This window comes from Hippopotamus amphibius, chromosome 7 (assembly GCF_030028045.1).
Source record: "Hippopotamus amphibius kiboko isolate mHipAmp2 chromosome 7, mHipAmp2.hap2, whole genome shotgun sequence".
In the NCBI taxonomy this organism is placed as follows: Eukaryota; Metazoa; Chordata; class Mammalia; order Artiodactyla; family Hippopotamidae; genus Hippopotamus; species Hippopotamus amphibius.
Genome location: NC_080192.1, coordinates 32,765,108 through 32,837,196, shown reverse-complemented (window position 1 = coordinate 32,837,196; position 72,089 = coordinate 32,765,108).

The window sequence follows — 72,089 nt, the reverse complement described above, 5'->3', positions numbered from 1 at the left end:
ACTATGCCTTCATCTATAGAAAAACCTGGAAATATCAATATCTTTACATAGCATTTTCCAGCCAGACAAAAATTTTAATAATTATATTGAGTCACTGTGTTAGGCACTCCAGGTGATAAAGTAAGAAAAATACTAACTATTCCTATAAGATCTTAGGAACAGTTCAGTAGGAAAGCTTAAAATTGATCAAATGAGAAAAAATTGTACACAAGGCAAAGCATGATATGACATGAGAGTTATAAACAAAGAACAATTAAGAATTCATAGCAAGGATTTGGTAGTCACCAAATATATTAAGGAGCAGCAAATCTGATAAGAAAATAAAGTTACTTTATAATGATAGCTGGCTATATCCTATTTAAAAGAGCACGGGTCAAACCCATTCTTCAGCACCAGTGGAGTGAAGAAGCACTGTGTATTAGGGAAAGTCTCATTCAATCTCTTGAAAATAGCCATACAAAACACACAAGGGCATGGAAACTATTAAAATGCTTCTACTTTTCTAGCATATTTTCAAAATCCAACAGGCTATGAACAATATAAAAAGGGCTTTAGAAAGTAATCCAAAAATTCTCAAATGTGGAAGCTATCTCTAGAAGCTATACAAGTGGATATGCCAGTGACCCAAGACAACACTTTGCAGTTTTCACAACAATATCAACTTTGAATGAAATATGCCTAACCTGGAATCACCATGTCAATTTCAAAAGATAGGAAATAAAAAAGAATGATTATCAAACAAGGAGTTTATGCTCTCGAGTTAGGCTCAAAGCACCACCAATCCTTCATTTTAACTATGAATACACTACCAAGTTATCACTCTAAATGGTTTAATATGCTTATAGGAAGTTTTAATTATTATCCCAATAATTTCAAGTTCAATTTTATTGGCAAAATACACTACGCCTATCATTAGTTGAAATTTTCCGAAACATCCTAATTAACAATATGCCCTCAAAGAATAAATACTTGATATTTTTTAAAAAGTAAATAAATACTGAGGTAGCCATAATAAGAAAATTGGGAAGGTAACCCACACTCAAAAGCCACCTTACAGATATCTAGAACAAATGGATATTGCTTAATTTGTCACTAATGTAAGCAAAACATTCAAAGTATTAAAACTCCAAAATTATTTCCTAATTTTATTAAAAAGATGGGAGATAATATACAAATATAAACTTTATATTTTAGAACAATTTAAAATTTACAGAAAATTTGTAAAGACTTTACAGTCTTCCCACATAGCTTCTCAATGAATTGCACTATTACTAAAATCTTATATTAGTATGGCATACTCATCAAAATTAAGGAACCAACACTGATCCGTTAACTAAATTATACAATTTATTCACATTTCTTTAGTTTTTACCCAATTTTCTTTTCTTGCTTTAGGATACCACATTTCACATGTTATTCATGTTTCTCTAGGCTCCTCTTGATTGTGACAGTTTCTCAGATTTTCTTTGATTTTGATGATTTTGACGATTTTGACAGTTTTGAGGAGTACTGGTCAGGTATTTTTAACAAATCCCTTAATTGAGATTTGTCTAATGTTTTTTCTCATGATTATCCTTGGCTTACGTGTTTCTCATGAAAGACCATAAGGGTAAAGTGCCGTTTTTACACTTTCATATCAAGAGTGTATATGACAGACATATGTCATATGTATATGACTTATCCCTGCTGATGTTAACCTTGATCAACTGGCAGAAGTCAAGTTTCTTCACTGTAAAGTTAATTCTTTTTCATAAAGTTTCTCGTCATATTGTACTCTCTGGAATGAAGTTACTATCCACAGCTCACACTTGGGAAATAGGGAGTTATTCTTCCCCACCTTGAAGGTAGAGCACATAAATTATCTGGAAATTTTCTGCATAGGTTTGTCTCTTCTCTATTTAGCTAACCATTTATATCAGTATGGACTCATAAATATTTATTTTAAACTTTAGGTTATAATCCAATACTACTTTATTTTGTTGTTCAAACTCTCCAGCTTTGTACATTGGGAGCATTTTAATAGGCTCCTGTGTCCTTCTCTCATACTCTCATCATTGTGGATCTTCTGGGAGAACTTATTTTCCGGGACTGTAAAATGCCCTAGACTAATTTATATACTTCCTACCCCATCCTACAATCACCCATTTTCCCAAGGATCTCTTGTTGTTTTTATTGAGAATGGTAGTAAGGAATCAATATCTGGATGCTAGGGGTGCTCACTGTTCCTGGAGTGTTCTTGTTTCTTAGCTCTCCGAACTCGTAAAGCAAGGAAATATATGTGTGTCTACTAACCCATGTATAAACACATATTGACAAATGTTTCTATATATAACAATCTGTGTCTACATTAGCTGCAGATGACTCTATACTGATTCCTTCCTTTCTATTACTCTACCCCTCTTCCACCTGCTCCAACTAAGTGGATCCTTGCTTTCTGTCAACTCAAACTCCAATCATAATATTCTTGGCACCTACCATCAGCTATCCATTAACTTAATTTTTTAAATCCATTATCCATGTGTAGTGATATCAGAATTGTTAACATGCAATCCCTACAGAAATAAATTTATCATCTAAACTACAGTGCTTATATGCAGATTCTAATCACACCCAAAGTTAATTAGGTCAGCATCTTTTCCCTCCACCCCACTTTCTGTGAGATTGTTACATGTATTTGTAATGAGTTAGAGTGTCACTTTCTCATTCCATCCTGGGATACCTGTCCTCCCCCATAAATTTTATGTTTGCATATATTAAGGTTCACTCTTTGCAGCAAATTCCTATGTGTTTTAGCAAATGTACAATAACATGTATTCACCATAAATGATTACAAAAAAATAGCTTAACTGTCCTGAAAATAATCCTGTATTTCATCTATTCAACTCTCTAGTTCCCCCTGAAAACCAAGAAACTACTGATGTTTCCACAGTTTATAATTTTATTGTTTCCAGAATGTCAAATAATTGGAATCATAGAGCATGTATAATTACTAGCATCTTTTAATTAGCAATACGCATTTAAAATTCACCTATGTCTTTTCATGTTTAACACCTCATTCCTTTCTATCACTGAATAATATTTGACTATATTGGGGCACCCATAATTTGTTTATCCAGTCAAACATATTAGAGGATATATTAGTTTTGATTATGAATAAAACTTCTATAAAGATTCACATAATAGTTTTCTTTGGATGTAATTTTTCAAATCAGTTGGGTAAATACCAAGAAGTGTGATTGATGGATTATATAATAAAATTATGCTTAGCTCTGTAAGAAACTGTAGAACAGTCTTCCAGAGTGGCCACCAGCAACGAATGAATGAGTTTCTGTTGTTTTCATCCTCACCAGTATTTGTAAATTTTCGGGATTTTAGCCATCCTAATAGGTGTGTGGTAGTATCTGATTACTGTTTTAATTGTCAATGCCCTAATGACAAACGATATTAAGCATCTTTTGATGTGCTAGTTTACCCTCTGTATATCCTCTCTGCTGAGGTGTGTGTTCAGATCTTTTCCCCATTTTAAAATCTGGCTGTGTGTTTTCTTGTGGATTTTAGGAGTTCTTTACATATTTTGGCTATGAATTATTAGATATGTTTTGAAAGTATTTCCTCCCAGCACTTGCTTTGTTGTTTTATTATTTTAACTGTGTACTACTCAAAGCAGATATGCATTTAATATTAATAAAGAACAACCTGTCAATTTTTCTTCAACAGATTATTGTTTAGTGTTATACGATAAAATCTCATTAACAAACAAAAGTTCATATAGATTTTCTCCTGTATATCTTGTATCTTGTAGACTATGTTATTTTGTGCCTTTTAGCATACCTAATATTTTGGTAAAATACAGATACAATATATAGGGTAATAGGAATTGAGGAATAGGCCTTTAGTATCAAGTTTTACGTTTCTCTACTCCTGCCAAAGTCACAAGAGGATTTTTATGGGCTCTTCACCATGAGAACCTGGTGGCATTCCTGGAAGTAAAAGCCATAAAAACTGCCTCCCAAGACTGTGGTCCCCAGGAGTTTCTCACAACTCAAGCTTGTTTATCTTCAGCCTCCAAAAACGCATCAAAATTGCCCTTTACAGGTTCCTAGCACTTATAGCTCCAATGGCTTCTGGTCCAAGGAAGCCTGTCTTGGCTGTGATTCTCAACCTTTACTCTCTGTTCAGATTTCAAAGCAGTGGTTTCCCCTGCAACCTGATTTATCATGATTCAAGAAAAGTTCTCCATTTTCATTTTGTTCAGTTTTGTTGTTGTTGTAAGGACAAGAGTGACAATTTTAAGCTCTTTGCATGTTGGAGCTGAAACCAGAAGTTCTTTTTGTTTTCTTTAAATCATGTCATTAGATCATGTTTGAGATTTCAGATTTTAGAATAGCTGCTAGAATGCAATGTCAGAATGAAACCTCTTTACTGAGATTTTTTAAATGTATGACAAAATATAAAGCAAGTGGATCATAAGAGATGAAATAATGAGAAAGAATGGTTATGATTCCAATAAAGTGATTTCAATTTACAATAAACATATTTGATAACTTTTTATGCATTGTAACTTATACTGTTTTAATTGTCAATCATTGCTTTCATTTTATTTTCTCACGTTAACATGAATAATAGCCTATAGAGTAAAATAGACATTAGTTTGTTAAGGAAAATGGTTTCAAAAAGAAGTTCAGTCATTTTTTATGTTCTGTTTAAAAAATTGTATTAATATGTAATTCAGATATATTCTATAAATACATGCTAAACAAATTAAGTAAGATACAAAAAAGCATGGTCATTTTAAGGAAGTACACATGGAACCATCAGACATGCACATTTTACATACTTCCCTTCAAGCCATAGTCTGTGCAGAGCTATAGTCATCAGTCAGCAACAGCAGCAACTAGCCCAGTGTACTGTACATAGTTGGTGCATAATATTTGTTAAAATACTCTAAGATATGAGTGTTATTTGCTACCATCATCACTAACAATGAGAATGCTATGCCAAAAAAGGTCTCAAGAAATAAGTTATTGTCACTAAAATAAAGTTCCTATCGAATACCACCTTTTATTATTTATATGTATATTGAGTGACAATTATGTTCCATGTAGTAGGTTATGGACAAAGCTTACAGCATTAAATAAGACAGAAATAACTCCTGCTCATGCAGAACTTATACTCCAGTGTACACAAATTCTCTTCATATCTAATACTGGACTTCTTTAAATTGCAAAAGTTGTTTAGAGCTGATTTCTAGTGTCCAGTTATTCTCAGGAAGGAATGTGAGGGGGGATGTCAACCTTGTCTCCAGTCCACTATTCCATATAATGTGCATAATAAAGGTTTTGGAACTAAGATGTTCAGTGCTTGAATGGCTAAGGCAGAATATAACCACTATTTTTATGGCTGAAAATAAAGCAATTTTGCTTTGTATTTAAAAGATGTTTTCACTAATAAGGATTGTCACACCCCAAATAAAAAAGAAAGTTCACTAAAACCTCTAACAAGTGAAGAGAGATGATTACAGTCAAATGGTATCCCATGTACTTGTTTTTGCACTCTATACATGTAAAGGAATTTTGTGCTGTGGGTTTGTGGTGACCTTCTGGGTCTTAAATGAGATGGGGAACCTAGTGCCTTGAAACAGGCATACTTTTGGAGTTTGAAACTGAGGAGTAATCACCAACCACAACATTTAGTGAAATAACAGATTGGTACTAAGGAAAGCAGATTCAAATAGACCAAAAAAGAAGACTGGATTAAGATGGAAAGAGGAGTTTCCAAGTGCAGAGAAGATAGGCTAGCCTGTAGTACTTTCTTCTTAACTCCTGCTTAATATCTCCAGGTTGCATATATGTAAGTTTTAAAGGAATTAAAAAGGAGTAAACAGTAACTAATCCTCACTCATTTTCCATACTCATTCTGAAGCAGCTGCATAATAATCTTTAAATCCTTGACATTACATGATTATGCAGTTTAATTAGCACACCACTCATCACTGAATATTAGAGGTTTTTCATCTCATATCTCACACCACTTTTCAAATCACATCTCTGAATGCCCTAATTTTTAATAACAATCCATTAAGCATAATGCTCATAACTTATGGAAAAAAATCATTATCTTTAAAAGTATATTACTTTTCAGTTTCATTAGAATCCTCATTCAAAATTTGATATATTTGATATTGTGTGGCTCAAAAATAGATTTTTATTTAAAAAACAATATATTGCATGTGACTTTTTGATAAATTATATGTGAATGTATCTAGGTTGCTTTACATGATTATCATTTTGAACATAGAAGGCAATTTTCACAGGTCATAAGATTATGAAGTTTGTTGAAACATTTTAAGATCACATACAAGAAATAATTATATTTCTAGTAAGTACTAGATTTTACATAGAAAAAAGTTGTATTATACAGAAATGTATGTTACCTGTATGAGTAACTATCAATATCATGTGTACATGTGGGGGTGCATTTGCATATACTTATGCACATATATAAACCAAATTCAATAGATCATATATTAACTATGATTTGGCCTATGACTTCAGTATCCATCTCTAGTTGACGTAATAAAAGGAATTCCCTATAGTCCTGATCTTGCTCCACAGGACTTTCACCTGTTTGGTTCCCTGAAAGCAGCTCGAAGAGGATGAAGATTCACTTCTGATGAAGAAGTGAAGACAGCTGTGCATTTCTGGCTCACAGCTCAGCCTAAAACATTTTTTAATGAGATAATATGAAAGCTTGTTGACAGATGGACAAAGTGTATTGAAAAGCAAGGAGATTATGCCAAAAAATGATGTATCTGTCTTTTCTAAAAGTTAATTAAAATAAATTCTACCGCCAGAGTGCAGATAATTTTTGACTCACCCTCGTACATCAAATTAACACCCAAATTATTTTTATCACTTTTACTCCAAGTTGTTTCTGAAAGGAACTTTCCATCAGATATAATGTTACATTTCTGTGGTAAGTTTAACTTGTATTTTAAATCATTACTCTTTTTTCAAACCAAATGTTACTACTGTGTGTATGTTCGTTGTGCTCTTTGCTAAGTATACTCTGCTGATAAAAAAATATTTCTTTTACAATCTGGTTCATTAATTTTTAAGGATATGTTAAGGTGTACCAAATACCTATATCCATATTATCATACTTTATAAACTAAAAAGCTTTCTCCCTTACAACTACTTTAATTAAAACCATTTAAAAAGTATATGTTGGTGGAAAGGACGCTAATAAAAACTGTTTTTGTGATTGATTCTGAGTTTTGGAGACTTTTTCTACCTCTTACTTACGAGAAGGCTGGACTGCCCTTTCTCGGCTAGGTCTGTGTATACAGATTGCAAATAGTTGCTTTTGCTAGAAAGGCTTCTAACAGCTTAGAGAAACACTGAAGAGTACAAGGTGAGAAGTGTGGTGTTACAAAATGAAATTCACGGGGTAATGGAGATACGCTATGTTCAAAAGCTTTTTTAAACAAGTTACACCGCATGAAAATACTCCCTTATTAAACATAAGTTATAGAAATTTTGTCTAAGTTTTCACAACCAAAAAATATTGGCAATGATACCAAGATGCAAAATTCAGTCGCCCAAATCCTATTACTATACTATGTGCATGCTTCTTGTAAACACAATCCCGCTACTGCTGTGCTAGGGAACAGCTACACAGAGGAGAGCCAGCTTAGAGTAAGAGCCCAATTATTTCCACTGATGAAATGGCATATAGTTTTACCTTTTGAAAGTATTCTCATTTGGCATTGCAGACATATAGTAAATATGTTTTCTAACAATTGTTGTCCATGTATCAGTCTAAGGAACTAACACTCAAGTACCATGTGGGTGTGTGTGTGCATTCCTTCTCACAGTCAATAACATTTTACAGTCAAATCACATTACCATATCCAGAAGGATTCTTTATCACTTGTAGAACAATTTTATTGGTAGAACATGTAATATTTTGAAAATTGTTTCCTCTATCCTCCCCCACAACTGTCACCCACAAAGCCCAGCTTACTTCCTTCATGAAAGTCAGCATGACATATTTTTTGTGGGAGTTCACATAGCAGTTTCCTCAAACAATGTGTTAGTCCATCTGATTTATCCTGCTTCCATTTCTGGTAATGTCTTAACAACCCATGTCAGATTTCTAGCCTCAAATTTATTCATTTTTATAGAGCAATTTTAGCTAAACCATTATCTTTTAGACTTTCACTAAAGAAAAAAATATGAATATGTTAGAGGATTTTATGCTAGATATCCATACATAAAGAAGAATAATCACACATTTCCTAAGCTACAATGAAAACTTGTTTATAATAAAACTCAAATATTTCTTAAATCAAAATAACATCTTTCTATGTCTCAAGAAAATAATAGATATATGGTTCTCTTTATTAAAATGAATAAATCAAAACTAGTGTCAGAAGTGCTTTTGGCTCAGATGAATAATTAGATTAAATATATCTAATTACTTCAATTTTTAAATTTTGAGGCAAGCACTTTGTGTTTGCAACTGTATTTTACACTAAATTCTTATGTGCCTATATACCAATATATACTAATAGTCCCTGCACTTAGTACACACTCAATAGCTATAAATTAACTATAAGAGAATGTTATATAACTTCATGTACTTTTATTTGACATATATTTTATATTTAAGTACTATTTAATACTGTGTATTTATTTTAAACTATATACTTGAAATTTTATTAAAAAATTGATATGTGAATTTATAGCTAAAATGTTAGTAGATATATTAAATAAGTATAATTTATTAAATTTATATAAATGCATCTATTAATGCAATAAACATATAAGCAAGTATATACTATTGTATGAGAAATTATCAAATGTAAATAAATTTTTAAAAAATAATATGTGGGACTTCCTTGGTGGTTCAGTGGTTAAGACTTCGCTTTCCAATGCAGGGGTTGTGAGTTTGATCCCTGGTCAGTGAGCTAAGATCCCATGTCTCGCAGCCAAAAAAACCAAAACATAAAACAGAAGCAATACTGTAGCAAATTCAGTAAACACTTTAAAAATGGTTCACATCAAAAAAAAACTTTAAAAATATAGTAGTATCTACCAAACATATAAAGATTATATTAAAATATTCACGTACACTGTTGAAAGTGGTAAAATAACACCTTATGAAGGTAACATCACGGTGGTATCCAGGCCAAGAAACAGATTACTGCATCTCAAAAAACACTATTATTCTTCCTAAATCTCATCTTCCTCCCTGTCTGGCAGGGGTAAAGATGTATATTAATGTTCTACAAATTATATTTTCCTTTTAAAAGATAAGCACCATTAAACAATATACTACTTTGTTTTGCATATTTTTGTATTTTACATAAATGGAATCTTTACGTATGTTTCTATGACTTCTTTCTTTTATTATTATATGTGTAGCTGCAATTTATTTTTACTGTTAAAAAGTAGCCCATTGTATGAATTAATGACAAAGTATTCATTCTATTCTTAATGGATAGTTAAATAGTTTCAAGTTTAGAGCTATGACAAACACAAATATGCTGACATTTACACTCATTATGTATATATAAATAACTATAACTATATATATAAATAACTATATATATACATACATACATACACACATACATACATATATCTGGTGCAGAGGTATAGGGGATTTTCTGGGTCAAATATCTACCAGTGAAATTCTTAGGTTTTAAGATAAGTGTGTTCAGTTTTCCAAAGTAATTGTACCAAATAATACTACCTACAGTGAATGAGAGTGCTTGCTATTCCACATGCGCTGTTATCAATGTCTGTTTTCTAAAAGATGCTCATTTGGTGAGTAGAAAATAGTACCTTCTTTTAGCACAGGTTTTACTTTACATTACCCTGATCACTCTACATTACCTATGATTACATATATATGTGTGTAGCTATGCAGACATATACACACATCTTTATCTCTCAGTTTATAGGCAATTTGTGCCTCCTCTTTTTTGAAATTTTTTTCATTATTTTTCTAGTGTTTGTTTTCTTTTCATATTGATTCATAAATGTTCTTTTTATATTCTGTAAAGTAACAAATCCTTCAACAGTTAAACGTGTTGCAGTAGAGTTTATGGCATTTATTTTCATTTCCTTTAAAAAGGTTTTTTTTAATAAACAAAAGTTTGCAATGTCAAAGTTAGATGATTTATGAATATTTTTTACTTTTATTTTTTATCCTATATAAAGAAATCCTTATAAACATTATGAATATGATTTATTGTATTTTATTTTGAGTATTTACTACACTTATACATTTACATATTTTCTTTAAATTTTTAAATGTATTTTGTAAGGATCCAATTTCATTTTTTCCCTATGCATTCACCAGACAACTGCAACAATAATAAAAAAAAAGAAATAGTGCTTTTCTCTTTCTCAATTCCATCTTTGTCTTATCAAGCAATCATAAAGGTACTCTTTCAAGTATCACTTGGCTATTTTTAAACAATTTGCACTGAAATTTTAGACGTGTTATGTCAAACGCTACAAAATGAGTTTAATTCAATTGCATTGAACTACAGATCATTTTGAAGAGAATTATAATGTGCTATATATTAAGTTTTTTTTAATTTAACTCAATAGCGTATCTCTATATTCAGGAATATCCTCTTTCATATCTTTTATAAAATCTTAAAATTTTATCCATAAAGATTTTGTACATTTTGCTTATTTATTCCTTACCACTATATATTATTTTAATATTGTATCATACAAGGTAAGTAGAATTTATGCTTAAAAAGTGCATGCGGCTGCTTCTTTTTGGACATTCTTATGGGTGTTAAGTCAATAGCTAAATTGGATGTGGGGTTTTGTGGTTGATATAGGCCCTTGGGTTCACCTCAGGCTCCACATTTCTCTAGCAGCTGGCTGATGTACTTTTGTGTTTTATGTTGGGAGTGGTTTGCTAGAAGGTTTTTCTCAGTGTTTCTGCTCTATTTTCAGCAGTCCCTGCATATAGAGAGGATCTCTCTCATGCTCTTGCCCCATCTCTAGTATTGGACTGCTACTGATGACAGACGGATTCTCAATTCTCCTATTTTAACTTCAGTCTTAGGTAGGCCTTATACACCTGGGCCTCGATGGTTTAATTTAGGTATGACAATATTCCAGCTCATTCTCTTAATCTTTATTTAGTAGGCTGTTCATGGTAGAAACTCAGTAATTTTTCACTAACCAATATGTAACTATTAACACTAGTTATTATAAAGTTGTAAATATTCCCAGGAGAAAAGACTTTTGAGACAATTATCATTTAAAAAAAACATTATCTTCCCCAAAGAAATCTCAAAATTTATTAAAGAATCCAAACTTCAACTTTATATATATACATATATATATATACACACTTATATGTATATATATAAACTTAACATTTTCAATTCCCTGTAATACTGTCTTTGCTAACAGAGGAAAGAGAGTTACAGAACTTTCCACAAAGAAGAATATGACATCCCAAACACATACCTATGGGTATAAAGTTATATATTCTCATTTCAAGAAAGCAGTCTGAAACACAATAAACATCAACTAGGAAAGACAACATTCAGATGAAAAAAAAAAATGCTGTGCCTAATTTATTTATAAATGACTATTCTATACATAATAAAATTTGATTTGAATACTTAGGAATTAGAATCAAATACTCATATTCTGTATTCATATAAGATTTTAAAGGGTAATTATCTGCACTATTGTCTAATTAGAAATTGAAAGATACTCTACTTCATAATATGGTTGAATGTAGTACAGCCAAATGAGCTCTCATTAAATCCAAGAACGATCAAAGTATTTTCAGTTCTGGACATAGTTAAGTGAATATGGAATTAATTATTCCTTCAAATAAAATCCCAAAAGATCTATAAAACACTCTAAATATCTTCTCTTTCTCCATTATCCACTTGAAACTTGGAAAATGTTTCACATTTAGTCATATATTAGCAAGTAATAAGCTACTCTTTAGAATTCAGTTAGATAACCAGTTGTTACTTGAAAGGATTTAATTAATTTTAATGTGATTTATTAATTGATAAGCTGTAGAACTAAGATATATGGCTTCCTAAAGCTCCAAAGAAGGTCATTTTCAAGTCCACGTTTTTTTTGTCCTTTAAAAACTTTAATAATAACACCAACAACAAAACCAACACTGTTACAACTAAAATTGACTCCTCCTCCATGACAGACACTGTTTCCATTTTAAAATATATCACATATTATCAAATGTACCACATCCTGCTTATTACTGATTATGATCAAATTACATGCAGTAATTTGGCCAAAGTTACAAAGTTTGTTAGTGGTAAGGCAGCATTCAAACTTCAGCATTCTGATTCGGGAGCCTTAGACATTAATCGTATTCTATGTGATCTGACCACTGTTCAGCTTTTGAAATAGGAACTCATACATGCTATATCCTTAATGTTCAAAAGTAAATGTTTTTATGGAGGTTAGGACAATTTATAATTAATGAGGGCCATCACTATAGCAATATAAGTGATTCTCACCAATCATAACCATCCACTGCCCTATTTCCAGATAAGAAAATGCTTTCTGAGGGACTTTGGTATGAGTATTTAATATAAAACCACTTTTTCATTTTTATAGCCTTGAACTGTAAAACCCTTTATGCTCCACCATAACCTTATCACTTTGTCTTTAGCACAATACTGTGGGAGTCAATACATACTGTCCAAGGTCATAAGCTAATAAGTAAGAAATCAGAAGCAAAAAATGGGACCTTAACACAAACCCCATGGTCTGTCTCTTCACCACACTGTCTTCCATGTGTACAAATCTGCAACAGTATTTTTACTTCATAATCGCCATCAAAATTAGTCACATTCTTGGTTCATTCAGTTGAGAAATTTTTAGGTCACCAATTGAAAAGAAAAGGTGGGGAAATGTCACAAAGAATAATATGAAATTAATAGCGTAATATAGGCAACTCAAGACATATTTAAAGAAAAAAGACTGAGGTAGAAAGCATAGTGTAAAATGACTTCGAGACATTGGCCTGGAAGATAGTGACACTGTGCTGCTGCTGATTAAACTAATAAGAAAAATCAAATTGGTGCTTCTAACCACAACTTCATGAATAATCCAACATAATGGCCAAAATAATCTCATCTGAGTTAAGGCACATGTGGGGGAGGTGTGCATGTGTATATGTGTGTGTGTGTGTGTGTGTGTGTGTGAGAGAGAGAGAGAGAGATTAGAATGCAAGTATATATTATATTAAAGAAAAATATGCAATTAACAAACAGATATAATGTAGAATTTCTTTTTAAAAGACAAACAAAAATTACAAACTACTGGATGTTCTCAATGCATCTAGCAATTTATCTCACAACAGTTTAATCTGTCAAATTTAGAAAGGCCTTCTGAGGCTATTTTGGTCAAGATTCAACACATGCTATAAAATGAATAATCTTTTTTGGTACATTAAACAAACTCTGACATAAACTCGGATTTTAGCAAAAATGACATATCTGCCATTAGTGTAAAAAGAGAATATTATCATAGTGCAACAACAGTCCCATACAATAAGAGGAGGCCAGGGTTCAAACAATTTAAAACCCAAAGCCATGTTTATTTGGGCACCCCAAATAAACATGGCTTTCAAATGTTTAAAAAAATTCCAATAAAAATGCACAATTAAATATAGCTTTTCCCAATGTATCAGGTGAGGGCAAGTAAAGAAACATTTTCCTTTGTTTCACTTTTTCTGTTCTACTTCACTTTAAACTTCAATGTGTCTGCATAATTCTTTCTTCCCTTTTCACCTTGCTATTCCACTTCCATCTTATATCCTTTATGGGGTAGCTGCTACTAAAATTTTCAATTGCTACATGTAATTATTTGATATGTTTCCCCACATAGAAAAAAAGCAAAGTAGTTCTCATTAATACTTCAATATGCCTAGTATAGATATTCACAACCATATTTTGAATAAATTAATAAATTCATTTTACTATTTCGATTCACTTGTAAAAGATTATGTAGCAGGGTAGTAAAGTGTTCCAGATGATCAAGTCCTGACAGAAGCTTATGGTGCTTCAGAAAAATATGAGTGACAAAAGAGAAGCAAACAACTTTCAGAACCCTCACAGTGCCTTCACTGTGGGCAGGACACAATAGAGCATTTTCTCCACACTAATTTAGGTAATTCTTTCTTCCTATGTTAATGGAGATGTAGTTAAGATACACAGGGCACATATTACTTTGTCAGACTGAAAACTCTAGTCCCCTGGGGTTCTAGCAAGAAGAAATTCAGCTCTTAGAACAAACTCAATTCATTCCATTAGTTTGTTTCAATGGTTAAATTTTAAAAACAGATGACTGGTTAACTATTGAGAATATTATCTTTAAAAAGAAAATTTTAATACAGTTAATTTGCTTTCACTATTAAAACCAAGATGTCATTATTAAAATAAAGTTTCTTCTTTAAAAACTAATTGAATGATTCAATAAAAATCTAATCATAATTAAAATTTAAATAAAATATTATATTGACTTGAAAAATATACAGTATTTAATTAGAATCCAATCAATTCTGTGGTTGTTATCAACCTGAGTCCATTCTATTCTTTCCAACAAGACTAGAAGTGGGAGTATATGTATGGAAGAACAAACATTTTCCTACAAATTCTGTGGGAATTAGGCCACTGCTTTTTGTTAAAATAATAGCAGAAAAAAGCTCGAGATGAAACTGTCAATAATATTGAGTCCTTTGTAAGTAACATCTGTTTTCTGCCTAGATACCCTTAACAAAGTGTCCTGTGTTGTTTAAATAAAGGGAAAAAAAGAACTGTGATTAGATATTCATCCTGTTTTCATTTATTTTGTCTATAAAACAGATGTACAATAATCAAATGAATGTTAGGTATGTAATCAAATGACTTTTAGGAAAATTTAAGTAGCATGAAAAAGTACCACACTGGGATTTATTTTTTGATATTCTAATGATATAAAATAGCATATGCAACCTACAGAATAAATTCCAACTAGAGGGTAATGTGGAATAAATTATTTGATTCTCTCTTATACAGTGATTCTTTCAGAAATGAATATCTTTAATAAGTAGCTAAGTAATTAAGTAGCTTTTAAGAAGTATATTTATGACTTTTTTATTTTACATATTTCCCTCTGCAAGGAAGAACTCAGGAGAGGAAAAATAAGAAATATCCTTTCTGACCTCTCTGTCTTGATCTATGTTATTTTTTACTTCCTCTTTATGAAAGAAGTTGGAGATTTAAAGGTAGCACTTATTAGCTGGCCTAAGTGTGACAAAAAGGTAACTTAAGAGAAGATCTTTTCTTTCTCTACCTGGAGGGATGCTGTGTTATTTCTCTACTTCTCAGACCCATCATAGTTCCCTGCACCATAACAATGAGCTGTTCTATTCTTAGCTCACACACTTTCTGTAAGGATAATCAGAGAGTAAGATCAAATTGATTAAAATCTAGGTACTTTTCTACTAGGTAGATCATCTAGCATTGCTATATTTTCTATTTTAATACTTCACAAAGGAATACTTTTATAGTTTGCTGATGAACTTTTCATTGAAGTCCAAGATCACTTACAAAATCATTAAGACTTAATTTAAAAGAAAAAAAATACCACTTTGGCCATAACACACAAATAAAAATATTGATTTATTTATAGCACTATATATATATATCTCCTCAGCTATAAAAGTTCAGCTGTTGTGATTCATTATTCATCGATAGTAGAATCCTTACTCTTTAGAGATGTAAATTAGAACAAATGAGTTACAGTTCTGGAGCAAGTTTTATGCACCTGAATTACTAAAGTCAGTAAAAATGAACATAGATATTAACCCCAAAGTTGACTTTAAAGAAATGGTTTATTAAACAAATCTTTCTTTTTGGTCTCAGTTTGCCATAACACAAAGTCAGAGAATCATGATTAATTAAGGCAGTGTACTGTGGTAGAATTAGAATTGGACTAAAAATTGAGAAAACTCAGTTTCTTATAATGGCTTTATTTGTGGCTAGTGTTAGTTGTATGAGCACCCTTTTCTTCTATAAACTGTCTGCATTCCAGGATACTGCCCTTGTCATCCTACTAAACATGTTTGCTCCCTCATTATTCATTCATTTAAATACTTGTTCAGCAAATACTGACACATTATTATCAGATGCTGTTCTTGACAGTGGGGAAAAATGGAGCAGTTAAGGAGGCAAGAGCAGTAAGTTCCAAGAAGTGACATAGACAATTTTAAAAACATTTGAACAAATACAAAAATAAAATGCAGGGTAAAATCGAAGCACAAAATACGGAGAGATTATACTCTAAGAGCTCTGGAAAACTTTCAAGAAAAGTATTTCTAACGAACTTTAAATTCAAGAGTGGGTAAGAAGAATCTACAGAACTACAGAGACCCGACATGCTGAGGTCTGGAAGTAAAAAAGAGCGTGATCCATGCATGGAACTACAATAGGATTATAAAGTCTGCGGTTTAGAAAATGTCAACTGTGAGCTTAACTAAAAATTTAAATTCCCCCCTGATAAACCCAAGCTATTAGAGACCTTAAAACACTATTCTGGGTTCATATAATTCAGAAGCATGCTGTCTTGTACTACAATGGAAGAAGTTTATCTTGAACAATTTCATACGTTTCCATTTCCTTAAGATTCAGAATCAAATCCTAAAAAAGACGGAAGAGTAAAAAGTAACTCAAACATAGTAAATGAAGGAATTCTTTAGCTTATTAATACATATTCTTGCCAATAATTGTGAAATAATAGGCATTCATTTATCCTCTGAATATTTTTTTTCTGAATGTCATCTATTCAAAAGCTATAATCTTGTAGCAGGTTATTAAAATATACCATTTTCACAGCACTCCTTCCCAGCAATGGCTTTTTGAAGCCTTTCTCTGTTTCTCATAAGTAAGGGTGGCAAATTTCCAAATTTGTAGCTTAACTTTCATTTTCTATGTCAGGGACATGTAGATTGTAAGAAGGCTTTGAAGGAGTACAGTAGTTAAGAACAGAGTCAACAATTCCAGAAAAAAAGGCAACCTAATTTCAAGGAGAACTGTTTAAGCTCAGTGAACAGTCAGAAATGTACTAGCTCCACTTAGGCATATATCAATCATGCATCTCACTGCATTTCAATGAAGACTGGGCATATGAAGAAGGGGAAGTAGAAAAAGATCTGATCGAATATCTGTGTTCAATTCCCCAACACACTTGAAAATGAGAACTACAGCTAAAACAAAAAGTTGTTAGTAAACATGTGTTAGGATCAATATGATCCCAGAGCTTAAGCTGATTACATCATCTGAATGTCTTGATATCATGTAGAATCTGTCAAGTTAATAACAGTAATAATAATTGTGGGACTTATGGCCACCATTTAGAAACACCTAGCAGGTGCCAGGCATTTGGTAATTGTCATTTGAAGTACTTTTGTTACAAGAGAAAAAACAAAATTGCCTACTCAAATTTAGGCAAAATGGGGACTATCATCATTAGCTCTTAACATGGAATTGCTTAGGCCTAGGAAGCCAGCTTTCTGCTTCCTGTTTCCTACACTAGAGAATTCATACCTGAAGCTGTGCTTGCAACCAAAAAAATCTGCTATATAATTCCAAAGCACTGGCTTTCCATAGATTTTAAAATTTCTAGGGATAAAACTGCATGTATTTGTTCTATATCTTTTTACTATAATCAAGAAACATCCCCAAGTGTTTTATTTCTTTCTTTGCCTCTTCCTCATCGTACAAGAAAGATCAGTTGATTTCATGACTTTAAATATGCTTCTTAAATTAGTCTACTTAAATTGCTTGTTAAATTGGTGATGTTAGCTGTATCTGAATGCTATCTTTCCTTTCTCTTTCCCATTACTTTCTGACCCAGATACTTATTTCTTTCTAACTTTCTCTAAAGTCAATCTAAAAGTGAGAGATATGAAGTCAATCAGTAATAGCTTTGCCAAAGCACTGATTATTAAAGAAAACCCTAATCAATGTCACTTTCCATTTTATCCTGTGATAGGCAGTGCAGACCTAGCACTCTGCTGTGGAGCAGGCAGTAAAGGGATGCAGGACTGTTCATAACTTACAAAAATAATTAAATTAAATTAAAATCCTACATTTTTATTATCACCATGATCCAACAACTTTAAATAATGTCAGTAACAAAATACTTTTCCCTGTAAAAATGCTTTTTTAGATAAATTAAAAAAATTTTTGTGGTTATAGTCAAGTTTAAAAAATGTATATGTGTGCGTCCAATTTATATATTTTATTATTTGTTCTCTATTAAATAATGTGTACTACATGAAGTTAATTCAGAGAACTTCCAGTTATATAGCGTACTCAGACAGTCATTTTCTAAAGTAAGTTTGTATGGGTTTGTAATCATTTGAAATCCCTTGGGTGTACAGCATCTCAACAAATATGGTGTTACATATTACTATTTTTCAAAGGTAGATTCAAAATAAAGTGATAGCACAGTGACTGCATTGATAAACAACTTAAATGATTTTGAGTCTATCATTATATGTGACTCCTGGAAGTTTTGTTTTTATTCTAGAATGTAATAGAGCAAAATCATCTGTAAATTCTGAAGTGTACAATTTTTGTTTGGGAAACTCAAATTAGTTCACATATATTGTATTTTATTGATTTTAATAATATGTTTAAAATTGAAATGTATTCTTCTATTTTGTTATTATTTTGTTTAAAAACAGAAAACAAATCATGAACATAAAATGTCACACCAGTGGAACAATTCAGTAGTTACTCAAATTAAACATTTTATATTTTGGTTATAATAAAATATATTTAGTAACCTATGAAAAATAAATTAGTGATCTATATATCAGTTGTAGCCAAAGTTGTAGCCAAACATCAAAGTTCATGATGTTTACTCAATATAAAACTGATTACATCATTGTGTGTTTTTATTTTCCATTTCCTACAGGAATTTGAAGAAGCCTGAATTAATTTGCAATATTATTGTGAAACCAATAAGTTATATTCTAAGTTTGGTAAAGAATTTTGAAGTCAGGTAACCTTAATATGAAAGGACACCATTCTAGTGGAGTACAGCAAAGGGAAAAGATAGAGGTGATTGAATCATTGTCTGAATCTCTTTTGCAAAGTGTAATACATTAATACGTGACATACTGCATACAGTTCTTGCAAATTTGTAGGAAATTCAGGTTTGCACATCCAAAGTATCCATACAAGAAACACTATTTAAATGCTACGGGTGAAAGATGACAATGAATCTTTTTCTGTAAACCTTGATAACGTTTAAAAGAAAAGAAGTATTATCAAGTCAATACTAATACTGTAGTGATAATAACCAATAATAATAAAGAGATGCTTGCAAAGATCAAGACTTTGATGAAGAGATACAATAAGTGAGATTTTAATGTATCATGATGTCACTAATGGATTAATAATGGTTTGAGGTGATAGAGAGTTAACCTGGTTAAAAGAAGTGAACTACATCATAATAAAGGCTATTATGCAGTTGAGTAAGAATAAAAAAGAATACAAGGAAAGAAGTCAGCTCTTGTCAACTTCATGGTTTCTGTAGTGTTTACATACTCTCCATATGGTGGAAAATGTTAACAGTTTGTATGAATTGCTTGAAACTAAAGAACTGTTTCTTTTATCCATTTGCAGGTAATAAGACAAAAGCTGGAATATCCACTTTAAAAAAATCACTATCACACCTCATTAAAAAGTGTACCCTAAAACTTTCAGCCAAACAAAATTTTTCTTTCCCTGGTCACAAAAACTATATATCATCAGCAAATGAAGGACATTGTGTTGATGTTGAAAGAATTACTCTTAAATTATGACCCAAAGTTGAAAGAACATTTTGTAAAAATTAGTACATTATTTTTTCTGAAGAGAGATTGATCCAAATAATTACATTCATCTTCTGAGAAATTACCTCAAAGAACAGATAGTTACAGATATTAAAAATGCAAAGCAGTTTGAAATTCTTAACAGCATTCCCAAAGCTTTATACTTTGATCATTTACACAAGTTGGTCAGACACATCAATCTTAAAGATGGTCAAGATGAAATAAAGAAACTAATTTTGAGCTTTCACTCTATTTCCCAGAAACTGCCTGAAACAAGCACACAATCATAAAGGATATGACAATGCTATAACTGTGCACAATGTCCATGATGATATTGAAGCAAAATTGTGAAAAAAAATGACCCTAAATTCTCACTGTTCCTTGAACACATTATTCTCTAAAGCTTAACAGAATTCACTCTTTTAAAGGAATTTCCTCGGGTGATGTATTTGGAATTGTGAAAAGTAAATCCGTCCTTTCCAGTCTCATCTCATCCATAGAAAATGCTGTAGAATGAAGATATAATTACTAAAGACTTTCTTAAAAGGTGGAGTCCTCATTATGGAGCTGTGTGTAAAGGAAAGATAAATTTTGAAAGTTAATTCAACCTATGATACACCGAGTGATCCAAAGGAAAATATGGGCACAGAAGGATCAGCTCAGGTGTTGCTTTCTGCTATATGTGTCTTTTCTGAGTTATCTTTCCATTGAAGGTGAAATCTGAGACATAGATATTAAAAAGACATATGTACAACAAACAGCCAGAATAAGACTTGGATCACTTACAGTGAAACACCAAGCTTTGAAATTAATCCTTGAAGACTGGTTCACAGAAAGATATGGAGAAGGCTCTTAACTTTGCAACAAGAAAATGTAAGGAAATGAATATTTTTGTGGGGAAAAAAGATAAAATTTAGAAGAAAAATGCCAAAAGAAATGATAAAGGATAGTAGTCTTATGCTATCAGAAAAATCAAATAGACAGTGTTTGAATGCCTCAATTGTTTTTACTAACAACTGGACAACTGTTTTAAATCAATGGATCAAATAAAGTCAATGTACACTAACACTTAGTGATTTTTCTCTGAAGAAGAAAACTTCAAACATATTTTTACCAAATGCAATAGAACTGCACGATGAGTTAGGTGGTGAAGATATTTTTGGACTACAGAAATACTGGAAATCTGCTGGAATCAATTTTGAAGAAATAAAGTCATGGATATTATGGAAATGTCTGGATTTCATTGTGAAATTTATCTTTTTATGAATCTCTGCTAAACTAATTATTACATTTAAGAATTTTCTTCTTGGATAATTGTCACATCAAGTGAAACTCACTGAAATTAAAAATTTATAAAATTATTTTTATCAGTCATGAATTAAAATTGACCTGGCTATGCTATTCACCAAACATTACTATGTAAAGAATATAGATTTTTAACAAAGTCACTGGCAAGTTTGCAGAACATAAGACTCAAAACTAAAATATAAATATTATTATTCATTACTGTGATAGACCAGTATATAGATATAAAACTGTGAGTTTTGTATTTTTTATGAAAACATAAATTCTTAAAGTGTTTTAATCATCACCTTTTGTTTTCCTTTTTTTGTATTGTGATATTTATTTTATATTATTATTTGTATTATTTTACTGGCATTATTATAATGTGTCATCTTGGCTGCATCCTTCCTTAGAGAATAATTTACATTAATTTATCAGACATATTTCATAAGGAATGTAACTGAGTAGGACCCTTCAGGGACTTCTTTGGACAGACCCCTCTCCCATATCCTTTGCTGTAGCCACTCTGAGGAACCCAGATAACAGTATCTCATGCATATTTCCTGAGTTTTTTAGATGCTAATTTCTTCCACCAGATGCTAATTTCTTCCACGAAGTGGAAGAAATTAACTGCTTCATGATTATGAGCACAATAGCCCATAGACCTTCTGGTGCCTAAGTATTGATAATGTCAACCATCCTGTTACCTCAACATCAACCAAAGAATTGTGCATGAGCTGATCACATACCCTGGGACACCCCTCCCTCACCTTGCCCTTAAAATCGCTTTGCAGAAACTCTTCAGGGAGTTCAGGGTTATTTTTTATTTTTTATTTTTGGAACAAGCCACCTGTTCTTGTATGGCCCTGAAATAAACCATTCCAAACTCTGAAGTTTTGGTTTGTTTGGCCTCGCTGTGTGTGGGGCACATGGACTTGTGTTCAGTATCAGAAACAAGGAAGTACCTGTGTCTCTATCTAGAATAAATGTTCACCTTGAGACTGATATTATAGTTTTTAAAGTTTTACAATGATGCATTCAGTCATCCACCCTAAAGTCTGTCCAAACTTTCTGTGACAATGCAACACAGCTGTCACAATACTTAAATAGTTGCTCCTCAACTGATGTTGTTACGGGCTCTCAATCTGATGCATTAAGAAGTTACATCTCAATTTTCCACTGGTTCTCAGCTTCCTCTGAAGGAATCATTCCAGTCAGCTCTTTCCCCTTTTGTGTCCTCCTTTGTTAGATGTTACATTTCTTACTATGTCCAAATTCAGAAACAAGTTTGATAGACAAGAGAGTCAGAATGATGGAGATGAAACATCTTTTTTAGGGATATTGGTGAGTTTGAAGGATACAGCTTTGGTGTGTTTTAATAATTAGTTTCCTAGTAATACACCAGAGCAAATCATTAATAGAGAAACTGAGATAGGAACCAGAATGTAAGAAGAAGCAGCCCACCAAACTATGTGAACAGATGCCGATTTTCTGTTTGGGAAAAACTAAAGGTATTAAAGTTATACCTATTTTTGCTGCCTTATTTTCTCATTTTAATAATTATCTCTGGAAAATGGAAGCTCACTGGTTATGCAGCTCTAAGTTTGTCATATGCAACAAAAAGTACTTTTCAAATCTGAATGTTTAATTTTTAAGAAAAGGTTTTATTTTCTAGACAGCCTGCCTTGAAAATGATAGGCTTGGGGAATTGTCATTGGAACATAAAATGACTTTTGTTTTCTCAAGCAGTTTCTCTCTTATTGCTTCTCTTGAACTCTGTCCTAATATTGATGACCCTCTTTGCTTATAAATCCCCTTTGTCTACAGGGATTTATGCAACTTTTGACTTTGGAAAAACCAGATCTATACTAAAATAAAAAATAGGAAAAGAAATAAAAGTAAGACTACCTGGAGAAAGAGGAGTTAACACTCAGCTGGCTAAAACTATGAATCAATGTAATCACCTTCTTAAAAATATCATGCAATCAGGTATTTTCTATAATAATATTAACTATGTATATGTACTTAAATCAGGTATTATGATTGGAATTGATTTTTCTCCATTGTCCTGAATATGAGAAAGATTTTTTATGTTAAAGTGCCTCCTTCCTTATATTCATCCTTATAGCAGATCCCAATGTCTTGCTAACATTTTTTTTCCTGTGTTTAATATTTCTTCCCTATTTATTTTCCCTACATTTTAAATTTTAAATCAGTCATTTCTTGACACTATGGTCAAATTTTTTATTTCCCTACATTGTGTATCCTGTGTTTTACCACTTTTTCCACCACTGCCTTCAAGATATAAAACAAATCTACTAAAATGAGTAGACCCCTCTTTGCCACCAGTCCAATTTCATACACCAGCAATGGCAGGCTTTGGCTGCATGTCATTTGGCTTTGGAGAACCAAAATCATCTATACATTCACAGCTTAATTTCCACATTATCATGACTTCACTAATCTTACACTTAATCTTGTATACTGGAACACTTTTGCCCAGAAAGATAAAAGATGCAAATAACATTACTGTTCCTTTCAGGATGAAAGGAACAAAAAACTCATTAAGATGAACATCAGACAGCTAACTTTTAATAAATACACTCATGTTGAGACCTTTTTCTCAAAACCTTAGGTTTGCCCTATCCACCAATCTGTAACTGTTATATCATGAGCTAACCTTAATCAAACCCTCACATTGAAATACGTCTTGAACTATACCCCCCAAACCTCATAAATATCCCAATTTTTTCTGTCCCCACTCTGAAAAACTATTATGACATTTACTTGATCTCATTTATCATGACTTTCAACACGTTGTTTTGGTAGAATTTAGAACTCTGAATGCTTTAAAACAACTGTGTATTAAAATTGTGTGTATGAATCTTTTTCCTGATTTTTATACTAGAAGGGCAAAGTTTCCAATATTCTGCTGTAGGGAGACAAATCTCTTGTCTCTGTCTGTCTTCTGAGCAGAGGCATTAACAGTTTTAGTTTCATGTTACCTTTCAAGATTGTTTATAAAGAAAAGAGCCTTGGAAGTTAGAGAAGAATCTTTCGGAACAGAGGGCATATTAGTTTGCTGTTCACATTAATAATGACAATGTCTCTTTCTAGGGCAAAGTTTGGAAAAGATTGCTAGAAGCCTCCTTGTAAATAATTGGTGTTTCCTAAACTCAGTTTTTTCCTCTAACACAACCCACTGTGTATACAGGCATCACTTGGACCCTGTCATGTCGGTATGTGAGAATTAGGGTTTGGGCAGCTAGTCGTAAATGATATAAGGCTGACTACTGCTGTTGCTGTGAGTGATAAACTGCACTTTGTCTCATGCAGGAGGTGTGCATCTTTGCCAGTATACATGAACTTTTGGCAAGGTAACTTATTATCTTATACATTATCAGTAATGAATCACTCCATCCTACCGTGTAGAAGATTATTTTGATAAATTAATTAAGTGCAACTGCAATTTAATAATCATTATCTGTGGGTCAAGCACTTTAAAATGTACTTTAGATATGTAAGGTGACTTTATTTTCACAACAAATTGGTGTGGTATGTTTAGTTACCCCAGACATAAAGATATGGAAACCAATATTAAAAATTAACATGTTCAAAGTCATACAGGTGGTGATTAATAGAGTCAGATTAGCACTCTGAGCTAACACTAAAAACCAGGTTCTTTTCATTAGTCTACACTGTAACTTCAGGGTCTCAGTTGAAATTGAACACCAATATTGACTGTGTCAAAGACTAGCTGACATGACCCTTTCCTATATGAATAACGTTGAATTTGCTATTATCCAATAAGAAGAGGAATTGAAAACCAACTTGATACAATAGATTGAAAAGAAAAAGTCTGTAATAGAGGGGAAGAGAAACAAATACTATCTTTTTTTCTGCTAATCATAACTTTCCTCCCTTTTTGTTTCTGAAATGTCATTACCCTGACATCAGAATTATAGCTACTGAAGACAAAGCTATGTGAAGAATTGTGAAATCCAATGAATGACATTAAAATGTATTTACGGACTTCCCCGGTGGTATAGTGGTTGAGACTCTGTGCCTCCAATGCAGGGGACCTGGGTTTGATCCCTGGTCAGGGAACTAAATCCTACATGCATGCCACAACTGAGGAGCCTGCCTGCCACAACTAAAGCCCAGTGCAACCAAATAAATAAATTAATTAAAAAAATTTTTTTTTAAAAAATGTATTTAGAATTGTGGCTGTGCTAAAGAATGTCCATAGAATAATAGCCAGATAAGATCATGGGAAGAAAGCTGAATTCAATTAGGCAGTAAATAAAAGTGGGAAATTCCATCTACTAAATCAGAAAGTGGTCCCACCTGTCTAATCAGTGCCCTGGAAGGAACCCAGGCATAGTCCCAGTTCCTATAAAGTGATTTCAATTTTATGAATGATAAACACATATATCAATAATTACAGCAAACCTACTATAGCAAATAGTACAATGGTTTTTAATTTTCCACCAAGTAACCTCAGCATGCCCATTAGTGAGTAAGTTAAGAGATAACTAAGACATAATGAAGAGAGCCAAGTCTAAATCATTAATACTCCATTATATACACATACACATATCCCTGTATTCCCTCCCTTCCTTGACATGTGTATAAAAACAGATGACTGAACTTGGTGTACCCCCAAAAAATAATAAATAAATTTAAAAAAATACTCCATTATAAAGTTTAGAATATTCAGAGGTTTTTTTTTTTTAATGAAAGTACTTGTGATATTTAGGGGAATGTCATATATTTGATACTTTATTTTTAGCTAAAATGTCTAAGATAATTTGGGTTTCTCTTAACAGTATTAGAGTGTTAAGGGAATTGAATTTACCAATTTAAAGTTCGGATTTATGAAAATTCTTTAAGAGATTTTGGGACAGATTTTCATGTTAAGTTGCGAGTTTTCTCTGCCATGCTTGTGAGATGCCTAAAAAGAAAACTAAACATATCTAACTTATAAATCCAAGTAAAAGAGTTTAAAGAAAGTTTGTTACTTAAAATTATAAGTAGAATTTTTTAGAGTATTCTATTATGTTCAATTAGAATTAATTTATATTATTCAAAGACACTGCTGGAAGCATTTGTGATTTGCTACATAAAAAAACTGTAAAACAAATTTTGTAAGTTGAACTTAAAGTCTTACAACACTATATTTATACATTAATAACTTGAGTACAAATTTAATCTACAAAATTATTAGCCTCCCAGAAACTTTCAAATAATACCACTAAGTAAATTTTTAAAAATATATACAGGATTAGTTTTATGCATTTACTTTTGCATGGAAATATTTGAATATGCAAAAATGTCCATGTTATTCAGTGCATGTAATTTTAGCATTAGAATAACTTCCTAGAGACTTTTTCCTTTTATCAGTAAGTAGCACTTCTCTCTATTGCTGACAATCCTATGCCTCAAAATTTTGTAAGCAGTTTGAAAATGTAATACAAACTTTTAGACATTATCTTTTAACTGTCTTTATTATTTTACATGTATTAATTACTGATATATTTATTTCTACTACTTTATTTTTTGTTTTTAATTTATCTGGCTTTTTTTATACTGTTCCCTGCCCCTCCCCCCCTTATATTGGCTTGATTGACATTTCTAGGTATCTTTCTTTCTTACGTTTGTTTTACAATAGTGATTTGAATATATTTTGCTATTTAATCATTATCCTCAACATTTTTTTTATCCTTAATATTTTTAAGTGAATGCTTAACATACTTCTACTCATATGCATTAGAAATACAAGAAATTTAGAATCCTAATGGACCTTTTCAGCCTGCAGGTTTTGTTTCCATAGATTACAAACTAGCACTTTTTGTTTTATACTTTGCTCCTTTACTTATAACTGACCTACATATTTACTTGTTTCTATGCATACATGCATACAAATTTCTTTTTTTATTTCTCTAATTTTAAATTATCTTCTTTATTAAATATATTATTATTATTACAATTATTTTAATTTGAGCAGTTATTGTCTGAGAATGCACTTATTTCAATCCTGAATGACAGTTTAGGTAGAATACATTTTAGACTGATTTTATTTTCTCTCAATCTTTTAAAGTATATTCTCACTGCTACTGTTAGAAGTCTACTATCAAGTTTATTGTGTTTTTCTCTATCTGGAGGCTTTTACAATCTTCAAGGATGACTTTATTCCTTCTGAATATCACTGTCTTGTGTCTAGGTATGGATTTATACACAACCCCGCTAATACTTGACATTTTCAGTCTTTATCATTTTGTACAATTTTATTTTTTTAGGTGAGTAGTGGTATCTTATGGTTTTATTTTCATTTCTCTGATAATTAATGAAGTTCAGCAACTTTTCATTTGTTTATAAAGGTCACTTGGTTATCCTCTCTCGTGAATTGTATGTGCATGTTTCCTTGTCAAATTTATTACTGAGCCTATCATTTTTTCCAAATGAACATCTAGGTAACCCAGTGAAATTTATTGAAATGGTTATTCTTATACTTCACCTTTGTCATAAGTCCAGTAAATATGTTAAGTATGGGCCTATTTCTGGACTCTCTCCCTTCCAGTGCTTTTCAGATTGTGGTGCCCGTAGTGAAAATGGGACCTCCTCCCCCAGTTCTACTGAATCCCCTGAAAGATGTACAATAAAGTATGGAAACTCCTGTTCTATTCTCTTTCATTGGTCTACTTGGCTACAATTGAATTAAACCAACTGCATTAAACACTGTAACTCTGTATTAGTCTTTCATTTTTCATTTCAGAGGCACACATCTATTGGGATATAAACCTGCTTTAATGGTTCTCAGTGTTTCATGGCTTTCTGTTTAGAGGTCTGGACCATAATCTAAGATATATATATCCCAAAAGAGTTAAGAGTTGGTATTTTTCTAAATAGCAGTGTTCAGATTAAATTTGTTAGTGGCTTATAGAAAAAAAAAATTATATTTGCTCTTGTATCCTGTGACCTTTAATTTTCTTATTAATTTAATCATCTAAATATGGAATCTATGATTGCTTATGAGCCTACTCCTGCTTATATTGCTTATGAGTCTTATATTGCTTATAAGACTAATCAGGTAGTCTTATAACAATGACAGTTTTACTTCTGTTTTAATCATTATTCTTTTTTCCTTGCCTTATTCTACTGACTTGGGATTTCAATATAATTTTTCATGGAAATAGTTTTAGCTAGCACACCCATATTTTCTCAATCTCAGGAGCAAAGCTTTCAATATTTTACCATTAACCATACATTGCTGTTTAATTTAAGACCCGGAGGTATTTTCTAATACTTTACTCCCTTTGAAAATTCTGAACTCATTTTATTTTTTTCAGCTCCATGAAACTGCTAAAAAAAAAAAAAAAAAAAGCCTCTGCTCTCTTTGTGCTTTCTGAGCTACTACACTGGTCAATTTAATCAGCACATGTCTAAATGAGTATATTGTTACGGAGGGTCATGATCATTTCTCTGAGCTTTTCTTCCTATATATTGAGCTCGCAAGCCCTACTTCCTTTGAATATCAGAATTCTAAATTCTGTATCCTGAGTCCTGTGAAATTTACAGTATCTATACCAGTTCTTCGGCAACCAAAAAGATGTTCTTTCCATGAGCATGAAGATGACCTCCCCAACCCAGAAAGGTAGAGTTCAACCTCATTAAGTCTTTCTGCAGGGTTTTTTTTTTTTCTTTTTAATAAATTCATTTATTTTATTTACATATTTATTGTCTGTGTTGGGTCTTTGTCACTGCACACGGGCTTTCTCTAGCTGCGGTGAGCGGGGGCTACTCTTCATTGTGGTGTGCGGGCTCGTCATTGCCATGGCTTCTTTTGTTGCGGAGCACAGGCTCCAGGCGCGTGGGCTTCAGTAGATGTGGCACTTGGGCTCAACAGTTCTGGCTCACAGGCTCAATAGTTGTGGCACACTGGCTTAGTTGCTCCGCGACATGTGGGATCCTCCTGGAGCAGGGATCGAACCCATGTCCTCTGCATTGGCAGGCAGATTCTTAACACTGCACCACCTAGGAAGCCCTCTTTGCAGGTTTTGACTTTTAAGTCCTGATTGCCATAGAAGCGCTCCAATATCTTAAAAAAGATTGTTTTAGATTTTTTTTTTAATCTAGATAATCTCATCGGGAACAATGGTCTCCTACAATCAAGTTATTGTAAAATATTTTGTTTTTATAACCAAAAGAAAAATGTTTACTTTCTTATTATGTTTCACTATAACTTAATGTTATTATTTCCTAATGTTTATTATGATTATACTGTAGTTTCTATTTGATAATTTTATTAGTTGAAGTACATGAAGGTCAGATACTCCTTTCTGTATTTTTCCTGCTATATCTCATTAATGGCTGAATCTTCAATTGTGTGGTTTTAAATAACTGAATTATGAGCATAATTCTATTGATACTTCATTTTATGTTTAACTTCTGGTAATGCTGTGTAATGTTGAATTAGCATTCACATATCCAACTACATTTTTTTTCTCCTGCTGGGCACTCAGTAGATCACTGGCTAGGGAATATTCATATTAATATTTCAGCTTGCATTTTCAAATCCTCAATGTATTATGTAATTCAAATAGTTAAACCCACTTGACAGTGGATCACTGTTATGGGGGGTAGAGGGGACTCATTTATTTTTTTTTAGTTAAAGGACAGGCTAACTTATAAAAGTTTTCCTGACATCTACTTGCTTTGGCAATTGAATTTTATTTTGAATCCACACTTTCTTTGAGGTTATAGCCTTTAGAAGAACCTGGCTACGTGTAGGATCCCTTTTCTAATTCTCTCATAATATGCAGGCTCTTTGTCAAGGCCTTTTGCGTTTATATATATGATCAATAAAACACAAACCGTACTTTAATCCATCTCTTAAAATTTACATTCCTGGGACTTCTGGGACTCCTGCAGAATTGTTTCCTTTGATTATGTCCTTTTTTTTTTATTTAATACTGCTCAATAATTTACTAAGACATTGCTGTTTATTTCTGTTACCTGTATTTTTGATACCTTAAAATTTTAATGTACATTTTAACTTAGAATATTTTCTTTATTCTATCCTTCATTTCTAGGTGTTCAAAACAGGACAGTGCCTACAAAATACAAGAAATGGATGTTCCAAGGTGATACCTATGCAAAAATTAAATAAATTGTTGATAGTACAACCAATGCATTCTTCCTCATGCTGAAAGGATTTGCAGTGATATATAGCACTATGCCATCTCATAGACTAAAATAATCACTGTAGATCTTGTAGAATTTTAAATGAATAGACCAACATATCACAAATCAGATTTCCTAGCTTGGAAACTCTATAAATTCCCACATTTAAGTGATATGTGCTGGGTTAAATCAAGTATATAAATTGTGGTTTATTCCTCAAAATTTACTTTCAGCAGCAAAAATTTCCCTGCTGTTCAGCTTAGAATTAAATATCTAGTTCATATTAAACAGGTAAAATAAGTTAAAATATTAAAGAATGAACCATTAGGATTGCAAGTACAGTTTCAGAAGAAATTAAAGCATCAGAAGAGAGTTTTCAAATGGAATACTATAGCAAGAGAGTTCTTTCCGCAGCAGAGTAGAGTCAGCAAGGCTGCCCATAACTGTTTATCACAAAACACAGACTTGCATGGCTGAAAAAGATAGTGCTTCAATGCCAGATAGAAACTGCATGGTGAGCTTGGCAGCACAGGCAAGCACTTTCAGCAAGAAAGCAGACAAGGAGTGTGGCAGTCCATTCACTTCCATAGGGAATGGATAAATAGCTAGGTGACTAAAAATAGACAATGCTGTGTTTTCTATTAATTGAAAATAAAATAATGCCTCTCTTCCCACTTCCTTTTGATGAATATTAATCACTTCATGCTATTTTAAAATTGGGAGCTTCACTAAAATATCTATGGTGCATTGGGAAAAAAAGTAATTTTCTACATCTGTATTATTTAAACATAAGTTGCAAAACATTTTCATATTTTTATAAAATGTATACACTTTGTGTTATTCAAAATTTGTGTAAGTAAATACATACATATGTACCAATGAATAAATATTTTGTATCTAGTTCAACTATAAAAATAATTTTATTAGAATAATTATTCAGACATAAACCGTATGAGAAAATTCTAAATCATAATGTCCTTTCCCAAGGAGAAATGGATTTAAAAAGAAATTCTATTTTGAACATTGTTAACTGCTTGCTTTTCATTGTTAATTTATTCACATCTTCTAATGAAACAGCAAAGGAAAAAATATAATTACTATTAATGAAAATATTAAATAGACACAACTTATTTCAGTGTTATGGTAAAGTTATTATATGCAGATATATACTCAAGAAGTCTAATATGTTTTAATGGAAATGGTTTTAAAAAGATTTGTTTTAGTATCTTTAACACGTTTGTGACTATTTCAATAGTATTTGTATAAAGCAGAGTGAACGAGTGGTGTCAAATAAATTAGAACACATAATGCTAGAAATTTTAAGTACATCATTAAAAGATGTTTTTAAGATGAAATTATTATCTTTTCACAGTGAAACTCTTGCCAATGTATTTTTAAAACACTGTATAAGGACTGTAAAACAAAATCTCAAGACAAGTAATATGAGAGTTTGTCTTATCATTATTGAAAAATGCATTGTAACATTTAGCTCTCTATTTGTCAGTATTAAGCTTTGTATTCAGGGACACATAATTATAGGCTAAAAAATGAAAATATGAGCACAGTTTATGTACTGTATTACTGTATGTAATGTACTGACTGTCCTTGCAGATAAAAGATAGATATTAATCTGACATATTAAAAAAAAGACTGATCATAATTAAGGCATAGGTTCTCTATTGCAAAACTCCTTAGCTATTTCATAAACTGCATTTCTTGAAAATATTTAGTCTCTGACCAGAGACAGCTCATATTACAATGGTTTGCCGTCTCTCTAAATAAAAGCACTTGGTTTGACTGTGGCTTTGTTGAAGGTAAGCCCTGCTTCAATATTCAATAATCCGAGTGCCAAATCTACCTGATTTTCATCCCTGCTCTGTACTTGTATACTTGTAACCCTAACTATTTGCCTGAGCTAGAGCTGCATGGTATCAAATGGCCATGACTTCAGAGGAAAAACACAGAGAAAGCAAAAAAGCAAATATGTCTTTCTAACTGATGATTATCTAACTTGCCTTTCAGGCCTAAGAGACATTTTCTCCCTCTCCACTAAACACATTTATTTAAAGTAGATTTTCATATATCACATCATGGTGTTAGTTTTCAGTTACCATCCTGTGTTTCTGCAAACAGAACGGGACAGGTAGACGATGATGACAATGAAAATGCAGAATTGGCTGAGAAGCTAACTGTAGAAGACCAAAGCCAGGTGTACAAATATTAGCTAATACGAGTTAGAGTACTGGCTAGTTGCATGATCTCACTGGATCTTTAAATATTATTATTATTACTCTCATTTACATTTGAAGGAAGTGAGGAATAGAGCTGCTAAGTATATTGCCCAAAGTCACACATCTGGTAAATGGTAGAGTTACAATTCAAATTCAGACATCCTGAACTAGTCTGCAGTTTCCATCCTTATGCTCTACTAGTAGATGGAATGGATCACTATTTACTGAAGTTTTGGAAAAATATGTGACTTAACAAGGAGTAGGTTATGTGGCTCAGAAGTGATGAAATGCTGGTGATACATCCAGGTACGTAGTGGAGCTGATAATATCTGAAGAATAAAGGTGCCCGCTAGAGAAGCAACAGTATAATATTATAAAGGAATTAAGACAGTAGCCAGTGAGCTTGATGAAGTTTAAGGATTTTGTTTGAAATCTCAGAAAGTGAGGTAAAGAATTATAAAACAAATCAATGAATTGGGGAGCATCCTAGAGCTAAATAAAAACAGATGCAAGGGACTGAAAAAGATGGCGGAGGAGTAAGATGTGGAGATCACCTTCCTCCCCACAAGTACATCAGGAATACATCTACTTGTAGAAAAGCTCCTTGGGGACACCTTCCGAATGCTGGCAGGGGACCTTAGACCTCCAGAAAGGCTAGAGAATTCCCACATAACTGGGTAGTGCAAAAGAAAAAAGGGAACAAAAGAGATAAAGGAATCCCCCGAGGAGATGTGCCCCTCTGGGAGGGAGCTGTGAAGGGGGGAAAGCTTCCACACACTGGGAAGGCCCCTCGCTGGCAGGGACAGATGGGGGAGCTTCAGAGCCCCCAGAGGAGAGAGCAACAACAGGTGTGCGGAGGGCAGAGCATAAAGATTCCCACACCGAGGATTCAGGCAGCACTCCCCAGCCAGAGACGCTGGTCTACTCACTTACAGTGGTGGGTGGGGGCTGGGCGCCAAGGCTTAGGCTTTGGAGAACAGATACCAAGGACAGAACTGGGGCTGACTGCAAGAAAATAGCCTAGGGGGAAAGTGTGCCACAGCTAGCTGGGAGGGAGTTTGGGGGAAAGCCTGGGCCTGACGGAGAGGCAGAAGACCTTTGTTTTGGAGTGCTCGAGAGGAGCCTGCTGCTCTGCGAACTGACAAGTTGTAGAGTAGCGCCTGTGCGAGCACCACCCGCGACCCCCAGCTGCTAAATCAAAACACAGAGCCTGTCACCACTGCCACACCTGCCACTGCGCCCACTGCTGTCACTACTAATGGTCCTGTGTGTAGGGCAGGTCATTGGCCACATCGTCCCGGCAGCAGGTGCGCCCACCAGCACCAAGGGTCCTGCGTTCAGGACCAGCTTCCCTGGGACAGCACATGGCACACCTCAGGCTCATGCTGACCTCTGCTGCAGCAAGCACTCCCGCAAATTTCAATTAGACTGCCATACCCCTCCCTCCCCCCAACCTGAATTTTCAAGTGGGCCCGAATCACCCTCTTTTGCCCCCTCTTGCCTGGTCATGGAACCGACTCCTGAGAGCAGCCCACACCCACATGCAAAGAAGGGACCAAAACCAAAACTGATCCCTGAGGACTGTAGGGCCAAAGAAGAGAAAGGGAAACAGCTGCAGGAGAAGCAGATTTAATACCCACAATAGGCTTTATAGACTCTGCATCTGTGGATCACCTGAATACACAAGTGTTTCTACAATAGAGGCTGTAGACTTAGGGGCAACTGTGGACTGTGGGGGCAAACTCATGCAGGACTAATACCAGATTACAGTCTGAGCTCTCCACAGTCCTCCCCACAGCAGATGCAGAGACCTACCTGAAGTAATGGAGGACTTCCTGGTATATTTGACTTGTTCTTGTTTTTATGTATTTGTTAGTTTACTCTTTACTGTATACATTCGCATGTGGGTTTGTATATGGGTTCGATTACTCCCTTCTTTTTTTCCTCTCTCTCTTTTCTTTGTTTTCTCTTCTCCTTCTCTTTTCTTCTCTTTTTGCAAGTGCAAGTGTGTGTATCTCATGTGATTTTGACTGTTTAGAGCTGCTTTTACCACCTGTCTTGGGGATTTATCTGTCCTTTCCCTTTCTTCCTTTTTTTTTCTTTCTCTTTTTTTCTCTTCTCCCTTTCTACCTGCTTTTTCTCTGTGCTGTGCAGCTTCAAGGGGCTTGGTGCCCTGGGTGGGGGTCAGATCTGGGCCTCTGAGGCAGCAGAGCTAAGTCCAGGGTGTTGGACCACCACAGAACTACTGACTCCATGGAATATTAATCAGCAAGTGCTCTCCCAGAGGTCTCACTCTCAACACTAAGATCCAAATCCAACCAAATGCCAGCAAGCTCCAGTGCTGGATTCCTCAAACCAAACAACTAGCAAGACAGGAAAATAACCCCACCCATTAGCAGACAGACAGCCTAGAGTCATACTAAGCCCAAGACACACGCAAACACACCAACAGAGGTGGCCCTGCACATTAGAAGGATAAGATCCAGCTCCACACACAAGAACACAGGCACCAGTCCCCATCCACCAAAAAGCCTACACAACCGACTGGATCAAACTCCCCACTGGGGACAGACAACAGAATTAAAAGGAACTATGACCCTGCAGCCTAAGGAAAGAACACCCCAAACACAGTAAGTTAAACAAAATGAGAAAACAGAGAAAGATGCAGCTGATGAAGGAACAATGTAAAACCCCACAAGACCAGGCAAACTGAAGGCAAGATAGCCAGTCTACCTGAAAAAGAATTCAGAATAATGATAGTAAAGATGAACCAAGATTTCAGAAATATTATTGAGGCACAGATGGAGCAAATGGAAGAAATGTTTAACAAGGAGCTGGAAGAACTAAAGAGCAAACAAACAGTGATGAACAACACAAAAACTGAACTTAAAAATACTCTTGAAGGAATGCAGAGCAGAACAACTGAGACAGAAAAATGGATAAGTTACCTGGAGACAGAATGGTGAAAATAACTGACATGGAGCAGAATATAGAAAAAAGAATGAAAAGAATTGAGGACAGTCTCAGAGACCTCTGGGACAACATTAAACATACCAACATTCAAATTATATGGGTCCCAGAAGAAGAAGAAAAAAAGAAAGGGTCTGAGAAAATATTTGAAGAGATTATAGTGGAAAACTTCCCCAACATGGGAAAGGAAATAGTAAATAAAGTCCAAGAAGCACAGAGAGTCCCATACAGAATAAACCCAAGGAGAAACACACCAAGGCACATATTAATCAAACTAATGAAAATTAAACACAAAGAAAAGATATTAAAAGCAGCAAGAGAAAAGCAACAAATAACATAAGGGAAAACTCATAAGGATAACAGCTGATCTTTCTGCAGAAACTCTGCAGGCCAGAAGGGAGTGGCAGGATATACTTAAAGTCTTGAAACAAAAAAAACCTACAGTCAAGAATACTCTACCCAGCAAGAATCTCATTCAGATTCAACAGAGAAATCAAAAGCTTTACACACAAGCAAAAGTTAATAGAATTCAGCACCACCAAACCAGCCTTACAACAAGTGCTAAAGGAACTTCTATAGGCAGGAAACACAAGAGAAGGAAAAGACCTATAAAAACAAACTGAAAACAATTAAGAAAATGGTAATAGGAATATACATGTCAACAATTACCTTAAATGTAAATGGATTAATTCTCCAACCAAAAGACACAGACTGGCTGAATGGATACAAAAACAAGACCCTTCTATATGCTGCCTACAAGAAACCCACTTCAGACCAAGGGACACATATAGACTGAAAGTAAGGGGATGGAAAAAGATATTCTATGCAAATGGAAGTCAAAAGAAAGCTGGAGTAGCAATACTCACATCAGAAAAAGTAGACTTTAAAGATTATTACAAGAGACAAGGACACTACATAATGATCAAGGGATCAATCCAAGGAGAACATATAACAATTTTAAATATCTATGCACCCAACATAGGAGCACCTCAATACATAAGGCAAATGCTAACAGCCATCAAAGGGGAAATTGACAGTAACACAGTAATAGCAGAAGACTTTAACACCCCACTTTCACCAATGGACAGATGATCCAAAAAGAAAATAAATAAGGACACACAAGCTTTAAATGACACATTAGACCATCTCGACTTCATTGATATTTATAGGCCATTCTATCCAAAAACTACAGAATACACTTTCTTCTCAAGTGCACACAGAACATTCTCCAGGATAGATCACATCTTGGGTCACAAATCAAGCCTCGGTAAATGCAACAAAACTGAAATCGTATAAGCATCTTCTCCGACTACAATGCCATGAGACTAGATATCAATTACAGGAAAAAAACTGCAAAAAATACAAACACATGGAGCTTAACAATATGCTATTAAACAATGAAGAAATAACTGAAGAAATCAAAGAGGAAATCAAAAAATACCTAGAAACAAATAACAATGAAAATACAATGACCCAAAACCTATGGGACACAGCAAAAGCAGTTTTAAGAGGGAAGCTTATAGCAACACAATCCTATCTCAAGAAAGAAGAAAAATATAGAATAAACAACCTAACCTTACACCTAAAACAATTAGAGAAAGAATAAAAAAAACCCAAAGTGAGCAGAAGGAAAGAAATCATAAAGATCAGAGCAGAAATAAATCAAAAAGAAGTGAAGGAAACAATAGCAAAGATCAATGAAACTAAAAGCTTGTTTTTTGAGAAGATAAACCAAATTGATAAACTATCAGCCAGACTCATCAAGAAAAAAAGGGAGAGACGCAAATCACCAGAATTAGAAATGAAAAAGGAGAAGTAACAACCGACACTGCAGAAATACAAAAGATCATGAGAGACTACTACAAGCAACTATATGCCAATAAATTGGATAACCTGGAAGAAATGGATAAATTCTTAGAAAAGTACAATCTTCCAAGACTGAACCAGGAAGAAACAGAAAATATGAACAGACCACTCACAAGCACTGAAATTGAGACTGTGATTAAAAATCTCCTAACAAATTTGCTGTATAACAAAGGGAGATCAACTCTATGATGTGTGATGCCTTAGAGGGCCAGGACAGGAAGGGTGGGAGGGAGTCGCAGGAGGGAGGGGATATGGGAATAAATGTATAAATACAGCTGAGTCACTTTGGTGTACCTCTAAAGCTGGTACAATAGTGTAAAGCAATTATATTCCAATAAACAGCTTAAAGAAAAAAATCTCCCAACAAACAAAAGCCAAGGGCCAGATGGCTTCACACGTGAATTCTATCAAACATTTAGAAAAGATCTAGCACCTATCCCTCTCAAACTCTTCCAAAATATAGCAGAAGGAGGAACACTCCCAAACTCATTCTACGAAGCCACCATCACCCTGATACCAAAACCAGGCAAAGATGTCACAAAAAAAGAACATTACAGACCAATATCACTGATGATTACAGATGCAAAAATCCTCAACAAAATATTAGCTAACAGAATCCAACAGCACATTAAAAAGATCATACACCATGATCAAGTGGGGTTTATCCCTGGAATGCAAGGATGTTTCAATATACGCAAATCAATCAATGTGATACATCATATTAACAAACTGAAGGATAAAAACCATATGATCATCTCAATAGATGCAGAAAAAGCTTTTGATAAAATTCAACATCCATTTATGATAAAAACTCTCCAGAAACTTGGCATAGAAGGAAGTTACCTCAACATAATAAAAGCCATATATGACAAACCCGCAGCAAACATCATTCTCAATGGTGAAAAACTGAAAGCATTCCCTCTAAGAACAGGAAGAAGACAAGGGTGCTCACTCTCACCACTATTATTCAATATAGTTTTGGAAGTTTTAGCCACAGCAATCAGAGAAGAAAAAGAAATCAAAGGAATCCAAATTGGAAAAGAAGAAGTAAACTTGTCACTCTTTGCAGATAACATGATATTATATATAGAAAACCCTAAAGACTCTACCAGAAAATTGGTAGCACTAATTGATGAATTTAGTAAAGTAGCAGGATACAAAATTAATGCACAGAAATCTCTTGCATTCCTATACACTAACAACAAAAGAGCAGAAAGAGAAATTAAGGAAACACCCCCATTAAGCACTGCAACAAAAAGAATATAATACTTAGGAATAAACCTGCCTAAGGAGGCAAAAGACCTCTGTGGAGAAAACTATAAGATGCTAATGAAAGAAATCAAAGACAATACAAACAGATGGAGGGACATACCATGTTCTTGGACTGGAAGAATCAACATTGTGAAAATAACTATACTACCTAAAGCAATTTACAGATTCAACACAATCCCTATCAAATTACCAATGGCATTTTTCACAGAACTAAAACAATACATTTTATGATTTGTATGGAAATGCAGAAGACTCTGAATAGCCAAAGCAATCTTGAGAAGGAAAGCTGGAGCTGGAGGAATCAGGCTCCCCGACTTCAATCTATACTACAAGCCTACAGTGATCAAGAGAGTATGATACTGGCACAAAAACAGAATATAGATCAATGGAACACAATAGAGAGCCCAGGGATAAACCCATGCACATATGGGCACCTTATCTTTGACAAAGTAGGCAAGAATATAAAATGGAAAAAAGACAGCCTCTTCAATAAGTGGTGCTGGGAAAATTGGACAGCAACATGTAAAAGAATGAAAGTAGAACACTTCCTAACACCATACACACAAATAAACTCAAAATGGATTAAAGACCTAAATTTAAGTCCAGACATTATAAAGCTCTTAGAGGAAAACATAGGCAGAACACTCTATGACATACATCAAAGCAAGATCCTTTCTGACCCACCTCCTAGAATCATGGAAATAAAACCAAGAATAAACAAATGGGACCTCATGAAACTTAAAAGCTTTTGCACAGCAAAAGAAACCATAAACAAGACAAGAAGACAACCCTCAGAATGGGAGAAAATTCTTACCAATGAAGCAATGGACAAAGGATTAATCTCCAAAATAGACAAGCAGCTCATGCAGCTTAATACCAAAAAAGCAAATAGCCCAATTCACAAATGGGCAGAAGACTTTAATAGACATTTCTCCAAAGAAGACATGCAGACGGCCAACAAATACATGAAAAGATGCTCAACATCACTAATCATTAGAGAAATGCAAGTCAAAGCCACAATGAGGTATCACCTCACACCAGTCAGAATGGCCATCATCAAAATATCTAAAAACAATATATGCTGCAGAGGGTGTGGAGAAAAGGGAACCCTCCTGCACTGTTGGTGGGAATGTAAATTGGTACAGCCACTATGGAAAACAGTATGGAGTTTCCTTAAAAAAACTAAAAATAGAACTAGCATATGATCCCGCAATTCTACTACTGAACATATACCCAGAGAAAACCATAATTCAACAAGAAACATGTACCACAATATTCACTGCAGCACTATTTACAATAGCCAGGACATGGAGGCAACCTAAATGCCCATCAGCAGATGAATGGATAAAGAAGATGTGGCACATATATACAATGGAATATTACTCAGCCATAAAAAGGAATGAAATTGAGTTATTTGTAGTGAGGTGGATGGATGTAGAGTCTGTCATACAGAGCAAAGTAAGCCAGAAAGGGAAAAACAAATACAGTATGCTAACTCATGTACATGGAATCTAAAAAAATGGTACTGATGAACCCAGTGACAGGGCAAGAATAAAGATGCAGATGTAGAGAATGGACTTGAGGACATGGGGTGGGGCATGAAGGGGAAGTTGGGAAGAAGTGAGAAAGTAGCATTGACATATATACACTACCAAATGTAAAACAGATAGCTAGTGGGAAGCTGCTGCATAAAACAGGGAGATCAACTCGAGGATGGGTGAGGATTATAGAGGTGGGATAGGGAGGGTGGGAGGGAGTTGTGGGAGGGAGGGTATATGGGGATATATGTATAAATACAGCTGATTCACTTTGTTGTACAGCCAAAACTGGCACAACATTGTAAAGCAATTATATTCCAATAAAGAGCTTAAAAAAAAAAAGATGCAAGTAAAATGTTATCATAAGTGACACTAATAGAACAGCTCCAAAAGAAGGGTCCTTAAACATAAAAGACCACCCTCCTGGGCTTTAAGAATTATACTTTTGAATAAAAGGAAACACCAGCCTAGCAATCACTAGTCTTTATGTTAATCATGCTCTTTAGTTATGTTCAATGCATGATATTAAATAATAAATTCACAAATTTATTTACAGAGAGTGACAACATTATCTATCTGTATCTATATGAAAAACAGTTGATGGAGAAGCAATTTTATTATCTTATAAATTCTGCAATTAACCTTTAAATCATAGTTTTTTTTTAAATAAGGCAAATAAGCAAAAATTGCCAATAGTTCAATTTAATTAACCCTAGTTAAATTGCAGCATGTCAGTAAATGTAATTACACTGAATTTTTCATGGTATTACATTTCAAAATGCATTAAATGTTATTATTGGTCGTGGATATTTTATCCTCAGCAAGCTGATATGTATTCACAGTTTTTTATGAGTTAAATTAAACAACTACTAAATATTTTCTAATGTAATTTATCTGGATGAGTTTGAAAAATAATTTTTACAGTGATATAATATCTCCAATGGCAGAAACATCATATAAAGAAAACTCTATGTTATTAGGTACAATCAAGTTTCTTTCTGGAATAATTGTATCATCTAAACACTTGAGAATTTGTAGCTTTCCCCAATCTAATTTAACCTTACAGATATTAGACTTTTTATAGTTTCTCAGCACTAAACCTCCCCAAGGAGTAGGTATGTGTGTATTGTAGGCCAGCAGAGATTGAACAGTTCTTTAAAAATTTAAAACCCTCTGAATTAAATTACCCTTGTATTTTTAGACTAAGCAATATTTCATTTTTACAATTTTATCTTACAGTCATCAATTCCCTATAAAGTTGACAATAAGCTTAGCTGTCACTTGTTTACTATCAATGTGACAGTAACAGTTGTCTCATACTTAGGACAATCAAGAATATTTAAATTTTAAGATTGGGGAGGGGAGGAGACGTCCTGACCAAAAATATGGTTGTGAGTGACTAATCACAGTGCTTAGTTTGATAATTCATTTGAGCTGAGCCATTGAAAATCCTAGTTAAAAATGAATATATCTTTAGGATAAGAGGACACTTTGAACTTATACAGTAACAACAATACACTTTTTAACCAACCATATACTAGCACCTTGAAAATGAAAATATAACTATCTACATTTACTAAAGAAAAAAGGCCAAAGTTTATACAACACAAGAAAGAAAGCTTCATTCAACATGTTCACAACACACCAGTAGGCTATACGTCCCCTTGGTATCTATAGGGGATTGGTTCCAAGTCCCCAGTGAATACCAAAATCCACAGATGCTCATGTCCCTTATATAAAATGGTGTAGTATTTGCATGTAACTGATGCACATCTTCCCACAGACTTTAAATCATCTCTAGATTGCTTATAATTTCTAATGCATTGTAAAAGCCATACAAACAGTTGCCAGTGTGAAACAAATTCAAGCTTTGCTTTTTGGAAATTCATGGATTTTTTAAAAATATTTTTGATCTGAGGTTGATTGAATCTGCAGATGTGGAACCCATGGATAAGGAAGGCCAACTGCATGTATGTTATGCTGCCTCTGACAATTTAATGACATCATTAGCTCTATGCATTAGCATCAGTTGCAAATACAGTTGCCCCTTGAACAACACAGGTTTGAATTGCATAGGTCCACTTTTATGCAGAGGTTTTTAAATAGCAAATACTACAGTACTACATGATCCTATAAGTTAGGGATTTTCTGTCCTATGGAGGGTTGGCACACCTAACCCTTGCATTGTTCAAGGATCAACTGTAGAGGGACTCAAACAGATTCAATTCCATTTAATTCATTTCATATTTATAAAACTTACCATAGACTTCCTTAAATAAAATAAAAGGAATATGCCAAAAGCACAGTGGAAGCATAGAGAGGAGAGTGATCAACTTGGTTTGAGGGTGGGGTGAAGAAAGTTTTTGAAGGTCACTATTAGAGAGTAAACAAAGCTTGAGGTAGTAAAGGGGAAACCAAGCTCAGGTAGGAAATACATGTGATCAGAAGGAAATAATACTCAGAATTGATTACTGGAAATGACTAAAAAATAGGCAAAAGTCTATTAGGGCATAACATGCCACCAAGAGGGCAGCCTTGAGCAGCGTGAAGCTTTACAGTAGGAATTAACAAATTATGGCCCTGATGACCTGAAACAAATAGACTGACCATTACTTTTCCAGCAAAGATGGGTTTATTAAAGATCAGCAGAGAACTGCATTTTGGGGTCTGCAACCACAGCAAGCCACATGCAAATTTTCCCACACAGCAAGGGAAGGAGAACACTTTTATAGAGAAAAAAGGGAATTGGGGAGAGCTCTAGTAAACAGTGCATGCCTTTCCATCAGCTGAGCTCTTGCCAGGGAAGAATAGGAGTCTTCTTCTGGTGGCTTCTCCTTTTGCAGCAGGGTGTGAGAGCTCCCCCTTCTGGTATCTCAACTCTATTCAACTGAGGTTTCTGTTCATTATGTTTTTTATAGCCCAAAGGTCAAATCCAGTCTGTGAGCTGTTTTTATATTGATCCATGAACCAAGACTGATTTTTACATTTTTAAAGGCTATCAAAAAAAAAAAAAGTCAAAGAACAGAGATGTTCTATGGCACAAGATGTCTGAAATACTTACTCTCTGGTCTTTTACAAAAGAAGCTTGCCAAATCTGTGTTTCTACAAGAGTCAAGGCACTAAGAGAATCAGTGGGCAAATGGGACAGATGGATAAAGGAAAGCAAGAATGAAAAAAGTAAATTCAGGAAAAAGGGTTCAAGTGCTGCTAAGGACAAAATTAACCTATTTTTAAAGTGTGTCCTATAAAGCAGGGATAAAAATAATAAAGAGTTTTAAACATGAGCTCAATTAGGGCAAAAAGAGATTCAAAAGAGAAAAATATGTATTTTTGCCTCCAAGCTTTACTCTTTATTATATCAATAATTCTCAAAATGCTATACCCACTTATTTCTTACCTGAGCTCCAGACATAAGTAGCCAATTGCTCATTTCACATTTTCACTAAGATATCCACTCCATATTTCCAAAATCATAGTTATTCTATCCATCAGTCACTCCTCAAACAGTCATGCTCCAGTGTTTGACTCAGGCTGGTGCTACCATCCAAACTGTTACATTAAATGTATCCTCAACAATTATTTCTCCCCTTTGCCCACATTCCAAGAAATCACTAAATCCTATCGATTTTGCCTGTTAACATCCTTCAAACCAATTCATGTCTCTTCAATTCCTAAACCATTTTCTTAGACAACCAGAAGATATTTTACCTTGATCACTGCATTTACCTCTTAAGTTGTATTTCTGTTTCCACCTGTGTACTCTCCAATCCATTTGAAAAAAAAAATTGAAATACACATCCTGAATAAAAAACTTGTATACAAAATATACAAAGAAATTTCAGAACTCATTAATAAGAAAACAACCTAATTTAAAAAAGGGCAAATGATTTAGATACTTCACAGTAAAAGACACAAGTAGGCAAATAAGTATATGACATAATGGTAAATACCACTATTCAGAGAAATTAAAATTGAAATGATCACATATTACAAAACACCCACTAGAATAAAGATAAAGTGACTGATATACCAAGTGTTTACAAGAATGGGGGACAACAGTAATTCTTATGTCTTACTGAGGGAATACAAAATGACACAGATACCAACTTGTGAAAACAGATTGGCAGTATTTCATAGGATTAAATGTATATTTATTATAGAATCTAGGAATCCCACTTCTAGGTATTTTTCTAAGTGAAATATGTCCACACACAAACATACATGAATGTTCACAGGGGCATTCTTTTATAATAACCACATCCACTGGAGGTTACATGATTGGATACAATGATAAGAATTGAACTCTACGGTTAAAAAGGGTGAATTTTACTCCATGTATAATGTACCTGTGAAAGCTAAAAAAAAACTCAGGAATCAAACTTCAGAGTTTCACCACTTTGAGTTAAGCTTTACTATATACTAAAATGAAGGTACTTCTGAGAAATTTTTAAAAATTAAATTTAAAAAATATATGGTATTTAGACTAACATATCATGCTTATTATATACTGTTTCCCTTCTCTCTCTCCAAAGTTTCCTATAGCATCATTCATTCTAATTTTATTGGCTCATTCAGAAAACTTAACTACTTTCATTGACAGTTAATATAATCTTCCTGGTCCAGCAAGCACTTTCTGACATGCAACTACCTGGCACTGTACATGACAACTCATTGGCTTGGAAGAGTCATAAGTTTGCTAAGAAAATTCTGATATTTCTCTCATTTGCCACCATCCCTCCCACCCCAGTTTTCTGGCATTAAAAAAATCTATAATGTAGAATACTTCCTCACAGAATGAAATAGTTTATAAATTTATTAAAAATAAAATAGCATGAAAGTCAGAGAAGTCAGGGGAGAAGATTCTGAACCTCAGTTCATTTAGTTAAAAGAAGTAAAAATAAAATTAAATGATTTAAAACATTAATGAGTAGCTATCTTTCTTTTTTGGTAGAAACAGTATTTTAAAATTTATTTTCTAACAAGAATAGAATCATATTTAAACAGATATTGTTTTGTTTTAATTCTAAGACCATGCCTATACATATATGTGTGTGTGTGTGTATATATTTTAATATTACCTTTTTTTCACTTTTTGACAAGAAGAAAGGAAAAAGGAAGGGAAGAAGTTTGCTTAATTTTACCAAATATCAATCTTATTTTAGCATAACAAAAAGAAATGCTAGTGTGAATATGAATAAGGCCTTCTCAAGTCTTTCATATTTTTCTAGTGAGTGTCTAGACCTTTTGGGCAAAGTTTCTATATTGAAAGAGAAAAGTCAATTAAAAGCAAATAAAATCTACATTTACCAGAAAACATGAGACTTCCCTTCATTTTGGTTTACCACCAAGTCCTCTTTGTACTTGGCTCCTGTTATGATATGTAAAAGTAAGGCACTTAGAAAATGCTCAATACATACTGGCTGAATGAACACACAGTTTTTGATTGGCAGCAGGTGCTTCTCGGGCTCCTAGTTTGGGGTATAATTTGGTAAAAAAGCAAATCAAAAATTTATTTCTCTAGATTTCTTTAGATTATCATCCATTTTCATAAACTTAGGAATTACAAATCCAACAAAAGCGTCATCTCAGAGAAGAACAGAAAATTGCTTGGATGTTTTACAAACTGTTCTCTCTTCCATGTTCCCCGGCACCTTCTGGCTTTGGGGTTATGGAGGTGGTCCTCTGATCACTGCAGTGCTGGCACTATCTATAGTCAGGAAAATCCTCAGGTCATCGAAGTTCCACTATCTATCTGTCCTTGCTCTCTCTGAGACACTGTTACTAGAACTCCTGCATTATTCAAGTTTGTTGAGGTAGATTTTAAATCAAGATTGTAAAAATGTTCATTTCAAATTTTGGTAGGGCTCTAACTTTCATCCCTGCTGTAGGGCGGACTATGGTAATACTGCTTGCTCAGCTTTATAAGGTAGGCACATCCCTATTCCCTGTTAACAGGCCCCACTTTGCTGGAAGCATGGAGTAGTCTCCCCTCCTCCTTTTTCTTTTAACATCAGAATTGTTTTTCCACTTATTTTTCCAGCTTCCCCTACTCCATGATCTCACAATCTAAACACATTTCCTCACGGGATATGACTTAGGTAACAGTCTACTTACAAGTTTCTTGCAAAAATCCAAGGAGTGGAACTAACAGAATGGGGGCTTAGAGCTCAATTAATTAATAGGTTGGGTCAACTAGAAATTGGATATGTCGCTGAGCATGAGGTAAACACTTATCAACAATTTATCACCAGGTTCCTGGACAAAGTTTATACATAAAGATAGAGCCCAGAATCTAGACACTGTGCTTGCAAGTAATTAAGAGATATCAATGCAGATTTTAGTGTCCAGAAGAAATAAACATTTATAATGGGTAGGCTTCCAATAAGTAGGACAAGAGATGGGGCAGGGGTGTGGCTCTTAAAGGGAAGCTAGGAGCAAGTACCACACAGAGATTCAGACTGATAGCATCAAAGTCCTGTCTTCAGGAAAGAAAGCCAAGTCACTGCGCAAGGTTCAGGAAACAAACTCTAGTCTGTATGGATTACTTAAAAGGAGAGCAAAATCCCTGATCTCATAGGAACTAGAAAGCAAGGAGACTTTAATTTAGTCTCCTCAGTTACCCTCACCCACACATTCTGAGACAAATTACTTAAACTATTGTAATACAATAGAAGCCTACTATAATAGTTTCTTAAAAATAGCTGGATCTTTTCTTATTAAGCTCATTTTAAAAATATTTCAAGAATGTTCTTCCACATATCCTAATAAAATTCCCACTGTTGGAGTCATACATTTATGTTAGGTAAAGAAAGAATCCAGGGGGTTTCTAGTTAAGCAGTATCATGAGATTATAATTAAACCTCCTCTTGCTGCAGCTAAATAACTCAACTTCTTTTAAACTCTTCTCTAAGTTACATAACCTACAAGTGTCCCAGAAAAAGCTTTAAAAAATAAAAAATGATTACTTTCAGATGTCATATACGTAACTCTGTATCCACTTGTGTGTTTGTCTATGATTCATACTGGAATATATTTTTCTATGAATGGATACCTTAAGATGTACCAAATCAGTCTTCTAACATCTCCTTTTATCCCTCATCTAAAAAAATTCCTAAGATAAAAGCTAATAAATGCTTATAAGAGAAGTATACACAGTTAATACAAGCATTCCTTATTTTATTGTGCTTCCCTTTATTACACTTCACAGACGTGTTTTTTACGAATTGAAAGTCTCTCACAATCCCACATCAAGCAAGTCTATCAGCACCATCTTCCCAACAGCATTTACTCACTTCATGTTTCTGTGTCACATTTCAGTAATTCTCACAATACTTTAAATTTTTTCATATTATCATATGTGTTATGGTGATCTGTGATAAGTAATCTTTGATACTGCTATTATAATTGGTATTTTTTGGCAAGAAAGTATTTTTTCATTAAGGTGCATATTTTTCTTTCAGAAATAATGCTATTGCACACAATAGACTACCATATAGTATAAATATAATGTTTATATGCACTTGGAAACCAAAAATGTCATTCAGAACACAAAGACAACTGTTTCCCAAAAAGAAATCAGGTATTCAAAACTTTAAAGAAATATATTGCCACTTATTATATTAGATACAGAGACATTCCAGAGTTTTCAGATATGTTAAATGCTATTACCAACTCTCATCTCTATCTCTCTACTGCGCAGATTCTGCTTGCTAATAACTGTAACTATTTTTTGATTTCTCCATTGTCTTATCTGTGTCTCTCTTAGCACCACACCACTGTGTCTCCTTTTTTGCATCATGTACCTAAATTTCTACAGACACAGTGAATAATGGGGTTGAAAATCACCAGCTAGTCTATTATTTTCAGAAGATATCTCATCATGATATAATGATTAGACAAGGAATGCCTGGTTATTCAGGTTTTGATCTCTGCCTCTAAGAGTTGTGTACAAACAAAAGCCATGGGATGTGATCACAGCAGAACATTTTTATTCTACCACATTCTTTAAAATTATTCTGTAGGTACCTCCTCTGACCCTACATAAAAACTTGGGCAAATCTCATGATTTTCAAGAATCCTCTTAGGTGACAGAATATTCTAAATTACATGTATCAGAAAACACAGCCTTGATTTAGAAATAATCTTATATGCACTGAAATATATTACTTTGTTGTACACCTGAAACTAACACAACATTGTAAATCAATTATACTTCAATAAAAAATAAAAAAATAAAATAAAATTTTAGGCTTGAGAAAATGAGATAATGGAAGTGCCATTTACTGATCTAAGAAAGATAGGGCAGGAACAGGTTAAAGGAAGGTATAGAAATTACTAATTTGCTTGGAATATGTTAAATTTGAGCTGTTTATTCAGCAGCTAAGTAAGCGCCATAGCAACTAGGGAGCTGGATATAGATTCTACCATTTAGGAGAGAGTTCATTGATGGAGATGTTAATTTAAAAGACATCAGTGTATAGATGACATTTCAAGCCAGAAATAGACTAAGAGCAAGTAAAGAAAGAATAAAAGAAAGGGTCTTAGAAACGAGTTCTGAGATACTCCAACACTTAGGAGTGTTGAAGGAAGAAGAGTCAGGGATGGAGGAGCAGGAGGAGCAATGAGAGAGAAAAATGGAGAGAATTTGCTGTCCCTTTGGACAAGAGAATAAAAGCATTTAAAGAAGAATGGAGTGAGCAGCTATTTCAAAATGCAGAGTCTCTATAAATTTGCAATTATATTCTTTAAAAAAAAAGGATACATGTATTTACACATTCCACATTTGTTCTCTTTCACTTATTTACATTTGTTTTTTGTGTTTCTTTCTTGTTGTCAGTGGACAATAATTTTCTTCTGTGCTTTGGTTATCATTTAATTAGATGATTATAATAATGCTTTAGTTGAACATCGTACTAAGGAATAGCCAGAAAATGTTTGTTTTGTTTTCTTTTTTTTTTTGGATTCAGGGATTTGAAAATTTGTTGTTTATATGCATGGCTGGATTCCACAAATGAATTTGAAAGTGGGGACTGCAGAGGAAGAAACATTATATAAAGATAATAACTGAAATAGTGCCATCCATGCAAAGGTATCCATAGGAGTTCAAAAAGGATAAATGTGCAGATTGGGAGGGAGGTTTATAACATTTGAAATGGGCAATACATTCATCTTTACTTAGTCTTTCTGTGCAAGAAAAAGCAACCTATGTTTTGATATATTTCCAGGTATGATAATAAAATGTAAACAAGGAGAAAAACCAGCCTATTCCCAAAATGGTTATAAATTTAATATTTGATACATCTGAAAATCTTGGACCATGGCTTGAACTGCTTGAAGAAGAGCTCATTATCATTATAATTACATGTTTTTCTTTATTAATATGAATTTATTAGGTGCTTAATTAATGCCTCATGTTGAGTGAATCATTAATGAAGCATACTTAATACAGTTTGGCTGCTCCTAGACATAAATGAGAGATACTCTTTTTTTGTTTTTTATTTTTTTGTTTTAGATTTTTACCATAACTTTATTTTTTTAAGCTCTTTATTGGAATATAATTGCTTTACACTGCTGTGCCAGTTTTGGCTGTACAACAAAGTGAATCAGCTGTATTTATACATATATCCCCATATAACCTCCCTCCCACAACTCCCTCCCACCCTCTCTATCCCACACTTCTAAGTCCTCACCCATTCTAGAGTTGATCTCCCTGTTTTATGCAGCAGCTTCCCACTAGCTATCTATTTTACATTTGGTAGTGTATATATGTCAATGCTACTCTCTCACTTTGTTCCAGCTTCCCCTTCACCCCCCACCCCATGTCCTCAAGTCCGTTCTCTACATCTGCATCTTTATTCTTGCCCTGTCACTGGTTTCATCAATATCATTTTTTTTTTAGATTCCATATATATGAGTTAGCATACTGTATTTGTTTTTCTCTTTCTGGCTTACTTCACTCTGTGTGACAAACTCTAGGTCCGTCATCTATGCCCAGAAGTAACTGAATTACTACAGAAGTTACAGATTAAAATTGTCAAATATCTTAAAAATATTTTCTATGATTACCTGGCCCAAACCAGGAAATCTGGGCACACTTTAGCCTGATAATTAAAAGATGAAAGAGACACTGCATAACAACTTTAAACTCCAATAATGACACCAATTGAGACACTCAGATATGGACCTATAGACCAATTCTGCTGTCTAGAATGTAAAAGTGTTTAATATTCTTATCACACTATTGTTTTGAGTTCTCAGGTCCAACACATTGAAGGTTTCATTTCTTCTTAGAAAACAGAATCACAATTTTGATGCCTCACACTTTATATTTTCATATATATTTAATTTTTTTAACCAAACTTTTCATTAATAGCATAGAAAAATAACAGAGTTGAGATTGTTGCCCAGACAATAGAGTCCAGCTTAACATGTCATATGCTGTCTGGTTTATATTATACAATTAGCCCATTTTTTGCCTTATGAAATACTATTTTTAATTTATTTCTATTTTAACCAATTTATAAGTGATATTATTGTATGGCTTAGGGTACAAAACTAATCTGGTATGAGAAAGGGTTCCCAGTATACCACAGTGATTCGGCATTTGACTTTCATGAGAGAGGATGAGGGGTGTGAATTGGCCCTGCACCACAACATCTGCAGTTTTCCAAAGTGTCTACCAATGTTATACTCTTAAGAGTAATTTATGAAGTTATAGTTGCTTTGATCTTTCTTTCTCTTGTTTTCTCACAGCAAATGGGGTGTTAACCTCAATCATCACATTAACATTTTAGTGAATTGGAATAGAAAAAAAATGTGAAATGCAGAACAAATTCTTTATACAAAATAATAGAGAAGTAGTCTACCTCACTCTACTCATATTCCATTGATTCCACTTAGTCACATGGCCATGCTTAGTTGGGAGGAAGACCAGGGAATACCCTTTTTAGATTGGAAGGCATGTGCATTTAAAAATATTTTGGTATGGGAGGAGAGAATGGATTTTGTGGGGAACAAAAAGAAATATGCCACAGAGGGCTAGGCAGAAAGACGATAATTTGATAACGTTTCAACTCCCAACACACTACCCCTTAAACCCAGGAAAGCTTATACCACCATTAAAAGAACATAATGAGGGCTTCCCTGGTGGCACAGTGGTTAAGAATCCGCCTGCCAATGCAGGGGACACAGGTTCAAGCCCTTGTCCGGGAAGATCCCACATGCTTTGAAGCAACTAAGCCCATGTGCCATAACTACTGAGCCTGCACTCTAGAACCTGCAAGCCACAACTATTGAGCCCACGAGGCACAACTATTGAGCCCACGAGCTGCAACTACTGAAGCCTGTGCACCTAGAGAGAGCCCATGCTCTGCAGCAAGAGAAGCCATAGCCATAAGAAGTCCATGCACTGCAATGAAGAGTAGGCCCTGCTCTCCACAACTACAGAAAGCCCATGCGCAGCAATGAAGACCCAATTCAGCCAATAAATTAAAAAATTAAATAAATTTTTTAAAAAAGAACATAATTTAGGTTATCTCTTCAAGATTTGAGGCCCTTAACTTTTTATAGATATAGCATACAGCGTTATAGATTATAGAATTTTTTTCATTAAACTCATTTATTCAGAAAATGCATGATCATTATAAAAATTTGATTTAAAAATCCTTACTCCAAATTGTTCAACATTTCTATTTACATAGCATCTTGTCAGTTTAGCATCTTACACCCCATTTCTCCTCATTCCCTAGTACTTGTAGGGATAACTAAACTGCAGGATAAGAACTCAAACTCTTACCTATATGTAAAAATATATAAAAATACATAAAAATAGTATTTACTAAACATCACATGCGAAGCTGGCAAAATTCCACTTACCCATACCCTGCCAAAATTTTTTTTCATCTTATATATGTCAGATCCACCTTATGCGGACTGAATATATGAGCAACCATTCCATTTGTGATCCCTTGCTGTTATTCTTTGATGCTTATGTTGTGCTCATCTGTGATCTGCATTCAGCATTATAGTAGGCGATTACCTAAATTGTGTGTGGACCTAATATGAGTATTTTAAATTCTAAGTCTTACATAACACCACTCAATTTAGCGGTTTTTTTTAAAAATTTGAGATCGCAATCTCTTCATTTTCCCTTTAATTTCTTTTCTTTCCAGATACTTGTCTTTAAAAAATATCCCTTTGAAATGTCTCCCCCAATAAAATTCTCTCAAAATATATCTCTTTATGGTGTGTACCTGGCTTTTTCCAATTTCTGTAATTGTGTCACGCTATTTAATAGTGGCATGGCACATAATCAAATTATAAAGATTAATTTAAATCTAAAAACATTAATCTGAAGGTAAAATCTGCTGCTTACTTCTTAAATCACTTAAGCCCAATTCATTATAATTGATATTTACCCACAAGTACTGAGCATTTCCATGACAAATAGTCATTAAGGTTACAGTTATATTAATTATCATTTAGTATATTCCCATTCATCTCCCTCCCCACCCCACCCCCAATAATATAGAAATGCCCAACCTAACAACTTTTTAGTTAGCTCTAGACTGTGTCAATGGCCTCTATTTATCTAGATTTCTCTAGAATTAAAGCCTTTCATCTGCTGTAGGAGTTAGAAATCTTTTGATGTGATAGCTTTTCTCAGACTACTAGATGAAATATAATCCTTCCTTATCTAATTACACACATTAATTATTTGTTTCCATAAGCTATACATTAGCTATGTCATTTTTCAATTTTGCTCTTGATGTATATCTCATACATCAAAACAGAAAAGAAAACATCCCAATTAGTTCTTTTCCCAGAGAGAAAATTCATTTTGAAGCCCTTTCCACATAGAATAGAGTAACAGTCTTGCATGTGAGGAGGTCTTCTCAATCCCTTACATTTCTACTCCTAACCTCTAGCCTTTGAATAAAGTTTACATAAAAGTTAATTTGAAAATAAAATACTATATTACAGCTAAGCCTCCTGTAACAAAGTACAGTGGTCCCTTATTATCTGCAGGGGATAAGTTCCAAGACCCCCAGAGGATGCCTGAAACTGTAAATAGTACTGAACATTGTATATATTGTTTTTTTCCTATATGTACATACTTATGATGTTTAATTTATAAATTAGATATAGTAAGAGATTAACAACAGTAACTAATAATGAATTAGAATAATTATAGAAATATACTGAAATAAAAGTTATATGAATGTGGTCTTAGTCTCTCAAAATTTCTCTGTACTATATTCACCCTTTTTCTTGCGATGACGTGAAATGATAAAATGCCTACATAATGAGATGAAGTGAGGTGAATGATTTAGGCATCGTGTAATGTTAGGCTGTTATTGACCTTCTGATGATACATCAGAAGGAAGATCAACCACTTTGGGTGATTCTGGATCACTGAGCCATGATGTTGATGGTTGGTGGTTGATGCTGATGGTTGATGGTTGATGTTGATGGCTGCATGTCAGGAGCAGACAGATGCTGATGGCTGGGGATCCCAGGCAGAAAGGAGTGGGATGGTGTGAGATTTCATCATATTACTCAGAACAGTGCAAAATTTAAAACTTATAAATTGTTTATTTGTGAAATGTTCCATTTAATATTTTTAGATTGCAATTGGCTGTGTGTAACTGAAACATGGAAAGCAAAACTGTTGATGAGGGGAAGACTACTGTACCACAAACTAAGTGATTAAACAAGAGAAATGTATTGTCTTACAGTTCTGGAGGCTTAGAAATCTAAGATCAATGTGTTTGGCAGGATCCTGCTCCCTCTGAATTTGCCAGGGAAGGATCTGTTCCACGTCTCTCTCCCAGCTTCTGGTAGTTCCAATGCTTGTGCCAGGATAACTGGTCTTCACATGGAGTTTTCCCTGTGTGAGTGTCATCTCTATGTCTAAATTTGTCATTTTATAAGGACCTAGTCATACTGGATCAGGACCCATTTAATGACTTCATTTTAAGAACAGTAGACTACAACTGCAACAACCCTATTTCCAAATAAGTTCACATTCTGAGGTACTGGTGGTTAAAAATTAACACAGGAATTTGAGGGGAGGGGGACACAATTCAACCTATAACAAATACTGCTTTGCTTTCTTCTTTTTTTATTTTTATTTATTTATTTTTATTTTTTATTGGTGGCATTGGGTCCTCGTTGCTGCGCCCGGGCTTTCTGTACTTGCAGAGAGCAAGGGCTACTCTTCATTTCAGTGCACAGGCTCCTTATTGCTGTGGCTTCTCTTGTTGTGGAGCACGAGGTCTAGAACATGCAGGCTTCAGTAGTTGTGGCACATGGACTCAGTAGCTGTGGCTCGTGGGCTCTAGAGTGCAGGCTCAGTAGTTGTGGCTCATGGGCTTAGTTGCTTCAAAGCATGTGGGATCTTCCCAGACAAGGGCTTGAACCCGTGTCCTCTGCATTGGCAGGCAGATTCTTAACCACTGCAACACCAGGGAAGCCCCTGCTTTGCTTTTCTATTAAAGTTTTGTAACTAATTTCTAGTGCAAAAGTTCCTACATAAACTTTCTATTAAGGGCCATCCTGGTCTTTAGATCCAGAATGGGTCATTGACTGTATTATCTACTTTTTAGGGTGCAGACACTTTATTATATCACTGACAAAAGTGAATATTTTCACCTGTATAGTATCATGCATTAAAATACAAATAGTCCTGGGAGATTAATCCTCTAAGTAGTTTTTATCTGAATGTGAGATTAAATCTAATTGCATGGATGGCATTGATGAGAGCTTGATAATACTGAGATTGACAGGAGGCGGAGATAGCATAGAGGAAAATGTGCCACCAAGGAGAAATGGTCCCAAATGTGGAGAAACTCAGGACCCAGAAGAAGAGTCTTTGTCTACAATTTTTTGAGGCCACTATCTTTGCGTACTTGTATTCTGTAGGGCTTTTTACAACCTGCAGGTTCTATCCTTAACTGTCTCTATTTTTTTTATACATTGCTAAACCCTAAAGTAAAACTCATCTAACTCTATGCTTTCATTCATTTTATTGCTTTTATGTAGGACTTTTTTTTATGAATCAATATTCCTGATTATTTCATGGGAAGCTTATACGGCTACTTGTCAGTGTTCTGTCCTCTCCAAATCAAATCAGGCCCTTGCTAATATTTAAAACTCTGTTTAAACCATAGAATTTCATTATAGAGTCTTATAAACTCGGAATTTTGGATTGCTCATACCTAAGTATAGTGAAGTTTTTATAACTGAATTAGTGGTATTACGAACAAAGGGAGCAGTGAAATATCTAGCATGTTAAAATATACAGGGAAGTTAAAACATGAACAGAGGGGGCATGGTGAATGCAGTACCAGTAAGAATTCTGAAATGTTGGCTATATATAAGATGAGAATTCAAGCCAATTCTCATTAAATTTTCAAGGGCAAAATGAATTGAGCAAGCTGGAGTATATGGAGAGCATCCAGGGAGCTGACATCAAAGCTCTGTGATGGCTTCCAAGGACATTTAATTGTGTGTATATTAAAATTATCTATGTATCATGTATTTTCAGTTTACATAAATGATTGCAAATCTCTTTAGGTTGGGAACAAAATAAAATAAATTCTACGGGGCAGACACCATATTTTGTATGTTCCAAACATTGGACTAAGGGATTTACATATGTTTTCTCATGTAATCATCACAATTTTAATCAATTTTAATAATGAGAATGAGTTTTATACTGGAGACTTAAATAGAGGATAGTCAATCAGAATTGGGGTGAATTATAATGTGAATTCAGTCTACTGAGAGAAATCTGAATTCAGCAGATATTTGAAAATTACTTTGGCTTCTATTTTCCTTCTATTTCTTTGCCTAGGCCAGGTGACCAACAGGCTGCATTCACCCTGCAGACATTGGCCATTTCTTTAGCTTTTAATGACAATTAACATAGAACAGAGAAGTTAGCATAGGTGTACAACTCAGTGCAAATTCATAAAATGAACAGTGTATTTCACACCTAGAACAAGAAACAAAACATTGCCAGGAATACAGAAGTTCTTCTCATGTTTCTTTTCCAGGCACAACTCCCTCAAAGGTAGCCATTGTCCTGATTAATAATACTCTGGATTACTTAATATATAAATGGATGAATATAGCTTAAACTCTTTTCTGTCTTCCTACATTTGGAATTATATTTGTGGGATTCAGCCATATTGTTGAGTGCTAAATTATAGATTGTTCTTTCCTGTTTTATGCTACTTTGGTGTGTGAATATACTTCACATAATTTATCAATTCTACAGTTGGGTAGACATTTACTATTTGGATAGTTTGCATGTAGCATCCATTATAAATAATGTTGTTCTGAAAATTCACATCTTTGAGTGAACATGTGAATGCCTTTTTGTTATACATACATTGAGAAAGATAATTGTTGTGTCACAGTGTATGTTTATATTTAGTTTTCGACACTGTTACAGAATTTTCCAAGTGGTTTTGCCAATTTATACTCCTACTTTTGAGAATTGAAATTTCTCTGTATCCTCACCAACACTTGGTATTTTCTCCTCCATTTTAACCCTTCTGCTGGGTGTATACTGGTATCTCATGTGTTTATTGACCTAACGGAGGTATCCTGTTACACAATATCCTGTTCTAGTCTTTTGCATATATTCTATTGAGTTTTCTATTTATTTGTTTGTTTACAGAAGATACTTATATGCTATGACTACTAATCACTTTTAGAATCATGTTGTGTGATATATCTTTTTATAAATATTGCTGGATTTAATCTATTTATTTTTTCTTAAGGATTCTTATACCTATATCCATGGGGAATATCGTTCTCTAAGACCACATTCTCTTAAGATCCTTTGATGGTTTTGACATCAAGGTTGTACTTTCCTCATGAAAAGAGAAAATATTTCCTCTATTTCTAAAATTGTAAGAGTGTTTTAAAACTGCAAGATTAGTGTTATTTCTCCCACAGATGTTAGAACTAATTCACTGGTTAAGCTATTTTAGTCTGGAGCTTTCTCTATGGGAAAGATTTTAAGTAACAGTTTTCATTTCTTTAATAGATATACAAAACTAGTAAGATTTTCTATTGATTTTGTCACTTGTATTTTTCTGGGGAATTTTCTGTTTCATCTAAATTTTCAAATGTATTGGTGTAAATTGTTTTTAATATCCTCTTATCTTATTGATATCTGTAGGATCTACAGTGAGATCTCCTTTACATTCCTATTTTTGACAATTTGTATATTTTCTTATTTTACTTTGCTCAATCTTGCTATGGGTATTTGATTTTTTATTTCCTCAATTAAAAGTATTTTTCCTATTTTATTTCTGCTCTTTTATTATTATTATTTTTTAAGAACTTTTATTGAGATACAGTTAACAGACAATAAACTGCATATATTTAGAGTGTACAATTTGGTATCCCAATCTCCCAATTCATTCCCCCCCAACCCTCCCCGCTTTCCACACTTGGTGTCCATATGTTTGTTCTCTACATCTGTGTCTCTATTTAACTAATTAATTATTAAATTTTATATCTACATTTATTAGATTTTAGTTTCTATTCTGGAGTGAAAGCTTTAAATTGCTGACATCTAGCCTTTCTCCTTTTCTAATAGTGAATGTAACTAAGTTTTTTTTCCTAAGTATGTGTTTAGCTATTTCCCACATTGTAATACATGTATTTTCATTTTATTTTACTTAAAATTAACCTAAAACTTAAATTATCAGTTTTAGTTCTCTGATGCATAAATTTAGAATCCCTTTGTTTAATTCCAAATTAAATGAAAATTCTCTAGCTATCTTGTTATTGTGTTCTAGCTTAATTCAGTTTTATCATAAATAATACATTGAATAATTTAAATAATTTGAAAAATTTGGAGGCTATCTTTATTGCTTATAATATAGATTTTGGTAAATTTTCAATATTCAATCTTTTGAAAATCAGTTATTTTTTAATAAGCACATTTACTGAATCTCAATAATGTAAATTAAATTGTTATATATATGTCAATTATTGACAATGCTAATTACAATCTATATTCTTATTGAGGTTTCTGTCTCATATTCTAATGGCTATTGTGATATGCATATTGCTGCTTTATGCAGTCTGAAGTTATATTATTGAGTGTAACCATAATAAGGATTATAATACATTTCTTTTGGATTTCTTCCTTTGCCTTATGATGTATACCTTTCTTTACTAATTTCTTTCCCAAAGTCTTTGAATCTCTTCAATTCTATTAATTTTTTAAAAAGTTACTCCTTTTCACATTTTGCTTTTGAAAGCAGCATCTATTGTGTTTATTAATTTTCTTTCTAGCTTTGTATCCACTCTAAATTTTTTTTTTTACTATTTTATATCTTATTCTTTCCTGAATTTTATCATGGTTATTTGCCATTTAATTATAATGCAATGTTTTTCTTTTAAATATTTTATCAGTTTCTAATTACTTTTAAGTAACTTCAAAATATTAATTTATACTTTTCATCTGTCTTATGCACAAATTTTTCAGTAATTCAAAAAATTTCCTGTAGGGATATTATTTAGCTTCTTACAGTCTTTTGTCTTATAAAGACTTTGATATTGCCTGTGATACTTTGCTACTTATTTTTATAAAAAATTAATTTCTCTGAATTGCTAGAAGGGAGAAATGGTTAAAAATAGCTTTTCTGTCTATAAATGTTAAAAAGACATGCCTTCATATTCTCTGAGATAAACTGGCTTTTTTCCCCCTACCCCTAGCAATTTTTTCTTTCTTTTATTTCTATTTCTTTATTTGTCCCAAATTTGAAATCCGCATCTCTTAGTTTTTTTTTAGTATGGGGCTTTGATCTTGAAGATAGCTTAATTGGCTATTTTGCTTTAACCTGTTGCCAACAGATAGGGCACGTGTGCTGCCATAATCCACATCGTATCATACCTTTGTGTAATCCTTTCCCTGTGAGTGTGGTCAGGAACTGTGACTTTTTTCTAATTGACAATAGAAAAAATGAGATGCCATTCCTTGTGATAATGTTATATTATTTAGAACTCCCTTTTAGTAGAAGACTTGCTCTGGAGACTCTGTCCTGTCTGGCTTTGAAGAAGTAAGAGGCCATTCCTAGAGGTGCACTTGCAAGGAAGTTAGGGTATCTTCCAGGAGACAGCCAGTTAGAAGCTAGAGTACTCAGTGTTAAATCAAATAAATGGAATCTGCCAACAACTTTAGTAAACTTAGAAATGATTCTTCCCCAGTAAAGGCTTCAGATGAGGAAGTAAACTGACCAGCCAGTATCTTGATAGCAGCCTTCTGAGACCTTTAAGTGAAGGACCCATCTTAGTTATATCCCCAGTTATTATCTGATACCCAGCAACTGTGAGATAATAAATGTATGTTATTTTAACCCACTAAGATCGTGGTAATTTGTTATGCAGCAGTAGATAACAAATACAAGCTCCTTCCTATCTTGCTTCAGAACTCTTTAAATTACTTGTGGATGTGCAAAGTTCTTTCAGCTTCAGCTACTATTCTCCAATAATTGGCCTTCTGCACTCTTTAGTGAGTACCTTTGACTTTATGTTCTCAGTTCTGGCAGATGCACTTTTCTTCTCCCTGCTGTTATAATGTATGCCTTAAAGCTGTAGGTGATTTTTCTCCATCCATTGGTTTTGGGGTTCATGAGGATACATTTTCAGCTAGTTTTTATTTTTGATTTTGTCCATAAATGTTGGAGGGAGAGGTTATGTTTTCCTTTTTACACTGTTCTACAAAGGGAATCAAAGAGATTAAAAAATTTTCACATTGCAGTCTTCCAAGAATTTCTTTATGCACATTGTTAAAATTCACTGAATCTTGCCAAATTGCTCTCCAGACTGGTATGCTCTCTAGACTTGTGGAAAACAGGTTCCATTACTCAACATTCTTGACAGCAGCAGGAACTGTCAGCTTTTAAATCCTTTTTTCAATTTGCTAGATGTAAGATAGTATCTAATAGTGGTTAGATTTTCAATTCCTTTCCTAATATATTTATAATCTTTTTTTAAAAAAAATATGAACTTCATTGCTTGCTCTCTTTCTTTTGGGCCATTTGCCTTTACTGAGCTTAGTGATTATTCTATGTATTTTGGAAATTAACGTTCAGTTATTGTAATCATTGTAAATATCTTTGCTAAGTCGTCAGCTTTTATTTTGATGTTTAACAATACATTTTATACAGAAAAGTTATTATTAAAATGTTTTTAAATTTATTCATATTACCTTTTTAGATCTCTCCTATTTGCACCTGTTTAAGATTCCTTCCCTTGTCTGTACTTACATTCTTCCAAATATTTTAAAGTTTCGCTTTTCAAATTCAGATTATTTAATTGAAGTGAAATTGTGATACATGTCCACAGTATGGGGCAGGGACTTATTTTTTATTCCCCTCTCACTTCAGTCATACATCAAGTTTCCATAATTTTGATTCAGTTTCTGGGAAGATAGAGTTTGCTATCAATATTAATAATTTTGAGAGTATTTGACATTTTTACATAAACATAAAATGTTTCTTTCTTTCCTATTCTTATATATTTGAATTATTTTGTTTCTCTTAAATTAGTGAATTGGACATATAATATGATGTTGAATAGACATAGTGATACTGACAACCATGTCTCATTCATAAGTTTAAAGGGGGTGATATAAATATTTCAAAATTAAGTTTGAGTTAAACTGTATGATACCACATCAATTACATGATAAAAGATGTTCTCATCTACTCCTAGTTGGCCAAGTGTTTTTTTTTCTTTAATCAAAAATCATTTAATTTTTTTTGCATTTTTCAGACAATCACTTGATTTTACTTTTCAATTTATAATTTAGTAAATTATCCTGTTGATTTCTCAAAATGGAGGTTACTCAAAATTGAATTAATCTTAATCCAATGTTCAATATGTATTATCACACATCTTGGTAAAGGATGGCTCTTTTTTTTTTTTTTCCTTTTACATAGACTTTAGTTTTTAAAGCAGTTTTAGGTTCACAGCAAAATTGAGAGGTAGTTTCAAAGAGCTCCCATGATACTCCCAACCCACACACACACACAGCCTCCCTCACTCTCAACATTCCTCACCAGAGTGGTACATTTGTCACAACTGAGGAATCTACATTGACACATCATTAGGACCCAAAGTCCGTAGTTTACATTAGGATTCATTCTTGTTGATGTATATTCTGTGATTTTGGACAAATTCATAATGTCATGTAACCACCATTATAGCATCACACAGAATACTTTCACTGCTCTAAAAGCCTCTGTGCTTTTGCCTATTCATCTTTCCTCCTTTCCTCCTCCCTGCTGGCAATCACTTATCTTTTTACTTCTCCACAGTTTTGCTTTTTCCAGGACATCAAAGTTGGAGTCATACAGTTGACGAAATTTTGATTGTTTTTTTACTTGTTTATTATTTATGCATGTTTGTGAGCTAGAATGTTAACAATATCTTACATTTATTTACCTATTTGTTCCTCCCCATACTACCCTTCCATTTCAGTCTCATTCTTACACACTTTACATTTAAGAGGAAACTTTTAATATTGCTTGAAAAATAGTGGATTTTTCATATTGCTTTAAAAATAATTTTACCACATATACATTTCCTGAACTATGATACTGCCTATCTTTTTGATCTTTGTTAAAAAGGTATGCTTTATGTAAACTTCTGATATATGCTTATTTAATTCAAAATACTGTCGCAAAATCTCTACTAATTTCCTTTTGGAGGAGTATTTCCCTTTTTTCTATTAAGAACAGTGCTATTATGAACACTTTTATGTCTATCTCATTTGCAGATGTGCAAGAATTTCTCCTGTTGTATTCTTTTTTTTAAATTTTTTTAAGCTCTTTATTGGAATATAATTGTTTTATACTCTTGTACTGCTTTTTGAGGTACATCAAAGTGAATCAGCTGTACCTATACATATATCCCCATATCCCCTCCCTCCTGCGACTCCCTCCCACCCTCCTTGTCCTGGCCCTCTAAGGCATCACCCATCATCAAGTTTATCTCCCTTTGTTATACAGCAACTTCCCTCTAGCTATCTATTTTACATTTGGTAGTGTATCTATGTCTGTGCTACTCTCTCACTTCATCCCAGCTTCCCCTTCGCCTCCCCCTGCAACTCTGTGTCCTCAAGTCCATTCTCTATATTTGCATCTTTATTCTTGCCCTGTCACTGGGTTCATCCGTACCATTTTTTTAGATTCCATATATATGAGTTACCATACAGTATTTGTTTTTCTTTTTCTGGCTTACTTCGCTCTGTATGACTGTCTCTAAGTCTATCCAGTTGTATTCTTAAGAACTGATTTGTGGTTTATAGGCCATGTGAATGTTTAGCCATACAAGATCATGCCAAAAAGTTTCTTAAAGAGGATATTTTAATTCACAGTCTCTCTAACATCTGGGATTGTCAAAGTTCATAATTTTTATCAATAAAAAATCACACAATTAAAAAGTTTTTAAAACAGTGTTTAAAATAATTGTTTTCCATGGCCTTCATTTGAGATAGCCAAAGTAATTACAAGAGTAATTAATCAGTTAATTTCCTTCTCTCTTCCTCAAGGACTAAAAATATATCATGAGACTAGTCTCATACATGATTGTTTAGCATTTTTTATATTAAAACGTGTTAAAATTCACTCCCTTGAGCTGGGTTTGAAATTTCACATTGATTATTGCATGAGTCCAGTGGTCAGCACAGAATAAATGATGTCACTAAAAATTTTACAAATCATGTCAGTTGCCATCCTTACTACATTTTCTAGTCCTTTTTTTTTTTTTTTTCCTAAAGCATTATGAGGGACCAGATTGATCACAATATTCTAATAACTTGTCTAAGGTAACATAACTAGTGTGTGGCAGAAAGATTTGTTCTCATGAATGGCTAACATCACATTTCTTTGGAATTTGACAATGAAATCCTTCTCCCGACCTTCTGAACCAACCCAAAGAGATGTAAATTTCTCAGTAAGAATTTGTTTTTTAATGTTTGAAAAGCTGTTCACTTGTTTCTCACCATTTGCCAAAGTGGTACTCTGGACTTTCAGGATTGCAGGACTATTTGGTTTAAATACAGTAGGTACTCAAATGTTCAGTAATGGCCAACCTCAAGAAACCACTTATTAAGTAGAAATTTGTATCATCTTAGAAAATGTAAAGTTAGGAAAACTGTTGGAAAATGTTTTACTAAAACTTCAAAGCAGCATATAAAAGCATTAAACATTCTGAACAATCCCACAGGAAAAAAAAGGAATGAAGAAAACATTTTATGAATATTCTTTTTATATATTTTTTCTTTGCAGAGTGATTAGGTCTAGCCTGAAGGAAATCTGATTGTTATTCCACATAAATCTGCATTAGTATATTGGTTTCAGAGTTTGCGAGGGTTTTTCCTCTCTGCTTTTCCAGTAATACATCAATAGTTTCTTAGAGGAATTATGAAATGTATTATCTTACAAAGAGCACATCAATTTGCTGCCCAGTTTAATTTTTTCTTACAGCCTTAGGCTAACTTACTATGAGTAAACTTGATTATTTCATATTGAGGATCTGTTATAATAGGTATAATTATAGGACAAAGTCTTGTTCATCTATCATTTATTTCAGAAATCACAGTTTTCTAAAAATGCAATAAAATAATTTCATAGAACATTAAAATGGAAACAAATTATAAAACTGATTTAACAGATAATTTTCTAAATAACATGTTTTCATTCAAAACAGAACTGCTTCAAGGTTTTAAAACATTGGTCAATGCTTATTTTTTGTGTTTGCTTCTTAGAACTCTTTCTCTTTTACATTGATAATACAAGAACCAATATGATGCTGAGTTGAGATGTTTAAGATTTGAATTTTGATGTAATATGATCAAGTCCTCTTGTTCATGAACAAAACTGTAGGATTTTTTAATTTATTTTTGCCATATATTTATGGATATATTAATTGTGTAAGGAATTTGTAGGCTTTATGAAAAAAATGAGATCCACATTATCAAATATTTCTGGGAAATACTGGAAAAATAAAGTCATAGTTGTTCAATGCAGTTCTTTATTGTCACATATATCAAAAATTTTATTAAACCAATGTACACAGTAACCTTCCAAAAGTAGGATGTAGACTTGTAACAATGTAACCATGTGACATTACATGGGATTTATTTCTTCCAGAAGAACTTTTAGAAAGTTATATGCTGTATATGATAGGTAATTTAAAAAGTAAAGTAATTTGAAAATGCTAAATTGCATTGTTATTTAAGATGCCAATGATCTGAAACTTGAGTTTTGCATTTTAATCTCATCTGCTTTGTATTATTCTCCCCTGGATATATATTTCTGATTTCTTTTTTTTTTTGGATTTCACCATCTCCCATCCTTAAGTTGATTCGTGTTATCTTAAAGTGATAGGCTGTGTATATTGCTGAACATGCATAATGTTAGTCACATGTTTATTCTGAGACCAAAAATATTTATAAAAAGGAGTACAAAAATACCATAGAGGAAGTAGTCCTTTTTTTATTACATACTTGTCAATTTAGTATTTGTGTTTTTAAAATAAACTTTTAATTTTAGAGAATTTTAGAAAAATTTCCTGAACAGTACAGAGAATTATCATTAACATCTTACATGTGTATGGTACATTTGTCAGACTTAATTAGCCAGTATTAATACATTATTACTAACTAAAGTAAATATTTAGATTTCTTTTTTAGTTTTGAGCTAATGTCCTTTATCTGTTTCAGGATCTCATCCAGTATATTCACATTCATTAATCATGTCTCCTTAGGCATTTCTTGGCTGTGACAATTTCTGACCTTCCTTGTTTTTTCTGGCCTTGCAAGTTTCGAGGAATATTGGTCAAGTATTTTATAGAATGCCCTCCCTCCAGTTGGAATTTGTCTCCCCTTTTTCATCATGATTAGATTGGAGTTAAAGTGCTATTTCATCACATCATATATTAAGGGTCAAAAAAACAAAACAAAAGAAAACAACTCTACTGAGTGATATAAAAGAATATCTCCAGCCCCTAGCACAGGGTTTGGCAGAGTGGGTGATAAATAATTGTGCTGAACTGAAGAGGGATCAATGGACAGGAATGCTGAAGTCCTGGATGAAAGCATCACATATTGCAAAGATGTCAATTCTTAACAAATTGATGTTTTTTTTCTTTAGGAAAAATCAAATAGTGTAAAATATGAGGTTAGTTAGGTGACAATCCGAGCCCTGAAGTTGTGGATAACCTCAACTTGGAAATTGTAACAATTTCAACAGAGTTTTTTGGTTTGTTTCTTTAAAGTAGGAAATATAGTTAAGAACTTTTTTTAAACAAAGGAATGTGGGTGAAAAACCACGACTAGATATTAGAGAATATTACGAAATTAAAATAATTAAACCATGGGTACTGGAGTACGATTAAAAGAAAATGGAATAGGAAAAAAAAAGGGTACATACTATCGAAATGACTTCTGAGTGTTGATGTGGACCTTGATCATACAGCTGAGGTAGTGCTTGTCGGGTTTTGCTACTGCAGAGTTACACTTCTTACACCCATGTATTCTCTAGCCTGTGTGGAAGTCACTGTGCAGAGCTCATACTTACAGAGTGGGGACTTATGCTCCTTCTCTTTGAGGGCAGTGTATCTGCATAAACACTTGGAATTCTGAACAGATTTGTTTCATCTCCTTCCTTTATTATTTTTATTTCTTTAGTTATATCATCATGATCCTGTAGGTATTTATTTTATAGTAAGGATTATAATCCAATATTATATTATTCACTGTGCTTCTCAAGTTGTTGGCCATTGGGAGCTCTTCTCTTGGCTCCTGTGTCCCTCTGGTAACCTCATCATTGTACATTCTGTTTTTTCGCTTGTTTTTTTAGCATTTTTTTATATTTTGAGACTAGAAGATGCTCCAGGCTCATCTTCTATATAGTCTTTACATAAAACCAGCCATTTCTCCAAGGAACCTTGTTCCTTTTATTAGAGAATAGAATTGAGCAAGATTAGGGTGGTGGGTACTATTCTTGCTACTGAGGCTTCTTTGTTTTTAGGTCCTCTCAGTTGACAGAGCAAGGAAACATACCTGTGTACACTAACTAGGGTATATACACATATCTATAAATATTTCTATATGTAACCATCTTATCTGTATTAAGCTAAACATAATGGAATACTGAGGTCTCCAACTCAAATCCATTACCATGTGAATGATTCTAGCCTCTTCCTCATGCTCATCTGAAAACTCTACTGTGTGAGACACCTTACTTCTGCCATCTACCATCTATTTGCTTAACTGTTCAAATCTACTGTACCTGAATAGCAATATCAGAATTGTTAACCCCATACACCATGGGAAATGATTATATCAACTACAATGATTACATGCAGTTTTTCTTGGTGGTGGTAACTTTTTTTTGTCTTTAGCTTTACAGATTCCACTCATTTTATGAATACCTGGACCAGTGCATATGTCCCCTAACCACTTCAGTGAAGTTATTTCATACATTTATAATACAGTTAGATTGATGAGTCACATTCTTCATTCTATCCTGGAATCCTCCAATCTCCAAAATCATTTTTTCTTAATTTTCATACATTCAAGTTCATTTTTATGTTGTAAAATTCTATGGGTATACACAAATGCATACGGTCATATAACCACTATTACAATATCATAAAGTGTAGTATCACTCCCCTAAAATAATGCCCTGAACTTCCCCTATTCAAACCTTCCTTCCTTATCCAAAATCCTTCCCAACCATTTACCTTTCTATCATCTATATAATTTTACTTTTTCCAGAATTTTGTATTCTAGTTGGAATCACATAGTATGTAGCACTTTGAGTCTTGCTTCTTTACTTAGAAATATGCATATAAGATCCATCCATGCCTTTTTGTGTTTTGATAGCTCCTCTATTATCCATCAATAATAGTCTATTATCCTTCACAGTTCCTTCGATCACAATTCCTTCAGGAAAACAGAAGTCACTCGATACAGTCTATGTATTAAATATTTTAATGTAAGGAAATTGGTGCTTTCACAATCCTAGAAAAAGCAAAGGAAGCAATCAGCTAACACCAGTCAGTTTACAGCACCAAGATTTGTGTTTCACCAGATCGTGTGAAAGGCCATTGCCAGTTTAAAGAATCTCTAGGAAGCCGATAGCAACTCTCTCAAACTGCAGGTTGTTCTCAAACCCTCACTAGGTTGTTCTTATAAATCTCATCTCTGCTCAAAAGTAAGCTTACTAATGCCACCGAAAAAACATGGACCTCCTTTTGTAATGCCTTCTAAATCTCTGGGGATTTCTTTTACTTGAGAAACTAGTCCAGATTCTAGGAAAGGAGATTCTAGAAAATTTTTCTTTCTTCTATAGTGTTGTAGAGAATATATATAGAAGGAAGAGGGGTGATATTGACTTGGTAAATGATAATCCAGCACTAGAAGCTTAAAAAGTAGAGTTACTAAAAGAAAATTGGGGTGAAATACTAAATCTCACATCTGCCATTCTGACTTCTCTTGCATTATTATTTCCTCTGTATTTTCCATATTATTTCTGTCTCTTTGTTATTGGATAGGTCTTTTTCAGTAGGTTATACACTTCCCATTGATATCTGGCTTTATTTTATTTTAGAGAATGTTATACTTTCCTTTGAAATTAGGGTATAAATGTGTATTTCTTCACCTATTATCTATCACCTGTCTATAACTCATGTAACTTTTAATTTCTTCTAACAATAGATAGGAAGTATGTATGTAGGATATTGAAGAGGACATTACTGTGTTTTTGAGAGCTCCTTGGATTCAATATGCCAAAACATCCATAACCACACAGAAAATCTTACATTGCTAAGCAGTTTGTAATAGAGATCACAAAATACAAAGAACATAGAAGGAAATAAAAATCACTAGATAAGGTAAATGAGATTTTTGTCTTTTAAAACACTCCAAAAAACAGCTCCAAATTTATGATTATGGAACATGGATTGTTTTCTTGAATATATATCCTTAATTATGAAGGTACTAAGAAATTATTGCCACATGAAGAAAAGCCTAGACTAGGTAAATATGGAGAATATATTTTGATTTCTGAAGTATTTAGAAAATCATATTACCTACTCCTACCATTTTCATTGACTCTATGTTTCCCATTAAAGTCTCTAGAAGCATTCTCTGCCCTTACTATATTATCCTGGCAGTTGGAAGAGGTGGAAGTATGTCATGGTATCAGTAACATACACATAATTTAAAAGATTTATTCTTGAGGTTTACAATCTGGTTGAGGAAACATGAAATTATTACATTTAACAAACAGATAATACAAGTAAATGCAGATATAGCATATTTTTTAGTATCATTTTTATCCTACACTAGACTATAAGACTAAGGGATGAAGATTATGTTTTATTCATTTTTGTATTCTCAAGTCAAATATATTCCTCTGACACATTTAGATAGTCATTAGGTGATTGATCATGAATCAATGTAGTGAATAAGACTTGTTTATTGGTAACAAAAATTTAACAATCTTCTAGGTGCTCTTTTAGGAGTTGAAGTGTTTTTCTTTTTTTTTTTTTTTCTATTTTGGGATTTGGACCAAGGATTGGAATACACTGTTAGATCTCCTAAGGACTAGAGAGGATAAACTGAGTAGTCTGAACACAGATCTAAATGATCAATAAGCTGCCATCTACTTTTTAAATTAACCTGATTTTGAAGTGTTAAGTTTAAGTAGCATAGGTGAAATTGTTCCTTTTGACTTGGTCTGTTATTTTAACAAGCATTTCTAATTTTTCTATTCATTTTAAAATCTCTTTTATTATGTACTCTCTCCTTGTTCATGAATTTAAAGGATGCTTTAAATACATGAATGAGGAAATGAAACAGTGGTATAGCTCACTTGTAATGTAAGATATCTGAAAAGACAGTGAGCATAAACTGATGAGAACAAAGTGTTGAAATGGTGTGAAATGGACTGGTACCAAATTAAATTGGTGTAGGGAGGAGTGAGAGCCACCCTGAGTCCTGGAAAGGAAGTGAAGCATGATGGAAGTTGATGGAAGGTAATGGAGAAAAGAAGGGCATTAGCCTAACATTACCAAGGTGATTACCACACTCTGGTGCAAAATCATTCAGTGGAAACACTTTTCCCCATCTATTTCAATTTTCCATGCAATTGGTCATCTGACAGCTACAGTAGAGCTTCTCAAGTTCCTTACTAAAGAGGGTTTTCTGAATGATTTTAAATGCATATTAGCAAGGGTCAAGGAACACGAAATTAAAACTGCTCTGCTATTAATTTGTAAGAATGATGGTCAAGCATGCATAATCTCTATGCAAAACAAATTTAGGGCTGTCTCTTTGGTCATTTTAGGTCTATATCCAAAATTGGGACCAGATCTGGAGTTTGCTGGCTAAATAGTTTTGGGTAAAGTTCACAATCTACAGTGAAAACTAAAATACTTACAAGGTATTCACAATTTCATAAAAAAATCAGTGAAAGAAATTGTGGAAGCTGCTTCTAAGCAAGGACAACTAATAGACTGTTTTTGCAGAAGAAGGACTGGATTTACTTTCCACATGATATCTTGGATGAAGTGTGAAGTTATACAGAGAGTTTTGTACACTAAGGCCTAGGCAATAACTGTGCCTCATTACCCCAAGAATAGGCTGTATACAATGAATAATTACTTAGGCTATGAATATTGTCATCCACTATTTGGTACATGGCTGGATCAAATGATACTTTAAAAGCATGCTTTCAGATTAATGTTGATAAATTCCAATTCTTATATTCTACAAGGTTTTTGGCAAGACCACATGTATGTAAATTTTGAATATTCTAACTTATTTGGAAATACTTCTTTATGTGGAAAAAAAAAAAAAACCCAAGAGAGGAATATGGAAAGAGTCTAAATATAAATTAACTTTTAAAAATCTCCAAAATTTTTCCCCCTTTCGCAGTTTCCTGAAAACTCCATGGACTATAGCATACAATGTCAACTGTTAATAGTGGATGCAGGGTCATTGACTACCCAACTTGAGCATATTGGGATGAAGAGATGTGCATGAAAATATTAAATTGCATATGACAATGTTAACAGCTATTGAAGAAAATGCAGAAAGTTTCCTATTTATGCATAAATTATTAAAATGCATAGAAATTTCATAAACAACACTTAGCAATTAAGTTTACAAACTGTTTTTTTTAGGTTCTAGGAAAAGAGTTGGAGAAAAAAAATATTATACAATACCCAGAAAATAATATATATTTTTAGTTATTTCAAAATTAACAACACACAGCCATTGAAGAAAATTTTGAAGATACAAATAAAAGAAAAAAAAAGAATTTACCAATTTTATCAGAGCTAAGAACATAATATTCACTTGTTTTTGCAAGAATTAAATCTTACTAAGAATACCTAGGTTATTTCTTAGCAAATTTAGGAGAATATTCAAAGTGAATTAATATACTGTGGTACTGTACAAGAAATATTTGTGTGCTTCTGCTCAGTTAGGGCTTTTTTCTGAACAAATTTTACTAAAACTTGAGCCCTGGGCTGAGAGAGAAGCATTAGAAGTTATGCTATGATGAAATATCTATTTTATGAGAACTCTATAGACATTACCATTCCAGAGGTATGTGTTTATATTTAAGTAGGGATGAGATCTGACACTTTATGGACATCCCCTAGGTTGTAAAGCTAGAGATACCAGTCTTATCTTTCCAAGGTTAATTACCTAGGATCCTTCTCAAGCTAAATTTGTTTATAGTAGGGATCAAAAGTTTTCTCTCTCTTTCTCAAGAGAAAAGAAGGGACAGCTGTTCCTCTTCTATTTAACCACTCACATTAATCTTTTAAGAGCTGCTTGCCTATACTACAAAATCGTGTGCATGTATAGTGACATATAATCTGCCTCTCATCACTTCACATAAAGAGGAAATTGGGCCTTGGGAACTAGAATGATTACTTACTATAAATAAATAATAATCTTTTCTGCTTTATAAAGCTGTGTTTGTGATCTATGTACATATTTTAACAGGAGTTATTTTGGTAAGAATTGGACTTAATGATTGTTTTTGGTCAAAATAATTTCATTCATTTTTGAAGGAATTTGTCAAATTCATTCTTTGTTTTGTCAAGTAAATTATTTATTCTTGATACCCAATTGATTATAGGGAGAGTGTGAATGTGTGAATAATAACAGTCACTATTGTTGAGCCCTCAGTCAGAGCCAAGCACTGGATTTAATACTTGAAGTTTATTAGCTCATTTAAATTTTGTTACAACCCTGCATTTTAGGCACTATTATTATTGAATTTTTATAAAAGTGGAAATTCAGCCTTAGGAACATTAAGTAAGTCATTCAAAGTCACACTATTATTTAACGGTGAAAATGAGATGCTAACTAGTCAATCTGATTCTGCTCTATTCTATCTTTAATTCAGCCATGCAACATCTGATAAGAAATTGGTGCAACTATTTTTTTTACAGATATGAAAATGCTGTATTTGTGATGAACAGAGAAACCAAAGAAACATCCTGATTTTCAACTTTTTCCTATATAGTCACTTTTCTCTCTGTATTCCTAAAATGGTAGACTTAAGCACTGAATATAATGGTCTTGAAGTGGTTTCAAATTATGTTATTTCTAAAGTAATTTGCCCCATCCAACCTAAAACTTACATCCTTCTGAATTTTCTTTTATAATTAGAGGCATTAATACCCACCCAGTTAACCAACATAGAAACAGAGTAGTCAGCATTGTTTCTAGGAAAATTTAACACTTCTAAATATTTGTAGGTTTGGGAAGATGTCTGCTGATCCT